The sequence below is a fragment of the Motacilla alba genome, chromosome Z (assembly GCF_015832195.1).
Source record: "Motacilla alba alba isolate MOTALB_02 chromosome Z, Motacilla_alba_V1.0_pri, whole genome shotgun sequence".
Taxonomy (NCBI): Eukaryota; Metazoa; Chordata; class Aves; order Passeriformes; family Motacillidae; genus Motacilla; species Motacilla alba.
The window spans coordinates 42,738,670-42,810,758 of record NC_052046.1 but is presented as its reverse complement, the minus strand read 5'-3'; the positions used below and the strand labels follow the sequence as shown (position 1 = coordinate 42,810,758).

Below are 72,089 nucleotides of genomic sequence, written 5' to 3'. Positions count from 1 at the left end.
CTTATGTAAAAGTTTGCCATCCATGTCTTCCCACTGATATTTTCTTATGGTGAATTACATGTATCTTCAGATACTTCAAGGAAAATCCTTGGTTTATTTTGTTAGGATATATATAGGCTGATTTTTAATTTTACCCGTTTAATTAACAAGAAAAGACTTTAAAATGGATGTCATAAATATATGGATGTTTCTGCAACGAGAGTGTACCTTGCTCAGTGCATAGCAATTGCTGAGACTTTAAAGAATACATTGAAACCCTCTTTTGAATGTGGATGCAGGATTCCTTAAAATGCCCAGAAATGCCAACCTAATGTTTCAAGTTCTGGATTTTTCTTAAATATATTTCTAAAATAGTTTTGTTAAATGAATTATACTTTGTAGATTAAAGGGCGAATTTGATTTAACAATCACAGTTTGTTAAGCAGAAATAATGAGAAATGGCTGTACTGCTTGTTAGATCTGGCTTCTCTTGCATAACAGAAGATTCTTGGATGTTCTCTTCAGCCCATTTGCTATCAACTCAGGTTTTAATAAATAACTTCTTAATATTTATACATTTTATGTTCTATGCTAGCATATATATTATCCTTGGCTTTGTACAAATCAATCACTTTTTGTGAGATAGTGGTTTTATGCTTTCTGATTTCACAAAGGAGCACTTTGAAGGAATACTAAAAAGCTATTCATATTCAAGTTCTCAATATTATATTTTTTAAATCCTATTCATTTTTCCTACGGGTACCCTAGTAATCCTCTAAAATCTTCTTAAGCAGGACATTTATAGCAGCTGAATCAAAGTAATATTATATGCTTAGAAACACACAGGATAAGAATTTTGAGACCTTAAATACAAACTAATGGATGCATAAACAAGAAGGAAAATAATTCTAGTTTATGCTTAAGGTTTTGGGGTAGAATTGCAGGCATTTTGTATAATTCTTGATTGTACCACAGACCCCCTGGGAAAGTAATTTCATCTCTTTTTGTCTTTGTTATCATCATAAGAGATGATAAGACATGCTTTCTTCTTATACCTGTTGTATTTAATAATGACAACCCTTGACTTTAGAAACAATGTTACCTTCACCTTGTATCATTCTGAGTAACCTGAACTGTAAATCATAATTCTGCCATTTATCTGACAGTTTCTACAAGATTTCTGATTATTTAAATTCTTATTCTATATCCATTAGGCAACAAAACACATACCAGTCCTTTTGGGAAGATGGTATCAACTTCAGCTTTTAGAAGCAATTTTTGAGCCAAATCACTGTGTGGGTCTCATAGCTCTCTATTTGGGGAAAAAAGCTCCGGTATGTGTCCAGAAATTAAAATTAGTTAGACCAACTAGCCTTCTATAACAATAAGGTGAAGTACTAGCAAAATAAAGGAGAACCCTTCCCATACAAAATAAGGAAGATAAATAGCACAATATTTAGTAAACTTTGTTCCTCTGGGCTTGCAACAAGGGTTTAATAACATCTAGAACTAAGATAATGAAGTAAAATCATTAAAATTTTAACTCATTTCCTCATGTTTAAGGTCCCATTTAGTAATATATATAAAGAGTTTAATGGTCAAATTAGAAACATACTGAGAAGAATAAGCTTCTTTATGTAGAAATCAGTGAAAATTGTCTTTAGAACGATCAGCTTGAAGTATTAATAAACACTTTAATCTGATTGTAAACATCTATTTTGAATTTAAATAGTATTGCTAGTCTGCAATTCAATGGACTAGAATGGTGCAGAATTAAAAAAAAATACAGTATATTTCTGGGTATGAAATTTAGGAAATGCATTTTTCCTGTGTAGGTATTCTCTTACTAAATAGCTGAGAAAGTTGGTGCATAGCTAGAAAGTTGGTGCAGAATAAAAGAACTAAATTCTGGAGTGAGTCCTGTAAATAGGATAATAGTCCCAAATACTCCATGAATATGTGTCCTGTGAACAAAGAAAAAAAGGAGAAAAGACAGGATGAGGCTTCTGAAAAGTTCTCTGAAGGATGTCTTTTTCCTTTTTCTCTTCTCTCTACAGCATAAAGAGATAAATACCCTAATTGTAATAGTTCTTGAATTGCAGCCATGAACAAAAAGCACAGGGATAAGGAAAAAACATAGATTAAATTGTTCAAGCACTTACTAGAACTATCTTGTTCAAACTTCCTGGTATGACAGGTTCACTTTCATCCTTTCTGGTGCTGCTGTTCCATATTGGGAACATTCTTGATTGAAAAAAATGAAAATGGGTATTCCATTCAATAAAGTTATTCCTAACAAAAGTGCACTTATGGTGATCCTGATCTTACTTAGTGAAATAATACCTATACTTATAGCATAAAAAGATAAAGCTTCTAATACTCAAGATTTTTTTTTGTACTTTGAATGTTAAAAGAAGAAAAAATTTTAGTTATAAATCATGATTAATCAGTGGAAGTTGTTGTATAAAGCATCATTGAGAATGAATTTTCATTTGTGCTTTGAACATCTTCACAAAGACATTTTGACTAGTGAACATAAAGCATGTATTGTTAAGCAAAACACTTTTTTTTCTTTTAAGCTAAGGTGTTCTTTTGCTAAATATGGACGTGTGCTAAGCAGCATAAATATTGGGAGTTATAACTCAAGTGCTTAAAGAAATAATATCCCCAAACAGCAATCATTGTTAAGACTGATGCTAAAAAACATTCTGCTGGGACAAATTGCAGTGTTAGCAGCCTCTTGCCACATGCCCCACACTGGCCAGTGCTGCAAACCACTGTATCTGAAGAGATGTCAGAGCAGGTGGGTGGGATAAACCATTTAAACCATTAAATTAAATTGTGCCAGCTCCTGCTGCCTTGCTGCCCTCACAGGTACACCGCAGAACACTTTGTCACCAGCAGATCACAACTCAGAAAAGCAGCAGGACAGAATTCCAGGTCGTGGTAATTTCAGCTGGTTAAACACCTACTTTTAGGATTTCCTCAGTTTCCCTAATCAGAAAAAAAACCTCTTACACTTCAGAAAATGTTTCTTAGAAAAATGAAGTGCATGAAGATTGAGTTCAACCTGAGTTCAGCTCCTCCTCTAGCTGAGCTCTTCCCATTTCTCCTGTTTTCTAGAAGCTACTGTTTGATGGGCCCACCAACTGTATGGGAACAGGGAAGGGGACCAGACTCCTGGGGTCAGAGAAAGCACTGGACATTTTGTGGTAAAATACAGAAAATCTCAGGGCTGGATTCAGACAAGCCAGTGGAACTGCTCTCACCAAGTTCACCGAGACTGGATGGCGACAAACACCAACCTTCTTCAATACATCAGTGTAAATCAAGGCAGGCAAATCTTTTCACTGGCCCCTCTTATGGGTGATCATATGTGAGATTTATGCAATTTAGGTGACATGAGTGTTAAAATTTTCTTTCAGAAATAAAATGTGATAAAATGTAAGGAATGTGAAATATAAGCTGTTCACCAGAAGCATGGTATTCTCCCCAGTGGAACAAAAGTTGCATATTGTTGCTATGATACCTCATCAGGAAAATTTATTTGAGCAGTATAGATGAATTTTCTAATCACTTAAGACTTCCAAATCCTTTTAGAAATACTGCTTTATATTTCCAAATAGGCATTGCAGTAATATTGTGCACTTGATACATAAGCAAGGCCAATACACCCACTCTTGTGTCATGTTTTTCTCAAAAATACTTGCCCCTGTTTGCCTATAGGAATCCTGTTATTGGTAAGACCATAATTCTGAGGGCATTTAATTTGTTTATGTTTTGTAGTATGTTTGAAAGGATGTTATCTAAACATTGTCCTCTGTGTAGAACATGATGAAAAGCATTGTGACTAATAATTATTAGACTGCATTATTCCAGCTACCCTTAATCACACAGTTAATAATTTTCATTAAATCCTTATGTTAGAAATGTTTACTACATTGCAGTGAAAATCTTAATTGCCCTGAAGTATATTGTGGGTTTTTTTCATTAAGAGATACCTCTGAATATTTAGGACATCTCTTATGATGCTCTGAAATAGATGAAAAGCAAAACAGAAAGTGGAAGTTACTTTTGTATTACCCTGCTATTACGCAAATCTTTTGGTTGCTTATAATTTGAAATCATTGTCTTAGCAACTTATATGTCCATCATACACCAAGAATTCTTTCATCCAGTCCATATAACAAGTGCAGGAAGAGTTCAGTCTACTGCTTTCATATTACACAGATCCTTTAGCTTGTACTTTGCAGTGAATCACCAAATATTCCAAGTTAATTTTAGAAAGGTGAGCTTTCATAGGGTCCATAAGTTGTTGCTGAAAATGCAAGATGAGTCTTTCCATACAAAACCATAAATGAATCCTGGCATATTTTATGGAGGTCAAAGCACTTGCACAACCAGTTTTTGTCTGTGGAAAGCAAAGGTTCTGAAGATGACTCAAAACAATGACAATATGCATTTAGATGCTGAGGTGTGAATGTAGACACTTCACTCAAAGCTCTCAGTCATCCTTCAGATGCCCTTGATAAAGAAAAGCAGGGATCCACATTTCACTAAAAATATGATTGTGCTCTGATATCTAGACCTCCTCAATCTCAAAGCTATTTTAGCAAACCTGCTTGTAAGCAACAAAACCATCAGTATTTCATTACATCCACATTTAGCCCTTTTACTAAAGTCAGATCTAACTAATTCTGCTTTGAGTGTAGGCAGCATGGTTTTGGGAGGTCTTTTTGGTCAGTCAGTCTGTATCAGGCAGCTCCGAATCTGTCCATCAGAAGGGATCCATCCCCATTAAAGCTTCACGATGGGTCCCTACAGCAGACTCTTTCAGAGCTGCCTTCTCTGTGCTAAGTACAAACAGAGCAGTGCACAATTTCTGCACTGCAGTCAGAAAAGAATATATGTGTTCTTCTCTCTATGTTGTGGAGAGAAGAACTCCCTCACATCTACCACTAGTATTTACTAGCCTTACTTCTGAGACTATTTCATATACTCAGAGAACATCTATAAACGATGACTGAAAGGAAAACCAGATTTAAATTCAGATCATCACATTTTCAGCATATATAATTTCAGCATTTTCAGTATAATTTTTAATTGGATTTTCATATCAGGACACTTTCATCTGTACTCCTGGGAACTTTTACAGATCCTTGGTGATATTGGTGTTGAGCTTGGTTATGAATAAACTCCGATTTAGACAAGGGTGCTTGTCCCTCTTTTGATGGGTGCCATGTTTTATGAGCACAGTGAACCACTGCTAAATATGCAGTAGATGTGCCCTGTACTTCAAATGTTCACTGTGCAATGGATAAGTACTCCTGTGCCAGGTGTCTGCTACAATTTTATATCCAACCTCAAGATACTACAGGGATTTCCTCCTGATGGGATTTCCTCCTGATGCAGAGGAAAACATTAAGAGCACACCAGGGATTGTTATTGTAAGGATGTTTGTATGTTGCACTTCTGGGAAGGGGCAATAAAATATTTGCCTTCTGTCTGTTAAAAGTAGTGAACACCACGGCAAAACTCTGCCTGTGTTGAAGACTAAATCCTGAAAGGCTGTTTCTGCCACCAGATAAATTCCCTGTTTCCTTTGTCACATTTTTCTGTTAGGGAAGTCCATGACACAGACTTCAGTTGTGTCACTTGGAAAACCCTATCTCAGTGGAGAAGTACTCCACAGCCTGTCTGAGACTAGAACTGATTTCTTCTTGCTAAGAAGCCACTACTAGAATGTGGTAGAAAATGTGATCCTTGAGCTACAAAAAGTTGGAACTATTTTCTGAAGGTTGGTCAACAAGATAAAAGAAAAGCTCTTTTGTTCAGTCCGTGGGAATGAAAAAAGCTACTATACTATATTTTTACATCAAAATCTGTCTAAAATGACACTCTTATTGCTGTTGACCATAAACAGTGCCTCCGTTTCCATTTTTTAACAGCCATGGAAGAATAGCACGGACATATGTGTGGTTTGCCTTATCCAGATTTGGAAGATCATTTGGTCTTTATGTCAGATGATCTTCATGCATCCCCAGGAACTGCAGAAGAGAAATTTCTCCTTACGAACACATCTCTTTCTCTCTCTCACCACTGAATTCTGACAATATCATAGGAATCTTTAATATTTTGCAGATGTTTGTCATTGACCCTTCCAAAATCCCACATTTTTACTTGGCCATCTTGCCCATGACATAAATCTGATTGCTTTTTGCTATTGAAAAACTCCTTCAAACACCAAAATATCAAAAGATGAGATTGTTATGTTGTAGAATAAAAAGCATGGTATTATCCTGTGGAAGCAACCATTACAAAAAAAACAACTAGGAATAAGGGACAAGTGATCCAATTCTGATTTTGTGACAATGCTTTTAAGTCTTGTTTTTAGAACTTAAGGGAAGCTCTCAAAAAAGTTAATGCTGGTTTGTTGGGGTTTTTTTGAGTATGTCAGAAGAGATGAAGAACTTCTATGGTAGTTTTCTAAATAATCAGGTTTCTTTTCTGTCAGTCAATGCAGCATATCCTCTGAAGCTTTAGGAAGCTTTGTACAAGATTCACCTCAGGACAGCCATTCTAGATGGCACATGCTGAACCTGACCTTTCTCAGCTTTAACTAGGAGACCTGTCCAGAGATATTATGGAAAAGGGTGGACCAAATTTGCTTTGTATTCCTTTCTCTGAAGATAATTTGGAATTAAAATCTAAAATTCACACAGCTGACTGAAAAGTCTGTTAGTCAAGTCTTTTCCTGGACATCTGGTTGCAATCTGCTGCTATTCTTCAAGACAAAGACTTCTGGGCAGTAGAGAGAATATGCTGAAACACAGTCCTTGTGGAATATGTGGTAGTCAGCACCTCCTCAGCTTGAGCCTTCCAGGTCATTGCACTGCATCAGTCTCAGAGATAGGGTCATTCCCTTCATCTGTCTGATCTCTCTGGAGCTATTGTTTCCACTTTGAATATCGTGTGCTTAATGCCATTTTCCCAGGTGTGTGGTCTAGAATGTTTCTGGCAGCAGTATTCCAATTAAGGTTGAGGACGTCTTAACATAATTAGAGACAACTAAGTCTCTAAGTGTCCTCCTCATTACCACAAATACTATTTGCCTTTAACAAAACTCCTGCTGAGAACCTGAATCTCTGGCAGTCGTTTTTGCTGACCTTAGATCTGTTTGTGGAGAGTATGCTGGGACACTTAATCCCAGAGCATGTTCATTTTAAATTCAGCAGCAGCAGGAATTTAGTGGAGAGATTTGCTGGAGTGGTAGTGTTCAGTGGACACGTCTTCAAAGAACACCCAAGGGACTTAAACAAACAGGGCATGTCAAATTTTATGTTTGGAGTTGAGTTAGTGCTTGAGATTATGAATTTAGCATAGTCCTAAACCTTCAAATTCTCTTGTTCAGAATCTTACGCACCCAATAACTAATGCAGAAGATTCTTTTTTTTTGTCACTTCCACTTCCTTGTGCTCATTATTGTATGACTATGCTATGTTAGAATCACATAATTTTGCAATGGGATTTTGACATTTGGTTGCACAGAATTATATAATTGGAAACTTTCTGAACGGGCAAAAAACTGTGCTTCAACTCTGACTTCCTTGTGAAGTCAAGGTATCTCAGCATTCAGAGTGCTGAATAAATGCATTATTTAAATACTCAGATCATATGTGGAGATGTTCACATTAACCATAAACATGTTTTATATTCTCAGTTCTTCTCAACACATTTTAAAGGTCTTTTATTTCCTTGTTATCTGCAAAGCTGTAGAAACTAATTTCCATACAGGAAGGCATAATCAGGTCATAGAAATTGTTGGTCCTCCTTGTTGGATACCGGTCCAGAAGGACATGTCATCACCACACTATGCATAATTTAATTGTGCTTCAGATGGGCTGAACTTAGCTATGAACTTTCAAGTACAGTTTAAGTATGCAGTTTACATTCAGTAAAACATTCTGAGTTTGTAGTGTCATGGTCAAAAAAGTCACCAAGAGTCTTTCTGTTCCCTGCTTTTGCTTTTCCACAGGGATTTTTTACAGGGTATAAAAACCCCACCAACAATCTAAAAGTAAAACCAATCAAAGCAACAATAAAAAACAATGAAACAGCCAAACAAAAACACAACAACAACAACAACAACAACAACAAAACCTCCAAGCCAACCAAACAAAAACCAATGCTCTAAATGGAAATACATTTGTTTGCTACAGAGTTCCAAACATGGATGCTAGTTGTTCATATTTCAGGATGTCTCCTTTTCGTTTCCCCTAGATAAAAGGAAAAAGCGATCTATCACCTGTAATTTTGGATAGTCCTCATGGCCTGACGGCCTCTACGGAGATGCAAAGGTTAATTATGCATCACTCTTCTATTAATTATAAAGTGAAAAATCTTGGCTTTTGCTTAGCAGTAATTTTTCTTTATACAATCAAACTGACAGTGCTACCCAAATAAAAATGCATTCTTAACTACTAATCATGTACCTACTCAAAAGATCATAAAAACCAGTGAAAGTTTTTCATCAGAATTATTTCTAACTAAAATGAAATTCAGAATGTTGGTACATCTATTTTTAGAGATCTCTGTGGCTTTGACCTTATCTCTTCCTTCATGAACTTCAATATTTTATGCTGAGTGGATTCTAGGTTTCTGGTTGGTTTTTCTTGTCTATGACATTTTAATGATTGTTTTCACTTTTTTGATGTTTTTTTCAGTGTCTGTGTCCTGAGGATATTCTATTGGTTCATGGGATGGTTTTGACTGCAAGTCCTTGGGATAATGACAGCACTATGTGCTGGTTTTGGATGGACAGGGTTAGTTTTTTTCACACTGTCAGGTATGGTGATGTGTTTTGGATTTGTGATGAATACAGGGTTGATAACACAGAGATGTTTTTATGTTATTTCTGAGCAGGGCTTACACAGAGCCAAAACCTTTTCTGCTTTATCCTACTCCCAAGCTGGTGAAGAAGCTGGGAGTATATGGGAGGCTGGAGAGAGACCCAAGCTGACCAAAGAGATATTGCAGACCATCTGACATCCTGCTCAGTATTTCAAGCTGCGGGCAAGAAGGAAGAAGGAGGGGACATTTGGAGTGATGGCATTTGTCCTCCCAAGTCCCTGTGAGGCATGAGGGGGCCCTGCTATCCCGGAGATGCAAAACACCTGCCCACCATTGGGAAATGGTGAATGAGTTCTTCGAGTTTTTTCCCTTGTGTGTGTGCTTTCTGCATTCCCTATGCAACTGAATTATTCTCCACATGTGAATTTTTCTGTTTTTACCCTTCAGTTCTCTGCCCAGTCCATCCTGCTGGTGGGGCATTGAGTGAGACTGACTGTGTGTCGTGCTTGGTTGCTGGCTGGGGTTAAACCACAACACACAGTCACAGAAGATTCCTGTGTAACAACTCAGAGGCTTCAATTCAAAAAATAAATTCTCTATGTGTTGAAGAACTACTAAACTTTCTTTTCCAAAATTGTGTCTGTTGCATGATCAAGGTATTCCCAGTATTAAAATAACTGTGCCATGATTAGGACTTTGATTGCTAATAATGATAATTATTACCACCATTTTTTTTTACTCATACCTAATCAGCTAACAATCCTGACATTCTGCTTTGTCACATGAAAGGTGGGGTTTTCAAGTGATTGAGATGACCAGATTCACTTCTGTGCTAGATATTAACAAGGAGTAATAAATATGCCAATAATTTATTAGGGAAACAAAATTCTCTGTTATTGGAAATGAAGATCAAGCACCCTTTGAAAACACTTGAGACAGAGCCACTCTTGCTCCCATATTTTGACAGGAGATAAATGGTGTGAATTATTTGTATGACTAACAGACCAGACAAGGAGTCAGAGTTAGATATCTGAAGACCATCTGAAATGGTGTCAGGAAGCAGCTGTGAAGGTGCTTAGCTTTAACAGCTGCAGTATCAAACATAAACCCAAGATGGTCTTCTACTGTTGCCAGTGCAGAGCCCTTGGTATTCTCTAGATCATTCAACAAGAAAGAAAAGGAAGCAACATTCTGAGCACATGCTTTCTTGCCTACGTTGAAACTTGGATTTTCATATGTTGCATGTCCTTTCTCCCTTAGTCTCTTTGTTATCAAGAAAAAAAACCAAACAAACACAAACCTAGAGACCCTTGTTTAGCATCTTATTCCAAACTTAGTGTGTAACACTGGAAAGCCTTTTAACCAGAAGATCACTGCTCAACCCAATCCCTTAACCCAGATGTAACCTCACCAAGTGTTTAAGAGAGTTCTAAATTTTTGTCCCAAATTCTGCCAAGAGGAGCCTCACAAAAGGAAAGGCATTTCAGCTTTCAAACCCTAAATGTTTTGCCTTTATTTTCTTCTGCAGAGATTTCACAGTATTTGGGGATTTCTCAGTGTTTGACATTCTTATTGTCTAAAATCCCAGATTACTCCTGTTCTTCATTAACTTTCTTCTGATTTATAGCCTTCTCTTCTCCTAGGCACTTGATAATTCAGAATAATGGATTTAGATCATGATCCCCATCTTCTTTATTGTCATCAATACTGAAAAGTTAATTTCAAATGAAAGAAGTATGCAACCTTACTGCAATATAGAAATACTTGACATTCACTGCTGGAAGTTACATAGCTGTATTTCTCACGGTGGCAGATACATTAGAAAATTTGCAAGACAAAAATGATCTACCAAAACCAAAGAAACCACAGATTTTCATGCGTGTATCTAGATATGTTAAGATAACTCATGAGTCAGAAATAAAGATTATGTTTGATTATATGAATTGTTCTTTATGTTTGATAAATAAACCAGGGCAGATTCTTATCTTGTTATGTTGAATCGCTTCACAGCAGAAACCTATTGTGCCTTCTGGGAAATAAGTTGCTCCTCAGCAAGATAAAGTGCACAAGGACCTTTACTATCATGTTCTGTGTTACCAGGGGACAGTAAGGTCACTACTCCTTGTGTAACATTTCTGCAAGTGCTTGGATTTTGTGGGTTAGTTTCTCATTGTAATTTAACTTTTGCAATCAATTTGGGATTTTTTCCTTCTCTTGGAATTAAATACACCATGACACTAACTGGTGATGCCATAAAGAGCTGTGAATCAATATGTATCAATCTTTCCAAGTGTACTATAATTCTCAGGAAAATCTTAGATTGCTTCACACTTTATTCTGCAATTCTCTATGTACAGTAACCATTTTTCTGTGTTATTTTACACTGTTTTTTCTACAAACTTCATGTAACAATGTCATTACCTTTCAGAAGGCCAAGTGACAAGTGGATAGCAAAAGGATATGCCTCATGCAGTCTGAAAAAGCAATCAGCAAGTAGTTTCAGTTCAGTGTAAAGAGTTGTAAATTGCAATTTGAGTTTTAGGGCATGTCTATAAGGGACAATCTAACAGTACAAAGTCATGGCCTATAAATGGAATTTTTTTTATTTGCATCGACTTTTATATATGAAAAAATGTTATTTAAACTAATTTTTCACTGTTGTTTTCAGATAGTTTCCATTCTCATTCTGATCCTGAGGTCTATGCATCTAGTTAAAAATATTCTTACACAACAACTCATTTCATGTAAAGGAACAATGCTTTGCATGAGGACGCTAAGTTATTTTGACTGTGTGCTTTAATATTAGCTTTTACCTTTTTTATCCTGTCACCGAAAATTACTTTCAAAAATGCTTTTCAAGCAAAAATATTAGTGGTCCTTGAACAAGTACTTCAAAGTTCATTTAGCATCCTTCATCACAAGTTGCAGAAATAATGGGATATTTAGACTTTTAACTATCAGAAAAATGAAATTAGTATTTCAGCTGCTGTCCAAGAGAAGATCCTGGTATAACTAACCCAAACCCCCAAAATAATTCTTCTCTTCACAGAGGTTTTCTGTTAGAAAAAACCCTCCTGAATTACATTCTGTTCCTCAACAAGTATAATTTTGTAAGCAGAAGCAGCAAAATGCGCAGGAGAAATAACCAGGTATCAGTTTTCTCCTGCAGGCTTAGAAAGAGTTACTTAGAGCACTAGTGCTCCAATGAAGAAGAAGCGATCTCTCTGAAATATGGATAGAATTTTCAGTAGGGGATTTTAGCAATGCTACCACTTGGAGCTGCACCTGGAGCTGAAGTAACAAGGAAGGCCATGTGAAATATAAAACAGGTCACTGTAGTCAGGACCTTCTTAGGTTGAACTCCTTAGGTGCTTTTTTGAACAAAACTCCAAGAAGTATGATGAATTCATAGTTGTGATGATCTAATCTTACTGCTGCAGAGATTTAACATTCAAAACAGCGAAGTCTCTGTTTAAAGCCAGTTATCACCACCTAATAAAGGCCATAGTGGAAAAGATGAGGGACCTTTTCCTTAAAGAAATAGTAGCATATTGCTTCAATCTGTAGAACTACCAGCTTCACCATCCATTTTAGAAGGAAGTACTTCTCGTTGAGTAAAATCATGATCATATTCTTTCTTTCGAACAATGATGGTGTGAAGGATCCCATCATGCAGACAGGGGAAATGTTAATTTTTTACTAACCCTGGAAGAACAGGAAGTTGAAAGCCAGAGAAGAAAACAGATTGTTATTTTCTACTAGTAAATATTCAGAAAAATGTTGTGTTACTCCAAAGGGGAAAGGTGTCTACAACAGACCACGTTCTTTTGTAGCCCAGCTGTGATCAGTAGGAAAAATAAAACCATGCAACAAAGGAGTCATTCACACCAACAGTACTGGGTAGAAAAAACCTGTTATTAAGAATAGTGAGATTTTCCCCCCCCCTATATTCCAGGAAGTGGCATCATTCAATTATGTTTTATTAACATATAGATATTATATTAGAGAATATTTAGGGACAAAAAATTGATAAGTAACATTGATACATTAAAATTGAGCAAAATAAAATAAGTCTTTTATGCACTCCTTTTAACAAAGCCCAGTGACCACACAGAAAGGAAAGGAAACTCTACTAATAGAATTTTCAAAAAAATACTACTTCAGTGGTATAGACTGGATAGGAAATCTGAGGGAAATTAAATCTGTGGACCATTTCCTAGATATTATGGAGCCACAAGATTCTGCCCTAATTGCACGGAGTTAGTCACTATTAGGTTGGCAACTGTGTTCCAAGAGAGCAGTGATATTTTAAATTAAATAGACTTTCAAGGTGACAGAAGCAGTTAAGCAAGCATTGTAAATTACATATATGATTGTCAGCAAGGAGAAAGAATTCTCTTTCCAATGTCACAACCAATATTTCCTAATTAAAAACAAACAAACAAACAAACAAAAACACCTAAAGAGATTTTCTGGGAAAGATAGAGTCTTAACAAATTTACCAAGAAAGCATTCCAGTCATTGTGCTAGCTTGAGCTAATATGATGACAGTTTATTTTCATAAATACAATATACAGCGTCATGAGACTGTGAAGATATGTCTTTCAAATCTCAGAAGTGCATGTCACAGCCACACCAAACAATAATTACAAGACATAGACATACTGAAAACAATAAAATGATGCAAAAATTATAGTCTTCAATGGTCATTTAAATTAACAATATCCAAAAGTTCACAAATTCAAAGTAACACATTGATACTAGTGTTAGCTTGTAATAAATATATTATAGTATTGTAATGTATTGAATTCTTGTCTATCACTTATCACAGATCATGACATAATTACATGTGGCACTAGTCTATGAAATAAGTAACGGAGTTCAATATATTTACTATTCAATAACTACAATCACTAACATCAGGAATAATTATGTCCTGAAATTATTTTAATCCCCTTCTGTGTATGTTTGCACATATAAGTACACTTCTCTATTTGAGTTAAATTATCTAGTAAAATTACTGGTAATATTCATTTTTTTATTATCATGCTCATCCTTGAAAATCTTATGCAAAATCCTTTGAAACAGCTTCTATAAAATTTGGAGCAGACATGAGTATTGTAAATGTGCAAATGATGGCAAAAAGAGTAAATGCAACCAGACATAATCTGTCTATGACAGCAGCTGCAAACTTCCATTCACTGCAGATCTCTTCACCCTCATCTTGTTTCCTGAACCGCATCGCTATGAACTGGACTTCCTCCAGGATCTTCACAATCACTGGAAGAGTGTCCATTAAAGCTTTCTTTTGTACAAGCTCAATATCTTCTGCTAAGGGGCAGGTCATCTTTCCACCCTTGCTGCCCAGGTCGTTCTGCTGTGGGCAGCATGGGCTCTCCATGGTGTGGTAGCTGTAGATGGTGTTGCCGTTGCTGGACTGGTGGCCGGGAAGGACATTCACTTCCAGGCTGTTTACACTCAGCTGCTGCTTGGAATAGCTGTACTTGCAAGAGAGGGGCTTTATGTTTTCCCCAGGTTTCTTCATTCGTAAAAACCAAGCACACCAATTCAGCAGGACGACACGGACCTGAAAGAGAGTTACCGTGGCAGAAACATAGGAGACTCTTCAGCATTTTAAAAGTTTTTGTGACTATTATATTTAGTCTACACGGTTAGAAACACTGATGGATTTCGGTGTTCTCCAGCTATCTGCTTTCAAAATGTTTCTTTGAGGGTCTAGGCTTCTACCAGGGATCGCCCTTTTTTGGATCTGTCTTGAACACAGGGGTGTCCAATACCCACTTAGCTTATAAAGCAAAAGAGATGTAAAATCTTTCTTTACAAAATGGTCCTTGGAGACCTATCTTTATCAAACATTTTGAGATCTCTGCAATTGAGCAGACAGCCCAAAATCGGCTGCATGGCTTTTAAACATTTCTCAGCTTGTAACGAAAGAGATACAGTTAAATACTTTTGGGTGCCAATGTTTAGATTTTGCTGAAAAAAATCAGTATATGACAGATTCTAGAACATTTCTCATCCCCACTGCTATTGTTTACATCTAAATAAAAGACCTTGGTTGGGTTTTCAGGGGTTTTTTGAAAGCTATTTTATACTCTTTTGAGGAGTTCATGTACGTAATACAGCAGGCCTTTTTTTTCAAAAGAGTAAATCAATTACATTTAACAGTTCAAAATCTAAGTGCCGCTATTAACTGCTGTCATTTCCCTGTGTGCTGGTGCATCACGAGATGCTCCAACATGCACATGGCAGATTGTGCCTCATATGTTTCTTGTCAAGGTCATTAAGTGAGCTAACTCCAGAGAGTGCTTCCAGAATTTTTTTCCAGTGAACTGACCTTCAGTTTGATCTGAGTTTGAGCCTGAGCCTGCCAGAATTCCTATTGGTAACATTGCTAACTGCAAAAGGCAGGAAAAAGGCTGTGGATTCAGCAACATCTTGTGTGAAGAGCAGCAAACTAAATTAGCAAAATCTTGAATTATAAAATCCTCCAGATGTTATGCATACAAAAAGGTCATTTACAATGTGCTTGAGAGGGACCGTCCATGCATTCAGGCCTTTTTGATGACTTTATTATCCTGGCTGCAAGCCAAATAATCTGACATCAAGGAGGGAACAGATGTGGCTTCTGGTTTTCTTTTTGAGCCTTGACTCCCAAGGACTCCCTGTGTAATCCTGCTTACTTTGTTCACATTTGACTTGGGACCATACTTTGCCTCCAAAGCTTTTTTAGATGCAGGAAAAGTTGACTCCTGTGTTTGCACAGTACAGATACAGGAATGGGGAAATTACAGCTAGCACTTGGACTTACTGTTGTAATGACAAGCATAATTTCAGAAAGGAGGAAGCCTAAGTAATCACAGATAGGAATAATATTAATAATAATAATAATAAGAGCCAAAGCAAATGACCAGTGAAAGGCAGTTACACAATTTTTTAATTCTGCAATGCAAGCTCTTGTATGTCACAGTTCTATACCATTTTCTGTGAGCCACTTTGCTTTTCTCCCACTCGTGAATTTTTTGTTCTTCATCATCGTCATGATTTTGGCTGGAATAGAGTTAATTTTTTTCCTAGTAGCTGATACAGTGTGGTGTTTTAGATTCAGTATGAGAATAACATTGATAAAACACTGATGTTTTGGCTATTGGAAAGTAGTGCTTACCCTGAATCAAGGACTTTTCAGTTACCTGTGCTCTACTAGTGAGCAGGTATACACAATGCCATGAGGAAGCATGGCCAGGACAGGTGACCTGAACTAGCCAGAGGGATCTTCCAAAAGGATATAAAGTGTGGGAAGTTGGTTGGAGGCCGCCAATTACTTCTCAAAAAACATGCTGTGCATCAGTCAGCAGGTGGTGAGCAATTGTGTTGTGCATCACTTGTTTCTCTTGCATTTTATTACTCTCTCTCATCCTTGCCGTTGTTATTTTTTTATTATTACTAATTAGTATAATTAACTTTATTCATATTATTATATTGTATTCTGTTTCAATTATTGAACTGTTCTTCTTTCAACCCACAAAGTGTTGGAGTTTTTTTCTTATTCTCACCATCACAAGGGAATGGAGCTAGGGTGTGAGCAAGTGGCTGTCTGGTACTTAAATGTTGGCTAGATTTAAACTATGAAAGTCCTGAAAGACTCTTTTCCATTATTCATATTATTTTGCTTTAAATATTTCATTATTTCCTCCACAGCCACCACAAACAAATATTTACCCATAGTGTTGCAGCTTAAAAAAGTGATTCTGCCTTTAATTGAACTTACTTAATTATAATGTGCTCAGACTGCTCATGCACACAAAATGGAACAACATGGAATGAAATAAAGGTCTTAATTTCTAGCAATGTGTCAACAGTGTCAGTTGCAAAGGGGAGAGAGAAGTTAATTCTCTAGGACTGTGAAATTCCAAAACACTTATTCAGACAAACTTTCTTATTAGAAAATGTTAATATGTCTGCCTTAACTCTGAAAGGATATGTGAGGTGAAAAAGCACTTTTATATAGGAATGCTGCTTTTTCCTTCAAGACAGAGTTTTTATTCCTTAGGGAAATTACTTTTATAACTACAGACAAACCCATTTCCCACAGAAAAATAAATACCCAGAAGGCAGTAACACAGCTTATAATTAGCTTGGATTTCAAATGCCCTATTTCCTTGAAAACACAGACACTCAGGCATCAATCTGTTCTTGTCATATGATAATATGAATCTGTACTCCCACCTGCACTGTCATATATGGATTTCTATGAAGGAAGTACACAGGTACAGCTGTCTCTAGAGGTCAACAACTCTTCTGTGAGCCTCTCCTAGCCATAATACAGCTGTACTGCTAGCTTCCATCACAGCCACCAGCCTGACCTACTCCAGAGCAGTCTCCAGTTAAAGCTCTCCTGATAAAGGACATCTGCACCTGAGCAGAGCTGTGCATGTCCAGGTTTGAAGCATATCAAAACAGAAGCCTGAAACATAACAAACCTGCTTTAACCACAAGAAAGAGCCAAAGATCTCTTGCCTTTTCCTACAAAACCCCTTCTTCCCTCAGTGCTTGGTCTCTCCATATCTCTTTCCCATGAAACAGTCTTGGCTGACAGTAGAGAAAGGTCAGTTGAGCTGTAGTCCATACCTGATCTTATCCACTCCTAAACAGCTCCTTAGCTGGGCCTTCTTTAGTATTTTTTTCCATGCTAGCTCAGCAGACATTATCAAAAGCATCCATCAGCCAGCAGCTCTCATTTCTCAACTGAGTAGCCAAAAAATGCCCTGACTGAACACCTTGGATTTAAATTCCTCTCTTGGAAAAAGATGGTTTGTAAGTCATCAAAGATTAATAGAAAGGAAGACACAATTCTAAGCATTGGAATAAAGAAAGTGAACACCTACAGAGAGGATAAACACTAACAGGCACTTTCCTCCCCCTTCTGTTGCAAAGTGCAAGCACAGACCCCTTGAGAGACAGGCAGGGAAAATAATGTGCTCAACTGTAAATGGTTTAGAAAGCAGCTGTGTTTAGGAAATGCATCCTTTCCAAATCTTCTGGGTCTGCAGAAGCTCCCACATATGCCCAATTGTCCAATGCCTCTCCCTGCAATTGACTCCAGCAGACAAATCCTTTTAAGCAGGACGTGAGAACAATCCTGTAACAATATCCAATTAATCAGGGCTAGAGTTTGCAATAAACTGATGCCTGGCTCTGACATGAAGAGAACATTGTGGGAAGTAAGTAAATGGTAAGGGAAGCAGCTGTTTACTGGAAATGCAGAAAAATGTAATACAAAAATTTTTCTTCTTTCTTAAGTTACTTCTTCAGATTTTTTTTTACTGAGCAGAAGTCATTCAAGGTGTCTCTGTAAGAAATACCTGCCATAGGTGGACAGGAAAAATTGGAAAGAAAAAACCAAAACAAACAAACAAACCTCAAAACAACAACAAAAATAATAAAGATGAACACGAATTCTAACAACTGAGCCTTGGCCATGGCTTGTAGAGTAAAAGTGCCTACTTCTGTGGGGTCAGCCTCTTCCCTACAGACTTGGCATTCACTCTTTTCCTCCTGATATCCCTCACCCTGTCAACTTGTCTGGTCTACACCTTTTACAGTCTATCATCTGAACTTCCCAGTTATGCTTTCCACAGTTTTTGCTTCCTGATGGCATGGTTTGTAATGTATGCCAGTTCAGCTGTCAGGACACTGAACAAGGCTTCTCCTGAATGAGGATTTGTCACACATTGTGTTTCCAGCCAAGAAAACACGAGACTGGTAGAGAGCAAGAGCTGACTTGCAGGGCCTGTGAGGAGGACTAACATAAGCCATTGTGTCTGGGCTCCTCAAAAAGCAATAAAATGGGTTCTGTTACACTGCAGACTCTGTCCATGAAGACATCTGAAGCATGTTTCCCAGATTTGTGCCCTCAGGTTTTGCCTACAAGCAGGTTCATACTGAGAATTCACATTCTCTGCTGCCTTGAAAGTAAGAGGTTTTTAAATCATCCAGCACTTTGAGAAATAATTGGAAAATGTCAGGATAATTGTGTAGCATGAAAAATGTGGTGAACAAGACATCAGAGGATGTTGTACAACCAGACTCCTACAAACTGGGTGGTAGATAGTTGACTATGACTATCTGCTTCTGCTTTTGTCCTTTTTCATTCTCTAAATACAAGCACACCTTGCCTATTCTAAAATCTATTAGAAAAAGGAGAGAAAGAGAAAGAACATAATTTTCTTTTAACTTGAAAATCTAAAGAAAACATTCCATTTGAAAGCCAGCTGGCGTTGGTGCCAGACCTTACTGGGCTGACAAAGTCTGCTGCTGCAGAGAAAAAAGGTTCCACATGCTAATACACTGGGAATAGATCAGATGGCAGCAGACAAACTGCCCAGTAGAGACTAGTGTTTGTTTAGCACATTCTGTCAGTACTGGTGTCTGCTGGATAAGAAATTAAAGGTCTGCACTTGCAAAGTGGGTGGTGAATGAGATAACTTTGCAATGACTCAACCACTCCATTATAAGGCTGAAAACAAAGGCCAAATAGGAGGTCCTATTTTTAATGGAGAATAGGGAAAACTGGTTTTAGTGGAAAAGTACATCTAGTACGCTTGCTGTTCCCTTCAATTGCAAACATAAGCGTAAACTATGCTGTTTGTAACTGAATCTTCAGATTAACGGGAAACTACTTCTGCTTCTCACCTATAGCAAGTTTACTGTAGCTTTTAGACAATTTTCTTTTCTTTCAGTAGCAACCTCCTGAATGTTTATCACCGAAGCTGCTTACCCATTTGGGCATCTTTCCTGCTTGGGGGTCATGATGGTGAAACTGCAGAACGAGCACTGTTACCACCACAGACAGACCAACGATGACCATGATGCTAGCGAAATACTGAGCTGCAAGCAAAAGGAGGACTTGGTTATGGGGGGCGGGAAATACAAAGAGCACATAATATTCCTTGGCCATGCCTCAAGATCTATATTTGAGAAGCACTGCATCACATCTGAACACCCTCTTCTCTGGTCTGCTGCACTGGAACATCTGAGGTCTCTGTCTGCTCAGCTCCCTTCTCTCCTGTGAGGGAAGACCCAGAACACATGGAAGGTGAAAAGTGTTTGGGTTTTGACCCTGAAGAGGAGTGTAGGGCCTCACAGTAAGAACACCTTAGTGCCTGCTGCCAGGACAGTAAGAAGTTTAGCTCACAACAGCCACTGAACACTATCATTCCCAGTCCTAGGCCTTCCATGATACCAGCAGAAGTGTTGGAGGGAGATGCTGTCCTCATGGTGCCTCAGTATCCCTTCAAAAAGTGTCACCAGCTCCCCATCTTTGCCCCGCTACTCGTCCCAGGTGGTTAGGCATATTTCTCATTACTCTTCTTAGCCCTCAAGACCACTTCTTCTGGTTCCTATGAAAGTACACTAAAGCCTCCTCAAATGCTAAATTTTAATCTGCTGTGCAGGAAAGAAACCAAGATCTTGAAAGCCAGAACGGAGGCTTGAAGCCACATCTCCCAAGTGGCACTCCAGCTTCCTCATGCCAGAAGTGAGGTTGATGCGCTGGAGCGCAAAGCAGAATTGCCCACGGGGTAATGACATTTGAAGGCTCCAGTGGCAAAATACCAGGGAGCATTACTGTTGGCTGACATAATGATACAGTGTGGGAGAGCACATCACACTGCCCCAGACTGCAGACTCTTGCAACCCTCAGCCCTCCCTCCCGCAGACTGAAGAAAAACTAAAAAATTCAATCAAAGCTCTAAAGCAGTTTTGTTCTGCCTGTGTTTCTTAATACCAAATCCCACTGCTTTGGGAGCAAAAAGCTTGTCTTCAACAATGAAGTTCTAAGGCCTTCCTGAAAACAAGGCTACAATTGCTTCAAGATGTATAGCTTTTCATGACAAAAATCAATTATGTATCTAGATTAGAAGAAAAGTCCCAAGGGTGAGATGAATTTAAAGGTCTCTATTGTGCTTATTCATAGAGAGGAGAGTCAACAAGCAGGCAGAAGCGGAGCAAACCAGGTTTCATGGAAGTTGTTACATACCTCATGTAAAAGAAACACAGTAGTGTTGATATTGTTAGTTTAATTACTGACATGAGTCAGTAAATAACTTCCTTAAACTCTATGCATTTTGATGCCACCAGACTTCAAAGGCCTGAAATGGTCCATTTAAAATGGCTTTAGCTAAGATTTTTTACATATCCTTGGAAAATTAGTCACCTGGTTAAACTTGGAAACAACCTGATATAATCTGACTCAAGATCCTAGCCACTGATTAGCAGAGGAATTTATGCTCCCAGGTTTTTTTATCCTGTAAACCCAGGAACAGATGTCAGGACACTGCTGTATAGAACAGCTATTAAATAGAAAAGAGTTCTCTCCAGAACAGACTAGAAACCAGAGGGGAGCCAGGGACCCATAAAGAAAGATATTTTATAGTTTTGCATGGTGGTAGGCAAGGAAGAGGCTGGAGATGTGTTGTTTGTATTTTGAGGGGAGGAGTAGGGTGCTCCCGTTGAAGGTACACTGAAGTCTTCATTGGAAAATAAGGATGGAGGACGTAGTGCAAGATACTTCAGCCCTATGTGTTACTATGAGGCAGTCAAATGTGTACAAGATATCTCTGAAATCTGGCAGGTAGATCTATGCCCACCAGATAGGTGCAGGTGCTGTATTTAGAGAGAAAGTTGCAAAGTCCTGGAAATGCCCAGCACTGCTCTAAGGCTGGGTTTTGCCAGTCCTGAAGAGACAACAGTGAAAGTGGAGGAAAAATAGCAATGACTGGCACAGCTACTGGTCTTTCACATCTCTAGCTGGAGATATGAAAGGCTGTTGCCTCCTTTTGTGTGACAGGAGAAGGTAGAACTAATAGCCATTGATCACAAAGGAATTGCTAGATCACATGCCCATGCATCTCCTTGACTAAAAACCTGACTGTCCTTAAAATCTAGAACCAGGCAGGGATGGCCAAGACCCTGGATCTAGACTCAGTCACCACTCCCCTGTAAGGGAAGGAAAGGCCTCAGAACTCAGTGGGTATGCCCATAAAGCAAAAAAAAGGGTACGGCTCTGAAATTATATCCTTACTTACTCAGCATTTTCTGATTTTTCTTCCAGGGCTTAATAGTACATCCTCTCTTTCCTGGCAGCAGAAAAACATAGTCTTACTGCAGCAGGAGAACTGATAAGGAAAACTCCTGTGCTGTACTCCATGCACATCCTTAAAAGCATGGCCTAGTCTTCCAGTCTCCTCATTTCTGTTCCTGACAGTCTTTTGCCCTTGCACCAGCAAGGTTAAACCCATCACTTGGTGACAGCTACAAGGGCTGCTGTCCTGTTTACCTGTGAGGAGTCAATTCAGTTTTGTTATGCCTCAACAATGGTTGTCAGAGGCATGCAGGAGAGGGGTTGCACATGCGCCATGTCCAGGAGGCAGCCAGGAGAAGATGGAGGAAAGCCTTGTCTCTGGGGACACTTTGCCTGGCCTCCAGGTCATGTCTTGCATGTGACAGGCAGCCACCAGGGGAACACTGAAGACACTGTACCCCAGAGACACTGTCCAGTCAGATGGCAAAAGGTCTCTACCAATGGACTGCTCTGGGACACTGGACTGGGACAATGGTCTCCTGTCAGCATGCAGACTTTGGAAGGAGATGGGGGCACAAAAAGTAACTGCATCATAAGCCTTGGGGGCTCTTTAGGGCCTGTTCTGTCCTTTGCCTCTTGTCTTTTTGGGGGCTTCTTGAGTCTTATGCTTTTGCCCTAGCCCCAGCTGACCTTTTGGCTCTCCTGCCCTTGCTGGCTCTTGCCTCACATCTGTCCTACACCCTTGTGTCCCTGAGCTGTGCCCGGCCTGCTTCGTCCCTGCATCCCCGCCTGAGCCACCTGCATCCAACCCTGCCCACCTCCGAGCCTGCCCACCACTGTGATCCTTGCTGTGACACTGTCCGGGGTCCTGGCCCTCCTACCCGATCCCCCCTCACCTCATGTCCGGCTGCCCCAAGATCTGTCCACAGGTAGGCAGTGTGCATAGCCTCAGGACAGCGAGGGTGCTCTGTGACCTTGGGAGGTAACACCTTCTTTTTCCCTCTGTCTCCTCTCTCTCTCCCTCTCTCCTATTTTTCTCTCTCTTGCTCCATCTTCTCTAGCTCTCTTTAGCAGAGTAAATCCTTTTTATTTTGTCTTTACCAATAAATGGTTCTCAGATACAACATTTGCCTCGTTTGGCTTAATTTCGCTCCCGACCATCCACTATTAAAAGAACTCCTTGCAGTTCCCCACAGTGGAATGCGACATCACCTCTGGCACCCTGATTATGACTATGACTCAGCTCTCTCCAGCAACCTTGTGAGCAGAGAAGCCTTTCTGCTTAAAGGATCAAGCTACAATGCTCATGGATAATACTTCCCTTGGAGCCACAGGACTTCAATCTTCACTCATTCTACCCTAGCCCCCCACTGCCGTGAATTAGCAAACTCTATTTCTGGGTCTCCACTGATGTTGCTGAGCACAGAAATAGGATGTTGTCCGGTGAGGTGGGGCATGGGGTGGACAGGCAATGAGCTTTGGTCTCCCAACAAACAGCCTTGGCCTAACCACCAGACTTTTCTGGCAGTATTTTAGGAACCATCCTAAATCCTTTTTTATTCATTTAGTGCTTTGAAGCTGTTTGTCCTACAAAGTCCTATGCCCATGTGTCTGTTGGCAGAGGTAAAGGCAAATCTGATTTTACAAAGAAGCTCAGTTCCTTTTACTTAAGCTGCAGGAGGAAAATGCTCAACAACTCCCACTAGACATACCTCTGTGTCCTACTTGTAACTCCTAGTTACTAGATTAGCTTGGAATCTTTAACAAGTCCCTTCACTGTGGGAGGTGTCAGGAACACCAACCTCAGATCAGGGTGCATGTGAAAGACCAGGGATCTCGTTGCTGATAATTCACCTGCTCTGAGGCAGAGCTTGGAAGTGACTGACACATTCTGAGAGGAAGTAGTTAATTTGCACTCTACCCTGGGTAGCTGCCACAGGCCAGAAAAATGCACCAGAAGACCTGTGTTTGGAGCCCCTCAGCATTCCTCAGGGATACTGAGGTCTGTACCGGTCACTTCTAATGCTCTTCATAGGTTTGAAAACCAGTATGATGCTTTCTTCAGCAGAGATGAGTGAACAGAACAGCTGGTTTGGATGCTTGATTGATCTTCAAGAAGTATGAAATATTTGCTCTTATACAATTGATATTCTTCCTTTTCTTTGCCAGAGGCATTATGTAACAATCTGGACAGCAGTTTTGACATCTAGGAGTTGTCATCATCTGTCCCAGGACAATCAGAAGATGATCAGGTGCTGATATAATAACAAATATAGATCTAATAAAACCACAGATAGTCAGAAGGTCTTCTAAAAAGTCAGTGAGAACAACTATTTGTTCTTTGTAGGCATACTCTGATGTCACCTATATCAAAGGGATAGCAATGATTTGCAATTCAGAATTTGAAGAGCATTCAGAACCATTTTTGTATGTTTTGTGTCATTATCTGATGTTAGAGAAGCACCACAGCATTATTTTAGAGATATTTTGGAAGACATACTGCTGAAGTGGAACTGGATTAATTTCAAGGACTGATTAGGGACAGGGTAAACAAAACAGAATCCCTAAGATGCATGTTTTGCCTTGATTTTGTCATGGAACAATGATATCATATCACATAATATCATCATATCATATCATGCCAGCAGTTATCATCTGACCCAGATTATTTAACATAGTCAATCACAAGAAAGACAGTGTATCTGCACTGTGACCAGTAACACTCTTCTTGTTCCTGTGAAATACTAGGGGAAGGAGGAAAGTGTTGTGCTCAAGTATTCACATTGATCAAGTTGTATGTTGGATGCCTCCCACCGGTGTTCCTGTTTCTATTCTATCTTTTCAGAAAACACCATGTTTTGCATGTGAAATGAGTAACTGTGTTAGAGCCATTCTAAGTCCGGTAATTTCAGTCATTCAGGGCTGAATGCTTTGTGCTTCTTGTGAGCTTAGAATGAGATATTCGCTGCTCCTCCTTCTGGAAATGGTCCAGGCGAGAGAACTAAAGCCTGTGCAGGTTGATGAAAACCTCAGATACTGGCAGAGGGGCTTCCAACCACCCTTCTTTTCTCCTATGGTAGAGACGAGGCCTGGTGCTTGGCAGATACTATGACACTCTACAAACGGTAATGGCAGAGTTACTGAGAGACCAAGAAAACCAAAGATAGAGGAGAAAGTGCTGTACACAGACAGCAAAGAAATACATAAGTGGACATACAATTAGGGTACTTGTATTTTGAAACTCTTCTCCTTCCACATGCTTTTGAAGGATAGAAATGGGAGTATGAAAAGTAAAATGGTTCTCTAATTTAATTTAATTGTATTTTTCTGTAAAGAAAAAACATCCAAGACTCTTGGCTTCGGGAAAAGCATCACTTATCATGTAGAATGAAACTATAAGAGCTGCCTTGAATGAGAATTTCTGTTTCATGACAGAGATTGAGCAGGGGCCTGATTCTGACAAGGTACCAGGCAGGACCATGAAAGGATAGGGGAGAAAAGCACTCCAAAAACTCAAATAGGGACAGAATAAAGTAAGATGGCATCAGCTGAGAACATACTGTAAGATGAGAAAAAAATGTAATATCGATTAATCTAATTTTCTCTCTAGTGAGAACAACTAATGCCTTATGTTCATCACTTCAAACAATCTGTAACATCACTTCAAACAATTTGTAACTCCTGAAGGTGACAAAGCACCACATTGCTTCCCTGTCCTAGTAATTTCCAGTCTCATTTGCTCTATGACTAAATGCAAGAAATCACCCCAAGCGTCTGCTGTAAAGGTACTTAACTACAGTGCAAAGTGTTCATGCTTACTGAAATGGTGTAGGCATGGTAAGGAACAGAAGGAGGGGACACAGCTGGAAAACACCATTATATTGGAGCCCTAAGCAGCAAGTAAATTGTGATTTTTAAAAAAGAAGAGGAGCTTAGCAAAATAAGACAAAGAAATTCAGTTTTGCTAACTGGAGATGGAGATAACTTTATTTTTATTGTGCTTTATTTGATACAAAATGTCAAGCATCACATGAATGTTAATCACAGGAAGTGCCAGTTCCTCATATTTATGAACCTTATGTTCCCCTTTCAAACACTGTCTACATACCATCTTCCTGGTGTTCCCCACTTTCCACTATAAACTCATTTTCTAGCAAATACAGACTCTTAATCCAGTCAGTGGTGTTACTTTGGAGAGAGCTCATAGAAAATAAGGATTTGCAGCACTTCGAAAATTTTTTGGCATGGAAGACAATCAGAATTTATTAACTACTTATCCTGTGCAAGGGAAGCCTTGAATTACAAGGTCTTAAAAGTGTTTACCAAAGAAACAAATCATCTTATTGGCCTGATACATCTGAACATCTCATTTCAAGATTTGGCTTTTGGGCAGAAGCATGCTTTTCTGCTTTGACAAAGTACTTTGAAAGTGATACTTCCTCAGAGCACAGGCTAGGATGGACAGAGAACTGCTAAGTCAGAGCTTATTGCAGCTTTAGTCTAAAGCTGAAAGAGTCCAGCTGTGAGTGCTGCTGGCTGTTTTTCTGTGTGACTGTACCTTCTGTGCTACCTGGGGCCTGAACTCAAAGCCTGCAGAGCTTCAGCTCAATACAAGTGCAAAGAGCTGCGTGAAGTTTTTAAAGCAGGCATTTTAGGGTCTTCCTCTGTAGGGTGTCACCCTATCCTCACAGCCGTGGGACTGCAGCACAGAAAAAGAGAGGTGAATTGCAGGAAGTGGGGGGAAGTGCAGACTGTGCCATGTGGCCCCAAACGTTTTGCCCATCTGGAGGTGATATTGCAGGCAGGGGAAAAGAATAGTCAGGAACAGACTAGAGGTTAGGCTCTCACTGGCTCGGCCTAAATTTTCCAGAGCAATGGCTTTTGGCCATGTCTGATTTAACATGGACTGTGGATTGATCGGTCTTTCTGACAAACTGGCTGATTTTGGTAGGAACTATTACATTAGGAGATGAATCCTTTTAAATCTATGACCCCAAGGTAGCAACTTATCCTGAAGCATTATTGAAGAGTTTCCTACAGCAGGGCATGATAAATTTGATTCTCGTCACTGCTTTATTTGGTCACTGGATGTGAGACCACATGACCATCAACTCTGTAATCTTAAGGAGGCTCCAGCCAAAGGATAGTAATGAAAGGTAAGAGTTGTAGTTAGGAATCTGTCTTGACTTTGAGGAATTTGTTCCTTAGTGACTTCTTAATGCATGATTTCCTAGTCTTAATTATAAGGTTGCTTTTGGGTAAAAAACACTGTTTTATGAAACAGAGCAGGGATATGAAGACTTTAAAGGAATTCAGGCGTATATCTATTGCCTAAGGAAAGAACTCATCCTTTCCTGAGAAACGGCCATATAACCACTACCAAAACCAGACTCTTGTCTGCTATTGTTTACCTAGAATAATAGAATCATTAAGGTTTGAAAATACCTCTAATATAATTGGTTTCAACTATTTACTTAACATGGATCACAATATCTCTATTAAAAAAATAGTCCTTACAGTGTAGAGATAAACACCTCTAATGTAGTTTTCAGATTAATTACCTAGTCCTTTAATTTCAAGAGGCAGAGCCTGATCTTGTACAAAGGCTCTAATTTAAACAACAGTACTTGTTAATAGCAGTATTTGTTTAATTTTGATTTAGTTGCTGAACCAGGAAATCAAAACAGTGGTACATGGTTATGTCATCCTATGTAATGCACTGGATAAATGCAATAATAGGGACTGGAAGGTGCATAAAATCCACAAGAAATTACTGGCATTTATAGTGCAGAACAAATCTGCATAATTACATAGGTTTTTAGAAAGAGAAAAAAACAATTGTCTTATACCTGAGCTGTATCATGCAGGCTTTATGATTTTACCCAGCAATTAGCACAGTCAGACCAGTAATTTAGTTGTGTAGTGCATCTGGATTTCTCTGCATTTCTGTACATACTTTCCTCAAGTAATGAACTCCAGTTTCCTACTTACATGGACTCTTGGTAAAAGTAACTTCAAAGAGAAAAATTAAAACTAAGTAAAATCATGGCTGCAGCAAGACACACTTCCCTCAAGGCATGATCAAGCTACAGTAGAAAGGGTAAGTTTAGGACACAGTTGCTGCTGTATAGCCATGGTCCGAAAGTCATTTAGGAGCTACACTCTAGAGGTTTTAACTGCCAGGAGGGACTTCCACTACCTTGTAGAGAAAGAATCTTTGTTCATAAAGTTGACATGTGCTGGATTCCAGCCAAACTGTTGTGTTAGTAGATGTCATGGGCCTTCAACTCTTTTTATTTAAATGGTTGAGGTAATTGCTGAGCTATGGCTGATAAATGTTTTAAAAAGAATCAGAGACATCGTTCCGTGGTTTGGCCTTCTCCTTTCATTGGCATCTCTGTGGAAGGGCAGGATTCAAGTTTTGGAATTCTGTGGTGCTTTTCTTTGCATAGATGTGTGCTGTTGAAAACTGGGCTTTGAAAATAAATATTTTCCCCAAAAGTGAGGGTGTGCTAGAGAAGGATGGGAGCCAACATGCTGCTGGGCAAGGAGGTACTGATGTGAATGCAAGCCCCAAGAAAGCTGAGTGAGAGCAGAGGGCCTGTCCAACTGGAACATACGAAAGCTCTACCCTGCAGCAGGAGCAGCAGGGTTGTGGTGCTCTAAGGTGCTGAGCATCCAGCTACTGATTCCTAGGTCAAGTCTTGTCACTTGCTCTTTACAGAAAAAGAAGTTGACCTGTTTTAACATATATTAACATGATAGTTGGTAGGCTACTGAGAAATGGGAATCTCTCATATGGGGAAGTTGGATGTGTGGAGTAAGAGAGTCTCTGCTTTGGGTAGCTTTATAAAAAGACAGAGAATGCAGAATACATACCAAGGAAGGGGTGACCCGCTTTGCAAAGGTACAAAAAAGCAACTGTCTTGTCCCACTTGCATCCTTCTGATTATTTAGTATGATAGGTGCTTTGTTTGTTATTAATAAAATTTGAGGTTCCCCTTAACTAAGAGGAAATAACTTATGATTTCCATGTTACTCTGTAAATATGTTCCAAATCACAAAAGTGAGTACTTTTCTTGGTGCCATATTAGAACAGTTCTCCTTTGCTACCTCAATAAAGACACTCCAGCAGCAGCTGTGATATTTTTCCATATTATTAGAGTTCAGTAGTTAAAGCTGAGGTCAGAAAGAGAAGAAAGTACAGCATGTTAGGCATTAGCGGCTTTGAAATAGCAAAGGCTGTGAGGGTGCATGCAGATGCACAGAGATATGGATCCATATTTGTTTCTAAAAACTCAGGCCCTAAAAATATAACACAGATTTTTAAAGCATGTGGAGTCACATTTTCAAAGTATCTCTGCACCCACATGCATGAAGACCAGTAACAGTGAGTCTTCAGCAGATCAGCTGAAGGGATCTTTCTACTTCAAGATCAAGTTATCTGCATCCTTCACAAACCACATGCTCTAGAAGATTTGTTTATTCCTGAAACCTGCTGCTAACCATGCTGATTCTTCAAAACTGGAATGAGCTTTCCAAATGTACTCCTTTTCCTGGTATTAATTATGAGGATTTTAACTGAACTAGAGATCACACTGAAAAACTGAAAAACTGTGATCATTACCTGGCATATTCTATTCAAGCAGCTAAAATATCTTCTGTGGGATCACTTGTAAGACCACTGAGAGGAAAAGATGCTATGTTACTTTCTTAGAGTAAGGATAAGGTTTTCAGAACTTGAGATAATGTAAAAGTGTACAGCCCAGCTTAGAGCACTTACTGAAAAAGGGCTGTTTGGGTGCAGAAGCCAAATGGATGAGCAGTCTCCCTGCAAATTTGGAATGGACAAGAAGATAGGGCAGGGTTTTAAACTAGAAATACTGTGGAAGGGAAATAACAACCCAAATGTAAATGCAGAAGTAGCAGACAAAGGTGGAAAAAAATGGTATTGGGTAGTGAGAGCAAGAAAGACTTCAAGAATGGTGAAACAAGGTGGAAGATCTCACCTCCTGAGTTAGAAAATGCATTAAGTCTGGGGAATATGCAGGATTAACTGAAACTCTGCACACAGTCATAAAAAAATAATGTTACAGGAAAACTGAGATGCTGAGGGACATTTCTCACTGCCAGAAGTCTTCAAGAGAAGAAGTTGTATGAAGGAGTCACTTGGATGTGAGGGGCTTCTGTCTGGATGGACAAGAGCTGCTGGAGAGTTTGTGGATCAGCTTCAATGAAGAGGCCAAAAGGAGTGATTCTGTGGTGGGAGTGCATAATAGAACCATCCAAAGACAGTGGACATGCGGACTTCTTAAAACAACTCAGGGAAACCTCTGTCTCACAAACGCTCATTGCCACCAGGGGTTGATCTACCCTGATGACTGCTGAAAAGGCAGCACATGTATAATGTATAACCAGGGGTGGTGCACATTGTGCTTCACTAGCAATGAAGAACTGTTTGAGAACATAATAATCAGTGGCAACCTAGTGAAATAGTGAAGCCCAGGACCATGAATTGAGTGAGGACTAAGAACAGCAGAGCATAGACCTTGGACTTCAGGTAAACTGACTTGCCATTTTTGGGGGAAACCAGTAGCTGGGATCCCACCAGGGAAAGCTCTGAAAGATAAAGCAGCATAGGAAAACTGCAAGGGCTTAAAGCACAGTGCCTCCAAATGCAAGAAATAGGTAAGCACACCAGTAGACAAGTATGGCTAAACTGTGAACTCATGGTAGGGCTTCAGTGCAGAAGAGATGGGGTTGTGGGAAGCAGAGACAGGCTACAAAATGAAAATTTGGAAGCATTATCAGGTCATTATGGTTGGTGTCAGAAATGTTAAAACTCATTAACTAAAGCTGGTGTGGGAATCAAAGGCAACAGGAAGAGTTTCTATCACTACACAAATACTATACAAACAGCTAAACAAGGCAAACATGGACTTTCTGCTGAAAGGAGGGGATGATTTAGTGATAGTGAACAGTAATAAGGTCAAGACAGCATGTACTTTGCCTCAGTTTGCAACATCAAGGTCTCTGACATCTCTGTGTTTAGAGATGGTTCAAGCATGAGGAACATGACCAGCACTAGGTAAAGAAGTACTCTTGGATTGATTGTAAGATCTGAACCTGCCCAAATCCATGGGATCATTGGGAATCCTAAAGGGATCATTGTAAGACCAAGGACATGGAGAAAGACAGATGTTGCATCCACCTCTCAAAAGGACAATCCAGAGAACAAGAGCTTTGTCATTCTGACTCTTTCCCTGGGTAAATCAGGCAGCAAGTTCGTCAGGGAACATTTCTGGACAGTTGGGGAAGGGGATGGGGATGGAAACAGCCATTCAACATTTAATAAGAATAAATCATGTCTGACCAACATGATTGTCTTCAATAACAAATTAAAATATTTGCAGAGAATGAGAGAGTAGTGGATATCATTTACAGCAACTTTAGGAATTCTCTGATAAGCAGAAATTGTCTGTCATTGCAACATCAAAGTCCGTAAAAATACATAATTATTCACAACTTTTTTTTGGTACAAATCCTATGTTCTATGATAGAAGACTGTATTAGTAGAAACTGTTCAGGTTAAAGCTATTGGACTGGCCATAGGCAAGTGTACACCTTTACAAATTCTAAATGGGATTTGTTATGTATTATACTCAGCGAAGTGGTTCACAAGACGGCTTCACAAGATGGTTCAGAAGTGGACACAAGATGGCTTGTGTCTCCTCCCTGCACACAAGTTTCTCTTAGAACTCTCTCTGTCTCTGTTGTGTCCTAGGTATATTCTCAGAAAGAGGTTTTTAGTTTTTTGGAAGCTCCTGTATGACTCAAAGCCAAGAGTCCTGCTGACTTTCACTGAGATGAGCAAGTTTTTTGGAGGCTTTCAGAGACTCTTGCCTATGAGTGCCATTGTCCCTACTGTTGCATGCTTATTCTCCTGCCTCAGAGTCAGGCCTAGTCTTAAAGCCTTGAAGAGAGATAATGAAGCTGTCTGAGTAAATGCTTTTTTTTGCCCTAGTCATTATATAACTTTTTGAGGCTTTCATTATACAATTGTGAGGTGCATCTTCCATCAGCACCTAGATATATTGTTGACTATTTTGTTCATTTCTGCTGTCTAGAACGCGTACTTTGGTCATGAGTTGTATTCACAGGTCTTTCAGGTAGTGTTCATACTTTGCTACTTTGTAAAATAGGACATATTTATTTTGTCTACCCTGCAATAAGGCCCCACAAGACCAAGGTAAAGGGGAGGGCCTATAAAAACAGAGGCTGCAACAATGTCTGTCTGGCCCACAATCCCAAAATGATGATATGCCCCATAGTTTTCAGTACACTTAAAAATGCTTCAATTATATACTTGAATTTTGACTGCTACATCCTGAATTGCTATTCAGGTTGAGCGAAGATGGAAGGCAGGAAGGATTTCTGTAATAGCAGGGAGGTGGTGTGATGCAGAAGAAGAAAAATGAATTTTCTGCAGTGTTGATTCTGTGTCATCTCAATCCTTGCAGTTACCGGCTTATCTGTTATTTCCAGTGCCTTTTTGTAACCTCATCTAGCTCCTTTTCATACATGCACACGGTGAAATCCAGGCTGACATTCCTGACACTGCTGAATGCAAAACTGGAGTAACAAAAAGAGTCAGTGCTCAAATTTGCTTTGAACAACTCCTGAGAGGCATCATACACAGTGCACAAAGCAGTGAAAATCAACTTACCTATTAGTGGGACAGAGTCAGAAGTTGCGGGCATGATCTCAGCCACGAGCAGCATGAATACAGTCAGGGAAAGGAGGACAGTGATACCTGGAGGGAGTGAACATATTTGGGAAGAATGAGGAAAATGAACTCTGCAGCTGCTTCTCTTATGTCTTTGCTGTTAAATATAGCATTGTCCTGTCCTAATATACAGCTAAGGCAAACCCATGACTTCATGTCTGTAAATGAAGATTAGAACTTCCACAAAGTGAGAGTGTTTTTAGATGCAACTCTATCTGCTCTCTTTTCAATTTTCTCTAATACACACAAACCCTTGCTTCTCTCAAAGTAATGGAGAAATCTTTTTTGCTGAGTGAAATGAAGCTTGCAAAACTGGTGAACTACAGTGCTTTTCCAAAACATTGCACAAAGCCCAAATGGTTGTTAAGGGCCAGGAGAGACTTGCACAGACAGCAGCCTAGGTTTTGCTAGCACATATTATATAACATCCCTCAAAGACATGCAGTCTGTTTTGAAAGAAGCTCTTTATTCTATCTGGAAAGGCTGTTGCTAAACTTAACCATCCTGATACTGAGAAATCAAAAGGTCAATGCATGAACATTAGCTCCTATTTTTATGTCAACATTGTACTTCAGCTCAAATAACTCTTTTCCTTATCCCCATCCTATATTTCATAGAGAGCAATTGTACCCCCAATAGCCTGTATTTTACTTCTTGTAAGACAGGGTGCTCAGATACCTTTTTTTAACCAAAAAAAGCCCCACTGAGGACACTTCATATGATTTAGAAGTCTCTGTCCTGAGACAGAATCATGCACAATTAACTCTTAAGATCTCCTCTGGCCCAATCTGGTGTATTTACAGCTCTTCCTTAACTCCTCTGGGAAGGAGACACTTCCCATTTTTATCAACACACACAACAGTAAATCTCATTTAGCCCTTCCATGGCTGTGTTCACAGGGGACACATGGCTAGGTGTTTTGGGAGCTAATTTTGAAGGTGAAAATCCAGTGCCCAGCTGCTGCTGTTCACAGCTCTTCACTCTTTGCTTTCTAGTATGTTCCATCTGAAAAAGAGAGTCAATGAGCTGTGAAATGTATTGAGATGTACTAAAGCACAAAATAACAGGCGTGACAGAATATTATCACTGCCACCTGTGCCAGCAACAAGTTCAGCTTCCTCCCAGTCCATATGTGTAGCACAGGGTGTGTGAATACCATATAGAAAGCTGTTATCCTTGTTCCTGTAACCAAAAAAGTACTTCTATTAGTCTTCTAATGAAATTTTTCTTTCTTGAGCAACATAGTGCCATGAGGTATTTATTTTCCTATTTTATAGGATGCTTATTAAACAAACAAATATTTTAGCACTTACCTAAAGAAATCTTCTCTCCTGAATCAGCTGGCAAAAGGAATACAAGCAGTGCTAAGCCAGATATGAGAACACAGGGAATGAGTAAATTCAAGCCATAGTAGAGGGTGCGTCGACGCATGGTGATGGTGTACGTCACATCTGGGTATGGTTCTTTGCAGCATTCATAGTACATCTCATTCCTCTTCCCTGGGACACCTACAGAGAGGATGATCAGAGCAGTGAGGAGAGATGCAGGACCCCCAGTTACCTCCCTGGACTGGACCAAGAAGTGATGGTTTATGAGCCAACGTGTGTCACCTCTGCTATTCTTGGTCCACCTTCTGTGTTTTCTAGGGTTTACTTTCATGCCTTCTTAGTCATTCGAACCTAGCTTAGTTAATAAACCTCATTTGAGCCAGAACAAAACAGTCCTGGGCATCACAACCTCAACAATGTGCATTCTGCCTTCCCACATTCTGTGAACGGTAACATAATGTTGATGTGATATTCACTAGCGCATGCAGTGGATTTTCTGTGTGACAAATGCCAGTGCTTCTTACTTTTCTGTGACACTCTATACAAATTTGCTCTTTTTTTTTTTTTTTTTGGTCAGGAAAAACATAGAGGCTTACTTTTCAAAAAGGATGCCAAGTCAGGCTCAAAATCTGTCATATCTGAAGGTTAAGAGACATAGCTGTCCAATATAGCTGTACTGCAGGGTTGCCCATGGTGATCCCGCTGCAGCAGATTGCCTGATATGTTCTATGATGGGGACTGCAAGAGCACTGGAAACGTCAGGAGAGCTGGAAGAAGTCATCACCTTGTATCTTTCATGCCAAAATTGCTCAGATTGCTCAGTTCTCTTTTGTTTTTGTGGACATGACAGATGATATGACATGCACGCATTTTGGCAGAGGCTTAGCAAAACTTTTTTAAAGGATGTAGCCATGGCTTGCCTGAGGTGCTATTTAATGCTTTTACTGTATGAGATAAATAAGTCCCTGTTCGGTTCTCCCCAGTCAGGGTTGAAGGCAGATAAACCACAATCAAATATGCAAAGTTATCGGACAAAAATATCCACTGTAAAGGAGGACTGGGAGGGAGGATTGCTCTGAAATAGCTGGACTTTAGGAGGATTTCACTATGGAGTCTTCTGACTCCTCATAAAACTGAATATAATTTCTCAGATGCCCTGCATGGTAATAATACTGCATGCAGCTGGGTAGAGCACTTATTTCCTTGTTGGTATATCCAGATTGAAAGATAAAAGTATTTTTTGTAACCTCTCCTTGCAGTTGTCTAAGTTCCATCAATTTCTGAAACATTGCTTGCTTGACTTACAGCTCCATAAATGAGTTCAAAATAACTTACTAGAAGTTCTCTGAATAACTAGTTCTGGACATAAGTTCTTTTGAAAATACAGGTATCTTCCAAAGCATAGAAGAGAGACATACAAATCTGTGCATTTTATGAACGGGTAGACACTTTGATGCTTTTCTGGGGGATAAAGATCCATTTATGCAAAAGTGTTGCTGAAATACTTTTTAAACCAATCAATTTTGCTGATGTATTAGGGTAAATGTGACAATAGTGTTGCATGCACCTACAAGAGACACATCCAAGTTTAGTACTAGTTCAGGACTAGTAGCTTTCAGTGGCAGGCAATTGCTTCAGAACACAGTGTTTTCAGACACAGTTCAACAAACATTGCTGAAAGGCTGTCTCTGATATGTGATTTTTTCCTATTTTTTTGCTTCTTCTTAGATCTGTATTTTTAATATCTGTATTCCATGTCCAATATTTGAAGATTGCCTTTGAAAATTAGACTATTGAAAATTTGTAGGTTGTTCAATTTACCCACTAAATCCCATTCTCCATTTGAGATGTAGTTGGAAATATCAGCCTCAAGCATCTGCAGGTCAATCAACCAGCCACTGTGAGTCCAGGAGCCAAACTTCAAATCACACTTCTGCACATCAAAGGGGAACCAGCGGACATCAATGTAACATGTGCTCTTCAAAATGCCTGTAGACAGAAATCAGTCATGATCAAGCATGTGCAGGGTGCATTTCATTTTACCCTTATCTGTCTCTGATTGTGAGCAAGTTTCCTCTTCAGAAATTCTATGTGATACAGTCATGGGGTAACCAAACAAGTACTGCAGGTGGAAGATGCTGCCATGAGTGGAATAACCTCCCATCCTCCACCAGTTCTCTCTCTCACTGCATCCTTGAGGTAGGTTGCCTGGGCCATTGTGGCCACCCAGGAGCAGCCCAGTCTGTTTCCCAGTGCCAGCTGGCCCTAGCAGATTACAGGCAGTGTTGCTTAGTCTGACAGGAGCAAAGAGTACACCCAGGGACTTACTGTGCTGTGACGAGCTCTTGGAAAGGAGTTCCTGGACAGGCCATGCCTCAGATCCACAGCTTTTTGAAAATACATTGTGGTCCTAAACCTTGCTCAGTGCTGTCCTTTATCATCTGTGTGGTAAGCAAGCCTTGAGTTTAACTCTGCATGTGTCTAGTTCATGTTCTGGGATGCTTTAAGGGGTCCAATGGGTAGGGAACAACAGGGGAGCAGCCATCAGGAAAGTCATTGCTGATCCCCACTGGACCTTGTGGACCTGCTTGGGGACAGTGCTAAGCCATGACTCAAAGTTTAGGAATTTTTTGTCCACCACAGTGAGCAACTGTGGGACAGCCTCTGTGTTCACTGGTGAGCCCTGGATGCTGGACCATGCTGGCAGGGAATCAGCAACACAGATTAAAAGAGACTGAGACTTGGGCCCAGCTGGCTGAGACCAATTCCAGCTTGTCTTTTCACCTGAAATTTTAGCCTCAGCCTGGCAAGAAGGGCTTCAATGATGAGCGAGTGCTGCTCTTGGGGTCACCGCTGCTCATGCAACTCTCCACACAACAGAGACCTAGCTGGACTGCACATAAAACATGATGACATGGTGCACACCACCTTACTTTGGATGACACCTTAGGTGGGCCCTGGAAGTTTTGAGCAAACTGCTCGGGAGAATATTTTACTGCTTCATAAAGTGTAAATGCTACTGATAATGGACTTGAATTTTTATAGTGGTCAGTCCCATTATCAGACAGTCTAATAATGTTTGCAAGGTTGCAAACATTAGGTTGCAAAATTTACACAGAGGGCTTTTAAACACCTTGGTTTCATTCATGAAGGAAACCTGCTCAAAATTACTTGATTAAAAGTAAGCAAATACTCTCTGTGCCCTACCTGGAGGAATATATTGGCAGGATCCAGAGTAGTTCACCAGCACATTTGTGTGAAATGTTGCATCAAATCTTTCATCTGCACTGTAACAAAGTATAAACAAAACAGAACAAAATAAAGAAAAAAGCAAGCTGATGTGTGAGTAAAGATGTAACTGTCAACATAAAAATAATCTTTTGGCTGAATTAAGTTCCTACATCTTGGTGAAGTGTCTACCCTTGATAAATATCTCAGTTCTTTTAGTTACTGTCAGCCTGCACCTGGGCAGGCTGCTTGCCTGCTGCAATGTCCTCAAAGAAGTGAGAGGAAAAGTCTTGCATGTCTCAGAAAAAAGGCAGAAGGAAAAGAAGCAAGAGTGTCACACTAGCTGTATCCAAAAACTGGACAGTTGGGACAAGGAGGCTTTTCTAGGGCACTTGTCAAAATGAGGCAGCTCACTGCATAAATCACCTTATCCGTTACCCTACCCAGGTACTACCTTACCAGTAGTAACATTGTGACAGTAATGGTGGCCTGACATAACAATTCTGCAGTCTCCTGAGATGCAGAGAGGACAAGAATTTGCTTCTAGCATTGGAAGAAATCACTGGAGAGAAGTTATTTTAGGGGCTTGAAGGAGGAGATTCATTGAAGCTCCAAGAGCAAAAGGGACCAAGAATAGAGAATTTCTTTACTATTCCAAAATTCTGAGATAATTAAAGGGTAATGAGCCAGACAAGGACACGATTCTTCAAAGAAGCAGGTCTGGGGGCTTGTTACAGAGGGTGTCTTAGGAAGAGATTAACCACAGAGGGATCCTCTGGCTTGTAGATCCTTTCCTGTAGTGGCTATGTGCAGGTCTACATTGCATGACTACACCATCCTGCAAAACCTGCCTTTCAACCAGATTTTAAAAATTCAGAGCCTCCATTACTCTTCTGATCTGCTCTTTATCCATGCCTTGAGTCTTCAGTCCCCAATACAAAACAAAGGGGATGACACTGAAAAGCCTAAGTCCAGAACGAGTGAAATTTATCAAAGACATAAAAGACAACAAAAAGGGGACATAAAAGAGGAAAGGAAGGGAAAAAAAAACAGGGTGCAGAGAGCTGCAGTATCCTGCACCCTGTGTGTGCCTCACTCTTTGCAACTCATTCTCACACAGTGGCAGGAGTCCATGGCAGAACAGGGGATGAACAGGTTAAGGAAATGTAGATAAGAGAGATTCTACTCAGCATAGCTGATGAAATTTACTCTTGAGAACTGAAAGGACTGGCTGAAATACCCTCTGAAGCATTAACAATTATCTGTGAGAGCTTGTGGAGAAGAGGGAAGGGCATGGTGAATTAGGGGAGATCAAAGACAATCTGACTTCTTTTAAAGGTGAAATTATAGACACATCACTCCAACTTCAAAGAAAATGGGGTGAAACATCTGGCACAGATTTGTGAAGAGCCAACTGCATCAAATCAATCTATTTTTCTTACTAAGAGGAGTTCGGTATCTATCTGAATTTCAGCATGCTCTTATGAACTACAATAATATGGACCAAGCTGTATAACTCCTTTTTAGAGACTGAAAAGGAATAAAGAGACAGTAAGAAGCAAAGCTGAAGTAGATAAGAGCACTTAAACAATCTATGTCTCTCCAGGCCTCCTTTGGCTCTCTTGTAGTGAGGAATTTGGAATGGAATATAGATCATGGTGAATTCTGGAAACTAACAAAATGAAATTTAATCTGGGTAATTAGAAAGTATTACCCTAAAAACTGTCAGAGAAAGACATAAAAATCTAGTAAGACAGCAGAACTGAACGACAACATCTGGGGTTTGCAATAGATAAAAAATAAGTCCAGAATTAAGATACTATTAGAGAAAACCCCAAATCCCCTTCTCCTGGAAAGCATTAAGGAAACAGCTGTCTAGAGAGTTTCCACTTCATTCAACGCTGCAGCAATGCTGTCTAGAGAGCTAGATCCATCTCTTTAGAAGGAAAAACAGATTAGCGAATGTTCAGAGTAGAAGAAAAATGACAGAGAGGTTTATAAAATATGTGATAATGAAAGTGAGATGAAAATCCATTTGTTTACTTCAATCAGAAACACTATGACACATATAGGACAGTAGTTCTCCTGCAGATATGGTAATTTTGAAGAGACTATAATAGTTTCCTCTCTCTGTTTACTGAGAAAAAGTTAAAGACATCTGAGGAACAGCAAGAAAGATGAGATGGGCTACTAGAAATATCTGTCAGCTGATACTTGCTTGTTTTTGTTACTCTTTAAGGATAAGGACAAATCCATAGAGGGCAAAAGGCCCATAGTATCAGTGAAGCATGGCTGATTTTCAGCCCCTAATTCTAGTCTCCTACCAGCCATTTCACATCTTGCTTACCTGTTATACAGAAGAATGTCTGGTACCCAAATCTGGTCAGCAGGAAATCGCAAGTTCTGCACTCCTGGGTATTCATATTGATCCCAAGACAAGTAAACATCAACCCAGGACTGTTGACAAACATATACATCAGATTATATGAGCTTTTACAAGTCTTCTAAGTTCTTTGGAATATTATGGGAACAGAATAGATTTTGCTAATAGCAATAGCTGCAGTATGATAATAGTTTAATGCTTGGTTTTAATTATTAAGAAAGACTGGCATATATAGAGAAGATAACAGTGTGACAACTGAAGGCAGTGCTTAGCTCTTCATCTTGTGGCCAGAAGTTAGGCATCCCAAACCCTTGCTGGTGGGCTGGCAGAACCACTAGCAGTAGGCTCCTCCCTGAGGTCTGCTGGTTCTGAAGTAAAGTGGTTTTTGAGGTAGTTAGTGGTAGGTGGACCATGGTCTGAGACTCCCTGTTGGGTGGAAATAATTTAATCTGTTACAAAGGTTGGGTGACTCTTTTACTAAACACCTTACTATGAGAGGTAGGCAAGTGAACTTTATATGCCAAGGGGCTGTTTCTGATCCCATCTCCTCCACCTCAACACAGTTAATGTGAGAAAGGTGCAGGAACAGCTTTTGGGAACAACATTCTGACTTACAGTGAAGCTCAGTGGGAGGCTTGCAAGGGAAACCTTAATCAGTGGATCATCTCTGTGGAACATCTGAACCTGTGGAGCATCCCTGCAAGGGACAGGACACCCACAGGCTCTGACCTAACAATCCTGTCATATAGGTTTGTCTCGGTTAGTTTTGGTAATATAAAACCACTCATTTCTGCTGCAAATCCCAGCAGGTAGCTGAGGAAGAAACAGCCTGCTCAGCTGAACATATTAATATGAGATAGTGTTTGGCTGTGAAAATCAAAGTGGAATTAGTTTAATCATTCAAGTCTCCCACTGGTTTTTCCTTCAAGAACTGCTTCTTTGCTGACCACAAGGCCTTAAGGAGATCTGTTTATGCAGCATAAGAAAACACTGTATCCCTCACCATAGGCAGCCCAGGCAGACCTGATGGGAAATTCTGTCCTGCAAAGGAGGTCCCTTCCCTTGGTGAAGGTCAGTTTTGCTTATTCTGTGTGAGCATGCAGGTGAATCCTTAGCTGGAGCAGGTTGCAGAAGAGCAAGGAGGAATGTTTATGTAAGAGGTTTGTAAAGCATGAGGGAAGGCAATATCCCAGAGTGCTGCCAGCAGCAAAGCAGCATTGGGTCCCTGGACTACCCACCTGGTCCCTGGACTACCCACCACCCCCTATAAGTAGTCTGCATGTGACCACTTCTGTCTTCAGGGACAGATGCCCTGGCCCCCAGTCTCAGGCAGAGGTGGGATTTTCCCAGAAGTGGCAAGTGCAGCTGCTTGTTTTACTGGGTGTTTGGCTTGCTCATAAGTTCCCATCACTGGGTATGGAGAGGGCCTTGAGACCTTTGAAGATTCTCTTCTTAGCTATGATGGGCTCTTTGTTACTAGATCACTACATCCACCAGCAAAACAATGTAGTCGGTTTCCATGCTCTAAAGGTCAACAGGTCTGTCCAAAGGATTAGTGTAGTCTCCTGAATTTAATTTTCAATTCTAAAAGTTGCACTTGGGAAATTTTAAAGGACTCAAAATGCCTGCTTGTATTGCATTATACATAATCTATAAGACAGCAGTCTTGCTTTTCTGCTAAGAAATCACAGTCAGTAGTTTTCAATCAGAGTTTCTTTACTGACAGAGGTTACTCACCATCTGCAGCCAAGCATTGGTGATCAACACCTGATTCTTCTCATCCTTTGAACAAAAGAGGGAAGGAAACACAAGAGAAAAAGGATGAAACAGTTTGATTAGAGATGGAAGAGTTTCTGTGTCTTTTAGAGACTCCAGACTTTTGGGGTACATAAACCAAATTCCAAGGAGTAGATTGTGAGCTCACTGGAACACCACTATTTGGCCCAGACAATAGAGGCTCTTTTTCTTATCCTTTAAACCTTCGGACTCCCTGTGTTTATCATAACTGATCAACAATAGGAAGGAAAGTAATAGATGATTTATTTTCTTTTTCTGGGTATGTACTCCTTACCAAATTTTACCTTCTAGCTACTTGCTCAAAACAAGATGTTTTTCAGTACCACACTGCAGGTCATAGTTGGAGACATTTTATGTTGTTTTTGCTGCCACTGCAAAGCAATGGTGAAATAATGCCGGAAGTACTGTTCTTTTCAAGTGTCATTGCTATGTAACTTAGATCTGGCTAAAGGAAAGAAAGGGCTGGCCTTGGGCAGAAGCTATTACTTGACTAAAAGGACACAAATGCTGCATGAGAGGGAGCTCACACAACACCTGCACAGAGCAGGAGTCTGCAGTTCATTTCTGCATGCAGAGGCCATGAGGAAGAATCTCTTATAACAGAAATGAAGATGTTCTCACCACTCAGTTAGTGACCAGGTTCTTTGGGGAATCACAAGGTGCCCAGTTTTCTGCAGTTACCCTGCAGGTGCAGGACCCTGCAGGGGTGGGGATGGAGAAGCAGGGCTGCAGAGTCACTGTGGTGCAGATACACAGGTACCCAAACACCACCACAGCTATGCCCTGTGCTTCACAGGAGCTGAGGCTATGCTGCTCAGGGGGACTGGCTCACTGTATGCCCAGCTGTCCCTGTGTGTGTCTATGCCCTAGGAAGCTTACGTAGTTGTCTGCAGTGTTTTGGGTGGGAGACATTGGAATTTCAAGCTGCTTGGCAGGCATTTAAACCATACAGAGAGCTCCCTGGACATGCATGCTCTCTCTGGTCATGCCCTTATTGCAGTACTTATTCTCTAACAAGGTAGAAAAACCTAAACTGCCTTATGCACTTTGGAAAAATACCAGTCTGCCCACCTCAAGCTACATTCACTCACCTTTCCTCCCCTCCTCCCCTCCTGAGCTACTCTCACAGTACATATGCAAAGAAACTATCCCAGAAGCGTCAGGGAAGCGCTGCTCAAAACCAAACTGCAATATCTCACACCAAGCTGTAACCCTAGGTGTGTGTGGTCATCTGTGCATCCTCTGGAGTTACTTCTTCTGTGTCCCATGCAGGAACTGCAGATTCCTAGGCTCAGACATGAAGGAGAACTGCCCAGAGAAATCTCCTAATTACCGATTCCTCAGCACACCAGACACTGGACCAGCGGTACTGCTGAATCCTCAGCATGAACCTTGTCTGTACCATGATCTCCTCTTTTTACATTTGGGTTGTTGGAGCTCCAGAAATACCACAACCTAGAAAGGGAGACATCATTGACTATTACAGAAGCACTCCAGCAGAGAGTCCAGCTTTAACATCAACTTCTGGAGGATTCCTGATTGTTTTGGCACCGTGGCCAGAGTTAGGCTCTGCAGCCAGGCTCCTGTCCCCGGGAAAGGTAAATTTCAGACATGAAACAGGTCTTTGCCATAGTGATCCACATAAAACTGTCTATCACACTACCTCCTCTTGAGTCCCCTTGAGACCTGACTACACTGCTTCTGCTGCTGTGAGATGCCACATACAAAAATCAGATGTCATTTTATTTTGTTACACTGATCATACATTTCCCTTTCTCCTCTTTGCAGCTCCAACAGATGTACTCCTCTCTCTGTGCAAACTACAATCCACCTCCAGAGGTCTGGTCCTTCTGTACCCCCTTTTGTTCCCTTGGTTGCTGTGGTTGAAGCAATTGTAAGAAAATCTGCAGAAAAATAAGAGAAGATCTGGGCTTGTTGAGACACGTTTTTTAGATGCTGGAGGATTCAAACACCATATTGAAAAATAAAATTCTAAAGTGAAGAATAACCCCAGAGCTGGTAATTGATAGAGTCATCAGAGCTATCTGTGTCCACTGACCTGGGAAATGAAAGCAACCCAGAAACACAGAGGTTGTGTCCCAGGGATCCTCAGAGGCTAACCACTAGCCCATCTGACTGATGCATTCCTGGCCACCAATGACTCCTAAGGTGTCCTGTAGGGCTGGCAAGCATGATGGTCATCCGAATTGCACATCAAGTACTAACAATATTTTGTGTTGTTAGCCAAAGAATGCTTTATAGTTGTAAGCTGCACATGTCCTCCTAACAAAGACTTTCTGTGTACTGTTAAAAGAGCTTGAACAACATGATTAAAAAGCTGGTCAGCAACAATCAGCCAATGCCATTGCTGTACAAAACTAAGGATTTTCCCCATCTACACTGAAACCTACAGGGAAGGGGAAGAGGGGACATTCCTCATTTTGCCATCTACCTATGTAAACCTCACAGGAATACATTAAAGTCCAATGTACATCTGAGAGGCTGGGTGTTTCCATTATGTGCAGATGCCTTCCATCAGGAGCCTTTCCTATGTGGCTCTGATTTACAAGGAAACTCATTTTTTCTGGCACAGTAAGTTTATACTTGTCAGCTTGCACAGGAAGAGATCTCAGGCTGACTTCTGTATTTCACAAAACAGTTTGTTGTCCTTACCTGTTTATCTGTGTGTCAGATACTAATGCCCTGGCTAATCAGCTTTGACTCCAAACAATTCTTCAGACAGATATTTCACATAGGGTTAAATTTACTGTCTTGGGTCTCCTTTGCCTGCCTTTCACAGGGCTACTGTACTTAGATAGATTTTATAGTCAAAGGAAAACTTATAGTTTTGAGTTCTCAAATGCTTATCTAGAGAACAACAATGGTCTTCCTCATCTGGTGTTTAGATAGCAGCAAAACTACAAGGTCTAACTAGGGCTTTGTGCTGCTTACATGTCTCTTAGCTTGGGTTAAACACAAAAGTCACTTCAGGATGTTTTCTTGGCCATTCAGAGACTATTCCCATCCTTGCCTTCAGGATTCTGAGCTCTTAAATGGCATCTGACATTTTGGCAAAACATAGAAAAGGCTTCCATATGTAGCATTGGTCAACAGAGGCAGCCTGATGGGTCCTTCTCATTGCATGACAGAACATTTTTCAAACATGGATCTGAGTTTTCCAGAAGTGCAGAATTTTCTTTATTTGCAGAAGCAGCAAAGCTGACTTTACACTGGGCAGGCATTTGTCAACGTGTAGCTCACCTGCTAAGGCCTTTCTAGAGGAGGACCCTGAGGAACCAAGGGAAAAGTGCCTGCTGGGGCTGCTGAGGAGATGACGGCCATGGGAACCTTGAGTCTGAGTCCACCCCTGTTAGAGTGAGAGGCATTTCAGAGCAGAGGTGTTTATGGAGCTTTGCATCTTTGTGGTGGTCTAGTGAGCCACATAGCTTTTCATTCTGTAAGGAAATACTTTGGCCTTTGCAGTAGGCTGATTGCCTTGCCTTTCCAGAGCTGCAGAAGAATTACAGCTCCTGCCATCTTCATCATGACCTGTGAGCTGTATGCACTTCTAAAATACCTTAGCATAGAAGGGACTGTATTTTTCTGCTACATAGACACTCACAAACATATAACCTGGAGAAAGAGTGTGCTTTACTCTGTCTCAGGAGATTGCTGGTCACTTAGCTTTGCCCAAGTTAAAAGGTAATTATTGAGCTTGGGAATGCTGGAGGCAGTTCCCTCATTCTGTGTCACTGGTTTATGCAGAGAGGTTTACAAGTTAGTTGAGAGGATATCTTTCCTCCCAGGAGTAAATTTGAATAATCTATCACACTGCTTTTTCTGTTCAAGATTCCTGTCTTTGCACTGTCAGCCTTAGGAATGACCTTCCCTCTGCACTGGGCCAGCTCTCAGCTCCCATCTTTATATGCAGCAAAGGATTGAAAGCAGTACTGCACAGACTCTGGGTGAGGCTGAAAATGATCAACTCCCAGAGGTGCTTTTCCATCATTCCTCTGGCAGTTCACCTGCTTCACAATTGTTCAGCTCAGACAAATAATTTTGCTTCTAATATTCAAAAATGCTGGAAAAGCTGTGGTCACTAGTGAGTGCAACACTTGTTCTCTAAATCCGTCTTGTATTTATCTGGGTCATTTTCTCTCCTTTCTATCTCTAGCCTTACTCCAGTTAATCCTTTGCCCTGGATATCTGCTTATTCCTACGGCCACCTTTGACCCATGTAAAGTGACAGTTTGGCTTGTTCTGGTGCACATGCTGTGACATGTGAATGTTTTAGTTTGGTTTTGTTTTCCCTGCCCTAAATTCAAAACTTACAATGCATGTACATCTGCCTGTATTGTGCACCACTGCCTGTCAACAGATTCTCCCTTGCCAGATCAACACCTAAATCAAATATAACTGCCCTTAGCCACAGAATTACTTGGGTCATATCACCTGGTCTAAAAAACCTAAAGCCCTTCCTGGTTCAGTAGTCACATCATATGATTACATGCCATCTACATAGCAAGGCATTTGTTACCAAGTGATCAGCAGGAGTCATTAATTCTTGCCCTCTCACAGAGCCACAGAAGTGGGAGTTGAAACAGCCACTGAATTATTTCAAAACAATGATCAGAAAAGTCCCTAATTGAACAGGTAATTCTCAATGGTCATGTGCAACTACTTTGGTACTACTTCAGGTAATTTAAATTTTTTTTCCCACTGTTTTTGTACCTGAAGGTCTGAACATAAGAAGTGAAACAGTTGAGTGACATGAAAACATTGACATGGAGACTTGGAAACGTTTGTTAGCAGAGACACTGATCTTTCAGTGGGATCTTATTCAAAATATCCAAAGGAATTTCTCAAGCTTTCAAATGCTTGTATGCTCAATCTACAACTGTTCAGACACTCCTTTCCATTGCTGAACCACCAATCTGCCCACAGTTTTCAGCTGACCTGGCAACATTCAAGTAAGTATTGCTGGACAGGCTTTGTATTTCAGGGCTCACATTAAAAAGCTGAAACAAACCTTGTCATAGTAACATCAACTATGTAAAGATAATTTAAGTACTTAATCTCAATCCCTTTAAAAAAGCACCCTCCAGAGGAAGATGAAAATCAGACAGGAGGGCCCAGAGTTAAGGTGAAAGACTGGGGAGAAATACAAAAATAGAAAGGAATAACAATGGTACAAACACCAGCTGACTATTTTGTTGCCCATCAAGATGAAGATACATCTGGGCAAGTGCTCATAGCTGGACATCTCAGGATTTCCTCCTGGAAATGGCTGGAAGTGAGGTCTAATAAGTGTTTTTTCATCTTGAATCACACTCCTATCTGATGCCACAGGCTTCTCCTTGAGGTCATGCCTTTATTGGTTCCCTCCTGCCTTGTAGAGGAATGTGTCCTTTCACTGTAGACAAGAAGTACAATCTGCCTTGGGTCTTGCCACTGTGTAGCAGCTACTACAAAGGCAATGTAGTAGGCAGTGTAGGCTGTGTGGTCCCACTGTCTTTAACCACCTGTATTCTTCTCCCCCCAGTCTGGAGGAGTACTACTGCATCTCTATCTGCTGCTTTCAGCAGAGTTTATTCACTTGCTTTTAAGAGAGGAGCTTTACATATTGGAGGTTTTGGCCCCTGTCAGATCACACTCCTCCCCTTACAAGCCCCTGAGCCAGGAGCAATCACTTGGGGTGACAGTGGAAAGTTTAAGAGAACCCTGTACTCGGAGAAGCACAGCACTGAAAGAGGGACTGTGCCAGAGAAGCCTGCAAACACAGGGATGCCAGCCATATTCCTTAGGCTGTGTAATGCATGGTTATCAAAAGTCCTCAGGAGGTATTCCTTGTGAAAGCCTTGGCTCCCTGTATGTCAGAGACCAACGAGACATGGATGTTAAATGCAAAGGCCTAGATACAAAAGCCGCTGCAGCAAGTACTGAACCCATGCATTCCCCAAAGCTGAGAGTAGGAGTAAGAAATAAGGGAAGAAATGCCAGTTTCTGTTGCCAGTCAGAGGGCTGCCTCAGAGTAGGCAGCCCTCCCATTCACCGGCACAACTAGTGACTGAGAGTCTCCCAAGCCTATTTGATTTGTGTCTCACTTTCCTTACACCCCAGCATTTTCCAACTTTCCAGTTTCCATTGTGGTGAAAAAAGGCAGTCTTGTTCTTGCTCTGCACATGCAACATGACTTCCAACTACTGCCTGGGGCTGTGGGTACTTGACTTAGGAAACTAATTCTATTTTCTAGGTTGTGGCTTTGCACTAGTCCCTGAAGATCAGGGAACTGATTTCGTTCAGTCCTGTGAATTGTGACACAATGTAGCCTCACTGGTCTTGAGACAGTTTGACTTCAATTTCCTCCACAAAGACCTGCAAATCGCAGGACTCCCTGCCCCCAGAGCTCTCTGGCATCCTGGGAAGAATGAAGCCACCAGCTTTGTCCCTCTATTTCAAAGATAATTCTCGTGGAAGCCCCAGAAGCTAGGTCAGAGGGCCTCACATGGCCTTCCAGCACAGTGCTGCTCTCTTGGATAAACTGGCATATATGCTTAGTTCCTGGGGGAAAGGGTGTTATGTCACCATACAAAAGCTGTCAATCCTCCATTAAATTACCAAAATATCCACACACAGCATGTAGGTGGTTTTCATATTCTCCAGGGTGAATACCTCCTCCTGAAATAGCCTGCATATATTTTGTGCACAGTTGGCAGGTGCTTCAAACAAACAGGATTAGACACAAATCTTTATTATAGGATACTAATTATTAATTGTCTTTTTCAGCTTTGAAATCAGAAGGAAAACAGCAGAAGGATGGTTGAGAAAGCCAACCCTGAGTACTTACTCGAGAGTCATACTCAGTCTATCTGCAAGGTTCCCTGTGTTTTTTCTTTCTATATTTGCAATCTGATGTGACAGCACAGCAAAAAATAAGGGAATGTAGGTATATGCCAAAACTCAAGTGAGCTTTTAAAGCCTGTGATTAGGGATAGGAAATGGGAGGAAAGGTTTTTACTCAGGGGCTGAACTCACTGTTTCTCAGGACTTACCCTCAGAGAACTCAGAGAAACTAAGAAATACTTAGGTTCAAGGCCACCCCAACAGCTTTGACTTAAATGTTTTACTGCAAATCTTTGATGCCTCAGATTAGTTACCCAAAATTAAGGAATATACATGAGCTGAAGATCTAAATTCCTACATCTACAAACAACAGAGTACAGTCTTTTCACCAGTCAGACAGAAAATTGTTTAATTATCATGAAATGACCAAGCTGGCTGACCCCAACCAAAAATCTCAGAAGGAAATCAGCCTTTCTTTTGTTAGAGCCACTGCCTTTAAGAACAGCTTGGGGAACCATGCTGAAAGAAAACAAACCATGGCATTTCCTCTCACTAAGTGAGCTGCCTCCACTCTGAGATGAGTGGGGCAGAAGTCATACAAAATAAAAATATGTCAGTAAGGTTCAGGTAACTAAAACTCCATCATAAGGTTTTATGCAGGCATATGCAAGTAGTATTAGTCAGGAAGCCATACTACCCATGGTGCTTAACTTCATTGTGCCAGCGAATTCAGATGTTGTATGTTTAATTGGTTTAGTGAGACTGGCATTTTGATAATGTCTGGCACATAGTGGACAGCCAAAATAATAATTCATGGCTCAATTAGCCTTGAGTTTCCCAGTTTTCAATATCCTCCCATGCTAATGCAGAGGAATTTTATTTTTCCTCCCTGAAGTTGAAAACTGGTCACACTAAGTGAGTTCTGTGACTAAGAGAGAGATTTTGGGATTTAACTCTAATGAATCTGTTGGTCTAGAATCCTTTCTGTCTGGAATTTTAATGTTCTTGGTCATGAACTGATTTTCAGCTTTTATAATGGTGTCCAGTCTGTTTTTCTTCTCAGTTGCACCATTTTGCATCAGCCCTGCTGCTCTGGTCTCATCAAATTGTCTCTTGCAAGATGAGAGTGAAAAAAACTTTCCAGAAAGATATGTGGTTTGGTAGAATAGGTCTTTCAAGGAGAAACAGAGTAAACATTGCTCACAAAAGCTATGCAGGAAGCCCACAGATAAATACAAAGGCATTATTAGGAAAGAAAAAAAAAAAAAAGATACTTTAATCTAGAAGGGCTGAAAGAGTCAGTTGAACGGTCAAGCTTACATAGTTGAAGATATCTATCTGTAAAAGATTTGTACGGGATGTACTATAGGGATTATAGTTTAATCTAGTAAATACTGATACTATATTGGGAATAACAAATGAATAGGTGCTTATGTGCACTGCATATTTTTATTTGTTTCCTAGAATTGCTTGTGTGGTGATCTGGGTTTACTACATAACACCCAGCATAGATTTTTGTATGTGTGAGAAAGCTAGAATGAAAGGTGGGAGGGAATGACCTAGATGCTGTAAGGTCAGTTTAACAAGGAAGAGGTGAATTAGAGCTAGAAAATGAACCTTGAACTTTCTGGCCTTTCAATACACCTGCAGAAGCAGTCCTAGAAAGCTTATGAAACAAAATATTTTAAAAAGAAGAATATCAACTGCTAAAGGCATTCAGATCTGACAGAGATTTTGTGAAAAACCCAACAGTAGAAGAGCTGTGTCAGACAGGATGCACCCCAGGGCCAGGCCTCCTGCCTTCTCGCCTTTAACTTCTGGCACAGTAGACAGGCAGCCTCTAGTTCTGGCAACTCTCACTCACGTAGAGAACTCCCCAGCAAAAAGGTCTGAGCTCCTGAGGACTGAGTTCAACAGTCCTATTATTTGATGAGCAGATCACCTGAAAAATGAGCAGGCTGGTGAAGGCAGCTTCAATGTCAACAGATGCCTGCATTTAAAAGTTGGTCTCTTACCAAAAACTTTCTAAAAACACCCCAAAAACAAACCCAAATAACAAAAAACTCCAACTCCTTCAGGGTTGTATTCTTTGATTTAGAGGAAACCAGTGGAAGGTTAAGTTTGAATTCCAAAATTTTGATAAGGTCTGGGTACAGAAGGCAAAAATATCTATGCTGCTAAGCTAGTATGCTGCTTATAGTGACAGTGACTGCAACTGAGCACTTAGTGAAAGTATGTGAGAATCTTTTCTCTTGTTTTCCCTGAACAGCAAGGCTCAGACCCAGTTTTCAGGAAAAAAACCCAAAGTGAATCATTGTTTTTATTGTCCTACTAAACTCCTACATTACCTTGTCTTGCTGCTTTAAAAATGTGGAGAGCTTTGACACACCATAGCAACAACATCTGTAGGTTTAAAGTGAGATTGTTTGCAACCTTGTGATATACCAACCATAAGGTTTGGAATAATCCTGCAGTCCCTAGGATGTACAATCATTTTACACACTGTGCAATTGAATCAAAACAGTCCATAATAAATTTTTCCAGATACAGCATTTGTTTTGGGTTTACAGCCCAACATACATGAAGATTATGTATTTTTTGACTTCTGGAAGTGCATAATGACTCATGGATTGCTGGGGATATTTTTCAGCACTTTTGTGGCTTCTCACTGGTTACTTGCAATTCCTTTTTTTGTCATTATGACCTCTGACAGTGGCAGCTGGAAGGCTGAAGATGGAGGAGAAAAGTACTACAGGACTCCACCGTATGCAGGGATGTCAACAGCTGTATTTTTTTTTTAATAACTTAACCATGCAACCACATATATACACCCCTTCAAATAAGGTCTCTTGCAGATGCCAACATGAAAAATGGAAACAATCATTCATGATGACAAACAGTTTTCACCTAGCAGTTTCCTTTCACATTGTGCCAAAGGAAAATGCTTGCATTTCCTCTGCTGCAGAAAATGCCATGCCTCATTTCTTAATTACTCTACCCTCACCAACTGACTGGACTCTCAGACAAAATAAGAGGAGAATTTTTGGTCCAAGTACTCTTGGATGTCTACCCTTGCTTGGGTTGGCAGAGCTTGGCAGTGTCTGACAGTGCTCTGCGAGAGAGATCACCAGCCAATGCCCTCGTGATGCACAGGGAGTGCCTGGAGGTCAGGCTCCAAACAAAAGTGACCCTTAGAAATGGCGTACACAAGACAGCTCAGCATGAAGCTGTCCTTACACACAAAGGACAAGGCAGACTGAAGTGAACCCTGCTGTTAAACAGGGGCTGTAACTGTCCCTCTTTCTGCTCATTTTTTTCCTGAATGTAATGGGCCTGTCATGGCTGTAGTTACAAATTAATATAATTTTGGGAAAAAGTCTGAACCACAAAGTCCTTCATTTGCATTTGTCTACCCCAACTGTGACAAGTAGAGAACATGTTCTTCTCAGCTTTGAGTATGATGGCTGGCTTTGAATCCTAAAAACCATACATATCCTGTGTAGGCAAATACATGCACAAATAAGCAGAAAACATAATCTAAAGCAGTCATGCTTTGACATTTTCTTTGACGGGTTTTAAGAAGAGTAGGTGAGTTTTTAAGTAGTTACTTGTACTACTGGTTGGAAAACCACAGTGACCTCAGAGCAGTCTTTTCTCTCTGTGTAGCAGTGTGCAACTAGATTGTCACCAATGCCGGTCTCAGCAGCCTGTCAGCAGAAGTTGAATTTAGGATTCATTACATTTTAATACAGTATGTGTAGGAAACACACTTATGGAGGCATGTGATGGAATCTGTCCTAGACAGAAGTGCTTTCGATGTGATATCAGGTCTTGGCATAGGTAAGGCACAAGATTCTTTGAGTATCAATAGCAGACCCCTTCTCATTTCCATGCAACTATAAAACAGATTTGTTTTCATCTTCTTCACATTGTTTTCTCCTGCAGGGAAACCAGAACAGGGTCCACTGTCTCATGCCCATTGCAGTGACTGCTTGCAAAGTATCTCAGTGAGTCCAGCAATGCTGTAGTATGTCTTGGCACATAACACTTCCCTGAGCATGGAGTGCATTTTTTCCTCCCCAGGGAGTATGATGTAAAAAGTGCCTTCATGCTGGGGCCTTGCCTAGCACCCTGCTCTTTTACGGTAATGGACCACACCGGACATTCAAGTCCTAAAAAAGAGCAGCTTTTCCCTTCGTTAACATATACACCATTGCCAAGACTGGGATGCTGACCTTCCTCTTCCCCGAGTGAAGAGCTGTGCACCAGCTGCTTTGTCTTCCACCAGGCAGGGCAGCTGAGGAGGCATAGTCTACTCACCCCAGACTCCCATCTGATTGAAAAAAGATGGCCACTTGGTTTGCCTCGTGGTGTCTTAGCTGATAGAGGTTACCTCTTCCTTGTAGCTTGACTGCTTCTCTTTACATCATTGTGGCTATAATAAGCGTCCTTTTAAACAGACAATTACTTCAGCAGCTGGAGCAGACAGATACTGCCATCTGTCCAGCCAACAATGGAGGATGAAGGGCTCACAAGTACAGTGGTTGTTGCTGGAATATTTCTGCATTCACTCCTGACTTAAGGATCCAGGGGATCAGTGTTTTTTGCACTTTCAGGCTGATTGGTTTAGCCACTTGTTGATGCCACAATGACATTTTCAGTATAGGGATTCAACTGCCTAGTGATTTTTTGTTGTCCACTGAGGAGACGGGCACCTTTTCACATCATCCAACATAAAAATATCAGGTAACTCTGGGTGTTTTTCAAAACACTTTGGGTGCAGTTTGCAAGACCACAAGGCTGAAACAGGTTCTGATTAAAACAGATTTTAACATCTGACATCTGTACTGGGTACAAAGATGCAGCGAAAAAAAGCTTCATTTCTGAAAGGTATGAACATCTAGCATACCTATTTCCTATTGTGGACAACCAAAAGGGAACACTGGAACTACATTTCTTATAATAGACATTGACCTAGTGTAGATAAAGTACTTTTAAAAAATACCAATTTCCTGAAAGGTTGAGTTTCATACATGAATGTGAAACACAGTTGAAAATTGTTTTATGTAACTCCTCCTGACTTTGAAAATGTACAGTTACAGCCCTATGGCCCTTTAGTACCCAAAACCTTCAAATAAGGTTGAAAGAAAATGCCAAAATGAAATAAAGAAGGACTGAAGGAAGATCTTTGGAGCTGAGACACCTCTGCTAAAACTAGAATTGCTTGCTGAAATTTACTTGAAATTAGCTGCAGGAAATCTTTGCTCTTTCATTCATGTAGAGGCCTTTGGTTGACAGAACAGATTTCCTCTCTCTTCCAGTTCAATGCAGTTGGTAACATTTCAAAACAGAAAGATGTATACCCTATCTGAGTGGCTCCTGCCTGCCTCCAGGAATATCACAGCTGACTGGACCTGGCATTTGCATGTTGTGAAGCTGGGGGGCTACACCTTCAGTGTCCTGCTTGCCTTTCCAGGGAGAGCACCTGCTGTACTGCACATTTTCAGAAAGATTGTGAGAGCTTTAAAAAGTTTAAATATTTGAGGCTCCTGTTAAATTGCTTTGCAACTGCAAAAATGTTTCCTCATCTCTCTCTCTATTCCTCATTCCCTCCATGACAGTGACGGTGTTTCAGAAACCAGCTCCAAATACTGTTTATGGAAAAGGAAGGATGAAGATAAGAGTACTAGTGTGTTCACCTGTTTGCTCTGCTGAGAGGGTGAAGATAGTCAAAATTGCTCTCCTGGCTTGTTTTTCTCACATAGATGAAACAAATCCCGTCTATATATTTCATGGTTTATCATATAGAATCCTCTTCATGATGAAAAAAAGGATTTGGATTACTATGTTAAAATTTTCCGTGGGTCAAATCTCCAATTCTGTAAAAGCATGTTGCACTCAAGACAATTAGAGGGCTGTGCCTCCAGGTTTTACTTTTATGTATTTTTAAGCTCATCTCAGGGCAGACTCATTCAGCTGCAGTGCACAGTAAAAATATGATGGGAGAAAAGGCCAATGCCATTATAATATCTAATGAAAAAGTGTAAGTGCAGTGATGGTAGCTTTGAATGCTGTACATGGTCTTGAGTTATTGCATCCCACCTAGCTCTGAGAAGAATGTATCATTAATAATTTGTAGTAACACATGGCTTCTAATTGATTGACTTATTTTTTCTGCATAAAACAAATGGAAAAAAAAATACATAATTCATTTCCTTGAAGCTCATGTTGTGTCAGAAATGGCTGTGCTTTTAGGATGATATTCACTCTTCTAAAGTGTCAAAGCATGTACTCCAGCATTTAGGGAGCATGCTTAGCTAAAGACAGACTGCTTTCATCTCTGATAGCCTGATAAAGAGGAAAAATATGTCTCCTAGATGAGAGATCAGATTTGTTATGCTGAATGGGAGCCATAGAGAAGAAAACAGCACATAACTTACCACGTCAATTATCTGCAGCAAGGAAAGCTGGAGTTCGACTACGAGCGGTTGGGAGTCATTCACTACAGGTCGTTCCAGACGATTGTAGTTCCGCAGCAGTTCTCTGTACAAGCGTCTCTGGCTTTCCCCCTGCTGAGAGACTAGAGGAAAAGAAAGAAGGTGTCTGTCATTCACACTGTCACACAGCCGCCATTGTTTGTCTGTTTTGTTGAAAACTCCCTCTTACTAGGTTTGTAATTAGAAAGCAGTTCCTAAAGATATCACCCAAATTATGCACATGGATGTGACACAGCTTTTCTGCATATGTGTATGATGAACTCTCAAAAAAATTAAGTACTAACACTTTAGCTCATTAGTAACATTCAGAAACTACTGAACAGAATTTGGGGCTCTGACTGAATATGCCCATTCCTTGGAGTCCCTCCTGCTGATGCACAGTAGGGTTGTAGCTCCAAAACTACCAGACAGCTTCCGGGAAGCAAAGCAAATGAATTCATTAATTTGCTTGCTCTTATTTCCTAGACACTGGCTACTGTGAGCCAGCACTGGTATTACTTAGCCATATTGGTGTCTATACCAAGCATGGATAACAGGTATCCTTATTTCTTGGAATTGATGTATCAGGCCTTTTTCTATGCTCAAGAAACAGTAAAAAACCCTGTTCTTCCTACCCTCTTCATTTTTTCCAGGTTTTGGGTTACTTTCCTTGACTTTTTTCCACCTGATGGCAGCACACTTTGTTAACACCTACTGAGGTGGTGGTATGAAGGCTAGAGTATTTATGAGCTATTGCAGAGATACTGAGTTTCTGGTATTACATGCTTAACTGAGTTTGCACTGAGAACAGACTCCACATAAAGCTGTCATGCAAATAGCTGAGCATGTTAAAGATTAGCAGAACTTCAGTCTTTGCTTAATTTCCACCACCTTCAGGATGGGTGTGGAGAGCATCTGTCTAACCTGCATGCTGTGTTTCCTTGCCACAACAACTATGGATGGTAAAGGTTTGGATATCTTCACTCAGCAAAGCAAGAAGTTTGCTGAGATACACTGCTCAGAACCCTAGTTTCCCTAAAACTGTGTTGTTCTTGGTGCTATGGCTAGTGGCAGCCTGAGCTCTACTTAAGAGCTGCACCTAAGAGAGGGAAGGTCATGGACTGCAGGTTCCCTGAGGTCAACCTGTCCTGTCAACATGAGTGCGTATTCTCTGAACTGTATAAATTCAATCCCTGGCAGAGAATCTGCACTCTAAATCATTATTACTTTGGACTGAAGCAATTTTTATCCACTGCAGTTCCCACTCTCTGTATATGACGTTTTTCCTTCTTGATCAGAGCTCTGCACATTGAGACCAAAACTTCTCTCAGAGAGGATGTGATGAATATTTTCTTGACAGTGCAAACGAACTATAACAACCCTTTCTGCCTTCCCAGTCTCTTATTATGCTTAGCAAACCCTTCAAGCCTGAGACAAGCTGCCCTATAACAAAGTAGCCATGCCTTTTAAAACTAACAAGAACCTCAGTTTATAAACACTTTATAGGTCTCTTTAACTTGTGTTCTTTTCATTTTTGCTGATACTCAAGGGAGCTTGTGACTTTCTAGCACGGCAGTGCCTAGTAAACAAGAAAGAAGAGTATTTTGGTTCAGTTTGGTAAATTACACCATCACATCAATTTCATGGGCCCTTTCTCCTCTTGCGTAATATTCTACATGATCACAGGCACCCAGAGGAGCAAATGCTGTAAGCCAGCCTTCAATAGCTGTTGCTGACACCTCAGTATTGGTTGCTGTGTTTTCACCAATGGCAAAGACGAGCTCTGACCACAGTATCTCTCCTTCAGCATTTTAAGTAATCTTCCCTGCATACTTAAGCAGAGATTTAAGTCCTCTGTTATGCCTCAGGAGGATCAGACTCCATCATAAATGTCTTGTGTGTGAAGGAAACCCATGAAAATCACCACACATTGTCCTATGGAAAGAGGCTCTGAGTTGGAGCAAATTTGCTGTCCTTTCACTCACCTACCCACCCATGCTCCTGTGCTTTAGGGAATAAATGACTTCCTGAACTATTGCTCTCATCTTGAGTACTTACGTAATACTTGCCTTCAACCTTTCTTTTAAACTGGCTCCCTCAGCTTTTACAAGAGGAAAAGCACCCTTCACCAGTCTCTGGACCCAACTGGGCTGCTAGACTGCCCTGGCACTACCATTGTTGGGGTAAATTGAAGAGCCTCCCAAGGGAGGGGGGACTTGCAGAAATCTAGCATAACCCTTTGCTCTAGGCTTTGGAAAGCTGTCTTTGCACTGTGTGCTTCATCCATGCTGAAGTCAAGCCTCTTTCCCTGTTAAACTTTGTGAGGTGAAGTAGCCGAGAACTGCACCTAGTTTTCCATCCTTTCTTCAACTCTCCTCTCTGTAATGTAATCCTGATACTTTGCAATCTCTTGTATTCAAAACTGTTAACATAGTCATAGATGATCTATTCTTAGTCTGCCGAGTTGGCATTGGTGACCACGTATTTTTGTGCTGCATGGTTTTGCTTACAAAATGACATATATTCAGATGCGATGGAGCCCTGGGGTGTCCTGGCAAACCGCCACAGCAGCTGTTGGTACCACAAAGAGCTGGCTAGCCTAATCACACTGCCATCTCTCTGCTACAGCTGCTTTGGAGACGGGAACTGAGGTGGAAGTCTAGTCTGACTTATATGTTCACAGTCTTTTTCTTTAAATTGTAATTTTCAAATACTTAATGTTTCATACTCCAGAGAGATTTTGGGTTTTTTTTCCTCCTATGTTTGTGCTAATGCAATTCGACACTAAAACTCTGTGTGCTAAATGGAGTGCTTGCTGGTGATGGGAAAGCCTGAATCTCTCAGGACTAATGGTAGAATAAGCTTTACCACTGACTACCCCTCAGTCACAGCAAGTTTAACCAAAAGCAGTGGCTCTGGCTCTTTTTTTAAACTAGGCTAGATGATGCATGTCAATATTTAAGGTTGCCAAGTCAGTCTCCCAAAACCAGTACCAGATTTGTTTGGCTGTTACCGGTAACTAAAAGTAATTGGCAAAGGGCATGTTTTCTAAGGAAAGGATCTGAGAGGTTTTATGACCCACTGCCTCTGATAGTGCCTCCCTTGTCTATCAAATATCTTTGAAGCAGAAGGAAAACATAAAAACTCATGAAAATTTGAGGGAAGAGCAGTGTAGGATGTTTACCTCAAGTTTAGCAAGACTTTTGACACCATCTCTGAAAAATTTTCACATACATTTGTCCATGCCTTGCAGGCTAGATAAGTGAACAGTGGGCAGAAAAGTGGCTGAACCATCAGGCTCAGAGAATTGTAGTCAGCAGCAAAAAGTTCAGCTGAAGGCCAGCCAGCGGTAGAGTACTCCAGGGGTGGATACTGGGAACAATGATATTTAACAGTGTTATGAATGATGGGACAGAGTGCATCCTTAGCAAGCTGGGGTTTTTTTCAGATGATGCAAAACTGGGAGGACTGGCTGATACAGCACAAGGTTTTCTGCCACTCAGAAGGACCTTAAAAAACTGGAGAAATGACTGACAGGAACCCCATGAAGTTCAATGAAATAAAGTAAAAAGTCGTCCTGCACCTGAGGAGTAACCCCAGGTACCAGAAAAGCTAGAGGCTTGCTGGCTGGCAAGCAGGATAGCACAAAAGCCCCGAGGAACCTTACAGGAACCAAGCTGACTGTAAGCCAGCAATGCACCCTCATAGCAAAGGTCACCAGCATCCTGAGCTGCAACAGGAAGAACCACACAAGTAGATCAACAAAAGTGATTCTTCCTCTCTACTCAGCATTGGTGACACAGACTTGGAATGCTGGATCCAGTGCTGGGGCTTATCAGTAGAAAGGAAACAAGGAATTACCAGATCAAGGGCTGGACTGTTCCTCAATATTTACTGTTTAATAATCTGAAAATGTTTCCCAAAACTGCTCCTGGAGTTTGCAGGCAACTGGGAAGCACAAGGCAACCAATCCTTGGATTGGCTGTGAAGAGCTCTATGGAAAGCAGTTACTTGTGCACTATGTTAAACTTTTAAACACCTATCTGGAAATTCCTTCCGTGCTTCTGCATGTGCAAAGAAGTCTGCAAGAAGCCCACTAATTGAATGATTTATATAAAATATAAACTGCTACCAATCTTTTGATGCTAAAGTTGTATTTCATGTTTCTTTCCAGGATGTAATTGCTGAGAATTGCACAGCAAGGGAACCTGCAGCTAGGTCCGGCCAGACTATCCATATGGCATCCCCAGGAAGGACAGATGCTCTCTCCTTTCCAGGAGCTGTGCTGTCATGTCTGGTCTTGGCTGGTTGATTTTCCTGCTCTCCTTTGCATGCCAAGGTCCCCAAGCTATGAGGCAAGAGTCCAGCCCTTCCAGTTCCCTATGTTTGTTCACAAAGTAGTCAGGTTCTTAACTGAGAATGCTTGTGTGAGACACATTCTGGCTGGTTGTGCACAGTAAAGAATAAATAATGAAATATTGACAAGATGATAGGTAGCAGAACATGGATTTCCACTAGTTTTTCAGCAACGACACCTGTATTATCAACCATTCTGCATCTGTTTCATAGCATTCCCTGGTTTTGTTTTCATAATCTCTCAACTTTTGAGAGGAAGAGCTTCTAACTGTTGCTCATTTCTTTAGGCAGACACCTGAGCCTGAATACACAAGTTATTATTTTATTCATACAAGATTATTGGTACCTAATGTGATGGCTTTCAGACAAAATATCATAGTCTTTCCATATCACTTTTTATTAACATATATGCATGCTAACATGCCTCTGAATTATAAAATGTCTCTTTGTTTTCTTCTTCTGTTTTCAAAGACAGTTCCTAGAATCACTTTCATTTATAATCCTTTTGAAGAACACGGTAAGTTCCAATCAACAGTATGTTTCTGATCCATCACATTGTTGGTTTTATATATTTTGTGCCCCAATACTTCATGAAAGGTCTCAAAATGGAGTGATACTGTGGTTGTGACATTTATTCACTCTCCTCGTACCTTCTGCAAGTATTTCACCACATCTATGTCACTTTTTTCTCTCTCTACTGTTACTCTGACATGTATCTTTTGTTTTGGCTTATTTGTTTGTTATTTGTTTTGTTTGTTATTTGTTTCATAAAAGAAGATGCGTAAAGTTCTGGCATTTATAAAAAACAAACACAACAGTGCCATTATACTGTGAAGTATTGTTAAGTTTAGTTGCATAATGATTGTACTTAATTTTCCTATTGCTGGAATATTTACTGAGGAAAAATACATTAAAAACTATGGTTATCAGAGCTAAATCCCAGAACTTAAAACTATTTTCCTAAAACCTTCCTGCCACTGCTCCTTCTATTATACATTTTCATTTTAGTTCATCGCTGTACTTTTGCAGGGATTTTTAGCCATCGCTTTCAGAATCCAAACAGGATGATCGGATGATCACAGGAAACATACATGCACACACACACACACACAACATGCAATAATGAATTACAGGGGAAGCAACATGAAAAGTTTCAGGAAAAAAGCAGGTTGTTTCACAGACAATTTCATTTGCATAAAGAACTGCAATGGCAAGAGCACTTACAAAATGAGGCATGTTCTAATGATTTGGTAGCTATAAAAAACAACTTATTTTGGATGTTTTGCAGATTTTTGAGAATGTAAAGCATGTCATTGCCATATGTCACTTAATCCCCAGAGACACAGATATGTCCCATCTGCTTTTGTTCTTATGTGCAGCATTGTTACTTTTATCTGTGGCTGCAAATGCACTATTTCTTTCAATGCCCTTTGATTTAAAATGCATGCCATCATGCCTTCAGGGAATCGGATTCACATAAGAAACAATGGAATCACATCAGCTACCTCCACCCTGTGTGTGTCTGTGTGTTTATGTGTTGTGTATTTGAATATTTCTCTCATTTAAAACCTCTTTTTAATCTACTTACCTTCTGGGTAATCTTTGACTCTAATCTTTGTCTCTCGCTATGCAGATTGTTTCTGCATCTTACACACAAAATTCATCAGCTATCCAGAGTAATGTGAGAAATTTCTTGATTTCCTAAGCAAGAAGGGCCTAATATTCCTGATATAGGTAATTTTTGTTCTTTCATAGCAGATGAAGAATTCCCAGCACCGATGGGTATCAAAAAGGTTTTTTCTTAAAGACTCTAGGCCCATGACAACATGCTAAAACTATATAATGAAAGGATGGGCTTATATTTTTGGTCCTATTGGTTTGGTTGCAGGTGTTTTAAAGGCTGAGTAATGTGTGTAAGGTAGAGAGACACACTTTGAGGTATTAAAAGTGGGGAACCTCTCAATCATAGTTATCAACATTATTTAAACTGCCTCATTACTCCAGGTCAGAAACCTAAGTAGCTACAACCATTAGAGGCAAAAAATATACTTTTAGTGTAATGCTAGTTTACATTAGCTCTATGCTATACAAGTGTCATTGTTACAATACTAGATGCACAGGGAGCACAGGAGGAGGAATCTGGAGCAGTCGTGAAGAGAAGGACACCCCTTACTACACATTACAGAGTGCTGTGGCTGTCTGGAAGCAACTCCTGCCAGCAATCCTGGGATTTGTGGAGAGGAGTAGTAATGGAAGCCAAAGGAAAGAAACAAAACTGTAAGATAAAAGCAAGATACTGGTGATATGGTCATCAGTATACTGGAGTGGGCTTCTGCACTCCCTGATCCCATTGGCTTGAAGATCATCTCGTCACATCCTTTCATCTCTACGTGTTTCAGCACCCAAACCAGTTAACCCAGGGAAAACCCTTCTTGAGAAAGTACTATGAACTTCACCCTCTAATTGCCATCAATGCAGCAGCCATGGCATTATGGACAGCATTAACAGATGGCTCTGAAAAGGGTCAAGTCAGTCTGCACCTCCCCATCAAAAGCCCACTCTACACATGTGGAGAGCTCAGATCCAGGAAAGTCGTAAGTCAACTGACAGCTGTAATAATGATTTCTGTGGAAACAGATAGGCAAGTCTGATTAGGCTGACAAAAACAGTAGGTAGGAGGAGTTCTTTTTCCTAAACCCACTGCAGATAATAGCATGATGGAGCCTGCAATGATGTTGTGGTTTAACCCCATACTGCAACTGAGTACCATGCAGTCACTTGCTTACAATCTCCCCTCCCCGAAGGGGATGGAGAATAAAACTAGCAAAAAATTACAGTCACATTAATGAAACATATTAATAATAAACCACAATGAAACATAATAATAATAATAATAATAATAATAATAATAATAATAATAATAATAATAATAATAATGATGATGAAAAGGGAGACAACAAAAAGAGAGACAGACATAAACCCTGAAGAAGAGAAATTATGCACAACGCAATCGCTTGCCACCCACTGATGTGTGCCCAGCCCACCCCTGAACAGCAATCAGCCTCTTCTACTCAGATTTCCTCAGTTTATATACTGAGATATACTAACTTCCCAGGAAGAGAAACACAATCATTTTGTCATAAGACATGAAGAGAGCAAAGATTCCAAGAACTATTCCTTAGTCACAGGGATGTCTTTAACTGGAAAAAAAAGCTTGTTGCCTTTTTTTATGGTTCAAAGATGAGGGAGAGATCTTGCTCTAACCATTGCCTCAGTGTGCTATTGTTGAAGCAGTGGTAATATGGTTTAACTCCTCTGGGAAATGCAGAGGATAGGCTGGAGTGGAAATGATACGAACAATAATAGTGTGAAAAGGAACTGCCCAGTGTGCTCAGAGATGTTGCAGTGCTTCTTTCCATTATTCCTTCTGCAGTACTCATCAGCTGGTTATGATCCCAGAGACAGCTAGTTTCCCAAACTATGAACTTTTGCCTTGCCAGCCTGCCACCTGTACTTGCATAGCAAAGCTAAGCAGCAAAGTCACTGAGGATGCAATAGGCAAGGCTAGAGATGGCTTCCCCTGCCTTTTTCCCTCATCACTCAAGTTACAGCTGTTGTCCATGAACAAAGTAAGAGCTACACTGGCTGCAAAGCACAGGCAAGATGCAAACGTCCTTAGTGAACATGGATCTGAAAATGCAAAGAAAGTTCCAAGTTTGTCTTTACAAAACCAGAAGTCAAATGATGGATAATGAGAAACAGTGTAAGAGCCCTATGAAAGGGATGGGGGTTAGTCTGATAAAAATTTTGACTGCGCCTTGAATGGCTCCTAATTTTTTCAGCGCTCAGTATGTGAACTGGGAAATACAGGGAGACATTTTCTAAATGTCTCCTAAATCTGAAACAGTTTCACACTTGGGGAGCAGAACTTACATTACACACCTATAGATAAGACTCAGCCCTGTTTAAGCCACCACCAATGAGCTTTCACTAAGCCAGGTCAAACTTGCTGCCTGTCTATGTGAGATATTGTGGTGCCAATCAGCTGGTGGTAGTTTGGAGGTCTTGGCAGCAGAAGTGGATGCTATCAAGGGATTTTTTCTAAAGGAAAGAAGTCTGAGGCTTTAGTTGTTGAGGTCTTCAAAGACAAAGGGAACTGTAAATAAGGGTGTGAAAATTCTTAGCAAGGAATCTGAATTTATTCCACATTGAAGAGAAAAGCTGCTTCTAATACTGTCTTGATGAAGTAAATGACTGGCTCTGAGCAAACTGGACTTGTGACAAATCAAACAAGGTTTGAGGAGATTTGACCTAAGACACTTGAAACTGTATGTACTATGCTTTGGCTGACTCAGTCCAGATTTGCTTATATGCCTACAAAGTGGCTTAAAAGCCTACATCTATTTTGTTTTTTTAATTTTTTCCCCCAGACTTTAAAGGTATCAAGATCTCAGTGACAGCTGAGTGTTGGTTAGCCTTGATCTGTTTTCAGAACACTAGATGCTATTGTCTTTTCCTTGGGTACATGGCTCAGGTCCTGGTTTTGTTAGTGGTTATATGAAATATTGGTCTCTCTCTGCTGTATCCTGCCAGCCAAACCTTCATTGGCTGAGTCACTCATCCTGGCTAAGAGCAGAAATGAATCACAGTGAAATTGAGGTACTTCTAGAGAATGACGATCTGGGGAGCATGATTTTGTCCTGTCTTTACTCTGTTGTTTTTAAGCTTTGGTAACATCAGTCTACTGCTCCTGAATTATGTTGGTGCAGACAAAACAAAATTAAAACAAAACTGGTGCCCTGTGCATCCAGAGGGAACATGATTGTCATCCTGTAATACAGTAGCAATGCCACAGATGCGGGATGATCAGTCTCTGAGCAAGACCAGAAAGAGCCTGAAAGTCAGAAAGTGATCCTTTACTGTCTGGGCTGCCCTCTTGTATTCCCCAGCAAAGAATTCCTGAGACTCCTAGAGCATTTTGACCCAAAGGTGAAGTAATTTTCCCACTTGACCGAGGCCTCCTCTGGAGAAAAATGTCTCTTCTCCTTAACCACAGACCAGTTTCCCTTAGATCTACCTTCTCTTTACCCTGCTGCCCCCCCTTTCATATAATCCTCCAACACATAAGTAGATCTGATGGTGCCAGGAGTGCTGAAGTGCTTGAGCTGAGATACCAATACAATAAATTTAAATGATAATTTGGGACCCTAATATCTTTGGAAATTACATTAGAAGTCATAGACCTTGAACAAAATGCTACTGCAGAGAGTATGCTGTCTGGTTACAGTAGAAAGGCAAAGCTTTTGCTTGGAGCTCCTGGAGCTGCCCAGTTGCCATTTATGGATTGTGTGTGAAGCCTGAACATGAACAGGTTTAATTCAAAGTCGCTGCCCATTTGCCACTTGAAACAGTGGGAATTGCAAACTATCAGGCAACATTTTAAAGTTTTGCTCTCTTCTTCCCATTGTAACAATTGCTCAAGCTGGATTTCAATTTGCTGACTACCTTTTAAAAATGACACAAAATATTAAAGGCAAAGCACTCCATCTATTGCTTTATCCCTTCTGCAGGATTTTCAAAAAGCCCATAAGATGGTTAAGAATTATGTAAAGTATTATCTGCATGATTATATGACTTCCTACTTTTTGTTTTTCCCAAATGCACTGACTCAGATGTGATGAGAACATTAAGCAGCATCATTCGCTACAGCCAGCCTGCGCTCAATGAGACCCACTGTGTGACACACAGTTAGATCTGTGTCATGAAGCCTCCATAGGGCAGCACTGATCCCTTAGAGTGAGTGGAGTGGAGGCCACAGACAACAGGCTGCTGTAACACAGCAGATGGATTAAAGAGGTATGCTTTTGATCCGCTTGGAGATGAGAAAACAAGGGGGAGTTCTTTTGGCTGCCTTCAGCTTCCATGAGGAAGGGCTCCATCGTGAAGAAGCCAGGCTCTTCTGGGAGGTGCACTGGGACAGGACTGGTAAAATAAAGGTGCATGATAGGGCATTTCTACAGTAGTAAGAGAGCTTTTTTGTCTCACAGGTACTCTGCATAAGGAACACCACTGTCTTTGGAGATGTTTGCAGCTTGACTCCTCAGATAGCAACCCAATAGAGAAGAAGGGTTGGACTGGACAACCTCTGGAAGTCTCTTCCAACCAAATTATTCTACCAATATATGAACCTGTATAGATCAAATCCTCTCTCACTTCAGCTGCCACAGACACACCTTTTCCAATTTACAAATTTCTTAATTTTCTCCCTTGGTATGGTGAAGATCTAAGTGACCAGTGATGTTTTTCCACATAACCACAGCTGAGCTTCAGGGAACACAGTGTACTGTCTTAGTCCAGTCTGCAAACTGACTTCAGCCTCTTGGAGCTCTCAGTGAGAAATGAGACCTCCTCAAGCCTGCCTCTTTCTTCTAAGTAATTTTTCTGCCCAAGTCTATGTTGCATTAAGAACAGAAATGAGGACTGGGGTTTTCTCTTCAACCTGGTGGACTGCAAAAATGTTGAATGGTGACAAGGTTTGAAGGCATCTGTTTCAGCACTCCATAAAGCACAGATTTTCTAATCGAGCAAAGCCAATTGGTAGCAAGGCAAGACAGAGACACCTGCACCTCACTGTTTGCATACATAAGTACTCATGTTGACTACAGGTTCCCCTTCCATTGCAATTTACTGACTTAACTGCAAGCCCTAGCTGGGGGGATTCTTACTTCCAAACATTCAATCTGGTTCTGGTCTCAGCATTCTCATCAGCTGTTTTGCTCAATGCAGAAAGTATTTGATAAGCAAAACTCTTTCTTCAAGCCATATTTTCTCAGGACTGTGTACTAAAACAGCATTAAACTCCTGTCTGCCTTTCTCATTTCCTGGGTTGATACTGATTGCCAGTGCTAGCCCTACCTGTCTCAGTCAGATTTGATCTCTTTCTTAATCGGTTTATGCAGGATCTCTAGGCAGTAGACATTTTCAAACAACCATGTCAGGACTGATGCAAGGGTTTTCATCTACTTTAAGCACACTCTAGAGCTAAAGAGACTATATCTCCCTCCTTGCTTGTCACATACAAGTGAAATTGTATGTGCTACCACCATCACTAACTCATGTTCTTTTTCACATGCCTTAGGAAAATAAACCAGAGAGAAAGAAAAGTTCTGAAGCTGCCTTTAAGAGATGAAACCTCTGCCTGGAACAAGAACTTCTGCTCTGAGACCATCAGAAAACTCTCTGAGATGAAGCAAGGCTGAAGGTACCCAAGGTGCCACCTGGCATCATCCCAAAGACCACATGAGTGCTACTTTCTCATGCATTGCATCTGCTTCTGGACCCCTCCCTACATGACTAAGGGAGGGGTCCACTAAAGACTGCTATACCAATAGGAGCGTGTAAAAATAGGCACAGGTGATGTCATGACTCAGTTGCTTTTTCTGGATCTGCCCACTTTTTCCAGTGATATTTGAGAAGAATTAACACAAGACTTAGCTCAGATCACTATCAGCAAATGCACATAGAAATACCTCCAACTTTCCTGGAGCTTGGCAACTTCTCAGAAGCTTGGGCCAGCTCCACAGTTGCAGCTGTGCCTATGATAATACAGATCAGCCTTAGAGCTGTGCCAGTGAATGCACATAGAAGATTATTGACTGAACACAAGGTTTGGTTCATTGAACTATAAAGTCAACCTCAAGAAGCAAGCATGGACAGCAAGTAACTGTAGCAGACAGTAATGCAGAGGAAATAGTGGTTTGCTTAGGACCCTGCCTGTCCGTCTTAAATGTATTGACACATGTATGGCACTAGTGCTCCTGATCACACAGCATATGTGCATGCGCCATGGGCAAATACATTTATTCCCTTGGCTCCATGCATATGCAATGCCTTAGCACACGCTCAGCATTCAGTGATCAGCCCTGCTGTCTGTGCTATTAGATATTAAAGTAATGGCAGGGATCTGACAGCAATTTCCTATGTCTGCAAGTTGCATGTGTGGCATCTTCTTATGCCATCAATAGGGAAGAAAAGAGCTCCAGTACAAGCTAAGGCCTAGCTCATATATTTTCTACTTTAAATGTGTATCAGCTGCATTGTTATCTTTGAAACTGTATCATTCAGTGCATCAACATAGAGAATGTGGAGAGCTGAGTTGAATACAACCTTCAGACCCCTAATTAAGGTATGAAAGATTCTAAATTATTTAACTTTCATACCTGGTTCTACTCTGATAACAGTTATGAGATGTAAAAATATAGCTACTTCACCAATCACCTAAATTACCAATGATATTACACTGTACTCCAATAAGGCACAGGAATCCTTTTATCTGTTCAACTGTGTGTCTTTGGAGTAAATAAGTTTGATTAAAACACATCATTGCAGTTCTATTAGGCCTAACCAGCTGAGGCCTTTTAGACTCCAAATATAGGTATTTACGTAACATTATTTGTTCTTCCTACTACAAAGATCTCTAAACTCATGCCACCTCAGTCTAATTAGCTCACATTAGAGAAATTATAGCTTAGCAGTGGAATCTGGCCTTCTGAGGCTATCTTGCCAATGCTTCTGCTGTTGCAGAAACAGCACCTGCTTGCATGGAAGTGAACCAAGAAATTTGCAAGGATTTGCTCCAAGAGATCATCAGTTCTGTTCTGATGTGATCACTAGACCCCATCGAAATAAGCAAAGGTGTGAAAAAGCGTGAAATTGCGTGTAGCACTTTAATTCAAATCTGTATTGCGAGTGAGCCAAAGAAAAGCTGCTTTGCACCAGCTGGGTACACCAAGTCAGGCTGAATTACTTCATCATTTATATATTTGAGCTGGTTAGCCCACTTGCAGCATCCCCTGCCAGAGGATTTGTCTCATACAGCTGAGCACTTATATTCCCACCAGACTGCAGAGAAAGGTTGCTGTGCTCAGCTTGCAGTTGCCTTTGTTGGGCTTCTCAAAGCCACTTGCCCAGATATGACCCTGCTGGCAGTCTGTACAGAGCAAAGAAACTGAGAGGTCTGACTCTGCTCTGTGTGGCATGCGGGCACTCTAATGGTCTCACTCGAGAAATAAAAAAAGGATATAAAGGCACAGTAATTAGAATACATGGTTTGACTGGAGACTAGCCAAGTGCATGTTTAACCTCCCTGGCTGGTCAAACCCTGTAGGTGCCCATGCCCTCAGCTGAAGGTAACTCCTCAGAGAGGCTATGCGTCTTTGTGGTCATTGTGACATGTTTCTCAGAATGTACTTGCAGTGTTGTCTCTACCCTATCTCTCAGACTGCATCACACTCAAAAAAAGGAGCAGGAATGGGTCTGATCCCTCCTTTCCAATCAATCCCTGGACCAGGTTTTTCAAGTCCCACCACCAAAGGTTGTTAGGTAGCTGCTGAGATGCACTGGGTCCTTCTACATTCTGGGTGCTCCTTCAAGGATTGCCCCTGGCCTGGAAGGGATGTCTGACTCTGAGAGTATTTGCCTGGGATACAGGAAGGTTGAAAACCAGTTTCCTGATTTTTCCTTAGACCCATGTTTCAAAAAAAGCATCATCAGCCCTTTGAGAAGGAGGGCTGCAATGACCTAGCTTAAATGACATGACTACTGGGGCTCCTAGCAGTATTGCAAGTAAAGTCAGGTTGAAGCAGACAGTTGAGGAAAGAACTGGGAAAAAAACCTGAGCTCTTCACGTGTTATTTGTGTTTGGTTTTTATCTAGTTATTGTGACAACTTTCCTGTCAAACAGCCCTACAGGAGTTTTCAGTACTTGATAAACTGCTATGAACAATGTTGAAACAACTCAGTGCTATGTGAGAGTGATGTTAGCTATGATTTGAATTTGGCGTGACTTCCTTGTGGGTGAACTAAGGAACCAACCCAGGAGGAAGTTCATCTGGATTTACTGTTAAAAAACTATGCTACTGATAACATGCTAATATCATCTTGACTTTTTTCTCTTCTGTCCCAACTGCTCTATTCCCGGGTCTTTCTGGGTTTTTTTCCCTTTTTTTTTTAACTTAAAAAAAAACCTGTAAAGCAGAAGTCAGTTACACACCAACATTCTCAGAGATGAATTTTATTCTGCTTTAGCATTTTTCTGTGAAAGTGCATGCTTGTAAGCTGTTGGTAAAAGCACCTAACAAAAAATTCTCTGAATTATTTATAAAAGCAGTTTGTCTTCATGCACTGCTGAGCGAAACCAGGCTTCCCCCAATCAGTGATTACTCATTATTTAAAAGGCAGGATTTACATGACACACAACTTCTCAAAATGGGAATGTCCACAAAATTACTTATCTCATAACTAGATGCTGTAACTTGCCTGTTAGTTCAGCTCCTACAGTAGCATAGAAATGTCTTGAAGATAGCAAGGTTCTTAATTCAGCAAGATGGGGAAACATTTTTCTGCAGTACCCTTACTACATTAGGCAGATGAAATGTGGATCTGTCATAGTGAAGTGCCCAGGTGTTTTACAGATTCAGATGAATTAATGAGGAATTATCTATGTGGCATGAATAGTCCAGTGCAACATCACATACATGCAAGTTTCCAATGCCCTTGCACTTCTGAAATAGGTGGACAACTTTCTGTGCTTCAAAAAGACAATCCTAGTTAATGTATAAATTGTGAGAAAAAAGACATGGTCCTTCACACCTAGAATACTCAGTTTTAGAATTTTTGATTGCTGCAGGCATTTATGTTTCAGCTGAAAGGGAGTCATAAAAGCATATTTTGTGTAGAATACTGAATATCTTTCATGACTGTTGCTATTTCAACATTCTCACTTAAAAACACTTTATTGTCAGCCTTGCTATCCTGAATGTTTTGAAATAATCATACAGCTCCTATTTTTGTTAGCACTATGCTGAAACTTCTGAAGATAGCATAGTCAGAGCTGACATCTTAGACTACAGAAGCCCATTATTGGTCTTACTAGATATCTCCAGCTATATATCCATCTCTGTATTAACTGTTTTTTATTAAGCATACTAAGAGTATGTTTAATAAAAATAAATCAGAATTAGTAAATTTATGCATTTATACAGATTTAATCTTTCTACATGACGCACAAAGAATAAACAGTTATGAATTTTCTTCTGCTTGTATTTCTCTGTAGAATACCATTGCACTCACACACCTACAGGGTTATCAAATCATTCTGCCCAGCCTGAAGTTATAATTTCCTGTTGTCAAAAAAACATGGGAAGGTAACATTTTTCAGGAAAGCAAGAACATATTTCTTTTGAAACCCAACCATTTCAATTAATTTATGGAAGTTAAAATTACTCACCTTTAATTAAAAAACAAACCCACACAAAAACATACACACACACTTTTTCCTTCTTAAAAAAATGTGCCCAGCACTGTAAGAGCTACAAACTTACCCAAACTGATTACAAAAGTCAGTTAAACCAGCATGGGACTCTAAGGAAGTTCAAAATACAGATTCAAAAAGCAGATACCAGACTTACTGAAAATAAAATTTGGGGTTGGATGTAACTAGCATTTAGAAAAAAACAAACGAACAAACAAACAAAAAACCAAAAAACCCAAATACAAATCAAAACAACAAAAAGCCCAAACCACAACAATAAAAAAAATTAAAGCCCTGGACAAACACAGATAAGCTTACCTTTAAAGAGTGAGAAGAACAAGGATGACCAGAGATACAGTGCAGAATAAACAAATGCCAAGCACTTTTCGGTAAGCATTGTCAAAATAAGCTGGCTCTCCTTCCCGAGCAGAGGGTGAAAGCGGATGAAGTCTTGAAGACAGCCTGCAATGACTGATGGATTTGGCAATTAGGGTAATAAGGCATCAAACCAGCGTCCCACCAGGGGAGAAAAGTGCATTTGCTCATGTGCTTCTCCAGTCCCCAGGAGCCAAGTCAGCTCAGTGCTTGGTCAGTAAATCCAAACACAAAGGAACAGGTTACATTCCTTTGGACTCACATTGCTCGACACACTGAGCCTTTCCCTGGTCAGGAGCAAATGCAAGTGATCCTCGCACACAGCTGTCTGTGTACTGCAAGAAGGGGGAGTGTGCTGCCTCGGAGACGCTTTCCACATCTCCACATACTGTACCTAACTCGAGACAGCACGGCTGCAGTGTTTCCAGTGCTTGCACTCGAGTGCCTCTAGAGCTGTTTCCCGGTGAAATGAATTAGTGTGTGTCCCCCTCTGCTCTCTCCCAGCTGTCAGGGCAACGTGCAGCAAGCACCTGTGGCATACACCTGCCTTTTCTCCCAGCAGAGGTGGCAGGAGGGATTCAACAGTGAAAAAGTTTGAAAAGATGAAAACAGCCAATCTCCTGTCTATTTTTGGTGCACCTCTTCCTGTAATTGTTTCCACCAGATGTAGGGAGCTGCTCTGAGTAGCCTCTTCCTCAGCTGTCTATTATGGGATTTTACACACACCTTGGCTCCCTTTCCTCTCCATAATTTTATTCATCAGCAAAAGAAAGGCAAGGTAAGGCAAAGTCTTGAATGAATTATATTCATCATTTGGGCCTTTCTTTTCTCATTTGCCTGTTCTAAACATTCACCCACTTCTCTTTCATTGCAAACTGCACTTCCCCTTGTTGAATTTCTTGGGGCTTCTGCCTTGACAGGGTACAACCTCGGGCCAACACAGCAGCAAGTCATGACTCCAGGCAAGAGAAGGGATTCAGGTAGTGAGGCTGCAGCAGGCAGTGCAAGCTGGTAGGAGAGCCGAGCCCTGGGATGTGGGGCACAGGATCAGCTGAGGAGAATTTGCAAGGTTGAGTGGTGGGGAATGGGCTGACCGTGGAGTCACCCTGGCTGGAAACATATGCCCTGGGATCAACTGCAGAAATGCAAACTTATAATGCTCAGGAAAAAGGTGAGAAATGAGTGTTCAAAGAACAGGAAAGGGGAGGAAAAGAGTACAAGTGGGGAGAGCAACAACATCAGCATTAGTTAGTAACACTCAAATGTCTTCTGCAG

General features: G+C 40.6%; 1 protein-coding gene across 2 annotated transcripts; it reads right to left on the bottom strand.

The window, feature by feature from the left end:
* Window positions 1–13,360: 13,360 nt before the first annotated feature.
* LOC119695865 (neuronal acetylcholine receptor subunit alpha-7-like) lies at window positions 13,361–71,309 on the bottom strand. 2 transcript variants are annotated; one of them, XM_038125066.1, is made up of 11 exons: window positions 71,077–71,309; window positions 70,758–70,910; window positions 54,737–54,876; window positions 41,394–41,438; window positions 39,621–39,730; window positions 37,253–37,332; window positions 35,867–36,034; window positions 34,031–34,225; window positions 32,658–32,744; window positions 19,628–19,737; window positions 13,361–14,416 (listed from the first exon to the last, which is right to left on the bottom strand). In XM_038125066.1, exons 2-11 carry the CDS (start codon window positions 70,834–70,836, stop codon window positions 13,895–13,897), a joined length of 1,536 nt encoding a protein of 511 aa, XP_037980994.1. In that variant the 5' UTR covers window positions 70,837–70,910; window positions 71,077–71,309; the 3' UTR covers window positions 13,361–13,894. The 2 variants fall into 2 exon arrangements, with proteins under 2 accessions (XP_037980994.1, XP_037980993.1); XM_038125065.1 differs by having other exon boundaries at window positions 70,758–71,308.
* Window positions 71,310–72,089: the final 780 nt, after the last annotated feature.

What these genes read in the sequence shown, in the direction of transcription:
- LOC119695865 (XM_038125066.1), bottom strand. Translation starts at nt 70,836, where the DNA reads ATGCTTACCGAAAAGTGCTTGGCATTTGTTTATTCTGCACTGTATCTC. An exon ending in AGGAGAGAAGATTTCTTTAG is followed by an intron (nt 32,745 to 34,030) that starts GTAAGTGCTAAA and finishes CACTCCCTCCAG; the next exon opens with GTATCACTGTCCTCCTTTCC. An exon ending in CAGGAAAGATGCCCAAATGG is followed by an intron (nt 14,417 to 19,627) that starts GTAAGCAGCTTC and finishes ACTCTCTTTCAG; the next exon opens with GTCCGTGTCGTCCTGCTGAA.